Consider the following 72,089-nt stretch of genomic DNA (forward strand, 5'->3'; position numbering starts at 1 on the left):
AGGGTCAACAAAATCCCTCACTGTTGGAATATCCTTGAGCTTTACTTCTCCCTCTGGTGTCTCTTTCACACAAGTAAGTATCCTTAAAAACCATTGAGGAGTAGCCTTTTTGCTTGCATGTTTGACAGTATTTGCGGCGAGGTGCGCACACACGACCCAAAAAATCTTTACTCCTGCTCCGTTAGAGGTCTGAACACCACTTCCTTATCATAACATTCAATACTGGCATAACTGGAGGCTATCCAGTTCATTCCTAGAATCATGTCAAATCCATGCATATAAAAAACCACTAGATTAGTAGGTAGCATCCTCCCCTGAACACTAATTGGATAGCGCTTAAAAACCCTTCTACACACCACCACGATCCCTATCCATGTGACCACCGATAAGTCTATATCTAACAGATGAGCTTCTATCCCACATAATTTGATATACTTCTGAAATATAAATAAGCGTGTTGCCCCCTAAATCAAATAATACAACAACTTTATTTGTCAAAAATAAAACATTACCTGTCACCATGTCACTTGCATTTTCTGCTTCTCCCTGTGTAAGAGAATAGACCCGCGTTGGGGCGGTGTTCCTCTGATGGCCACCTTGGGATACCTAATTGTCTCCCCGGAATTGACCAATAAAGGGTGCATTGATTGGCGGTGCATGATAGTCTCATGTAATGTGACCGGGCCGCCCGCACTAAAAATAGACGTTTGTCTCAGCCCGACATTCCCCTGAATGTCTCCTCTTACAACTAAGACAAAGAGGGCGCAACAAATTACTCTGCCCCACTCTTTTCCCTATTTCAAATATCTAACCCACATTATTCCTATTTCTTTTCCATGAACTCTAACTTATACTGGCTTGAAAACTAAGAGACACGAGTCTCTTCCTCTGATTAGATATCCCCACACTCCTCTGCAAACTGGTTTCCAATATCATGGCTTTATCTACTAGCTTTGAGAAATTCTATACATGAAAAGCCACTACCTACTCATAAATCTCCTATCTCAAGCCTTTCTCAAACCTTTTAGCCTTCCTTGCCTCATCCGAAACCATATATGGGGCGAAGCGGGACAACTCAACAAACTTGGCCGCATACTACTATACGGTCAAATGTCCCTGAGTCAAGTTCATGAACTCCTCCGCCTTAGTATCCCTAGTGGCAGTGGGGAAGTATATGTCAAATAAAATCTCCTTAAAATGGTTCCAAGTCATAGTCGTGGGTTTTAGTCTCTACTCCTCAAGCAACTTTACTGATCTCCACCATCGCTGACCTCCTCGACCAATTTAAAGGTAGCATACTAAACTTTTTGTTCCTCTGTGTAGCGCAGGATTGCCAGAAGTTCCTCCATCTCCTAACCTAGTTCTTTGCCCAAATCAGATAAGTTCCTCCCACAAAAGTTGGAGGATTCATGTGGGTAAATTGTTTGATGGTGCATCCCTGATCTGTAGGTGGGTAATTCCACCCCCTAGAATCCCGCCTAATCTCCGCCATAACCTGGCATACTAACCTCGCAGCACGGTAGATGTGTCAATGTCATCCTCGCTGGAAGCCCCTAAACTGTTACTTCCCTCGGCATCCACGTTCTTATCTTTGGAGCCCATCCTGAAAAGGATAGGAGAACTAATTTTAGAATCCCAAAGTCATAACACAGTTAACTAAGAAACTATGAAATACACTATATTCTCATGTTAAAACACTTAAACTTTCCTTTATAGACTTTACCTGCACAAATAATCAATGTAACCTCCAAATTCCAAATTTTAGGTTCAATCTTACCACTCAGAAACAGAACCATTGATGGTATGCCATAATTTTCCTAAAACTGTCGCCTCAGGAAAATCAGAGAAGACCGTCACAAAATTTCTGCCTCCATACTGTGAGACAAAAGCCCAAAATTTTACTTTACTTGAATATTCCACTTCCCTATGTATCCTCTACCCAATCCACCATACAACACATAGCCTATCCCATTTCTACTCCCATCACCACTCATTCCTATACTCTAGTAGTATTATCCACTAAAGTCTACAGAACCTAGTAACCTAGGCTCTGATACCACAACTGTAACACCCCCAAATTGAAATATGCTCTAATATAATAACGATAATAAACATAATAATAATGGCATCACATGACATTTCTGATACCATACTGTCACGTCCCCAATTTTTTTCATTTTATTTTTTTCATAATAATCATAAAACATATATTCATAATATTTCGAATATAACATCTATGTCCATCCACTACATGCGGAAGCAAAAATAGACCTTTCTAAAACTATACATACCAGAGTATTATCTCACAACCATTTCTATACCATTTCCCCAAGCAGAACTATAACCCAAAATTTTCAAAAAATAAAACATTTACATACGCTGGTCCATAATGGCACTTACCCTATTTGTAATATCAACACCCCGATCCTGAACTCCTAAACTTGCTTTCCTGGTGAACCTAAAATGAAATTATTTATGGGGGTGAGACACCTCTCAGTAAGACGGAATAAATTATTATCAGTGTGTGGCAAATGAGTTATTATGTGACATTATACATTCCGTAATTAACTTTAAATGTGATAGCATTTGTAAATTGTATTCGCACCTATATAATTACATAACACATATATTTCATTACAGTTCATTATTTGGCTCAAAAGCACCATTCACATAAATCTACACTTTACATAATCCATACAAAACAAGCATTCGCTGAAATTGAGGCATCTCGTGCCGCCGTTTCCCAATTCAACCATTCATAGTAAGCACTCGCTGAGAGGCATTTCGTATCACCATCCCCCAAATCAGCAAGCCCTCAGACAAAACTCCCTAGGATCAGGACGTTTCGTGTCACCGTCCCCCTTTGCCTTTCTCCATAATTATGGGGGCGTTTGGTATCGCCCCCCCCCCCCTCTCTTTTCCATATTACTTTAACAACATCAGTATTCCCACAATTTCTAATCATTCACGTAATCGTTCAAACTATCAAAATCCATAACTCAGAATCAACTCGTCATTATCATAACTTGGTATAAAAATCATATTTTTGTGCATAATTACATCTCAATATAAATTATTAACTTGGCACATAACCATAACTCAGTATCATTTCACACATCTGCATAGAATCATATCTCAGTATAAAATCTCATTACAATAAATAATCACATTTCCACTATATAATATCACAGTTCCATATAAAATCACAATTTCTTTATACTATATCATAAAAGATATTCCAACCTATTCATTTCTGCAATTGCGACCATTTATTTTCATGCCACACAATTTAAGTGCTTAAATCATAATCTGATGAACTGCTTGGGAAAAATATATTTTGGTGCAAATAAGGGTATGATCATCTCCAAAATTTTACTTTAACCTATATTATACATTATTTAGGAAAAATGAGATGATTACTCTAATCACTTAGTTTTTCCAAAATACTTATGTAATAATCAATTTCCATATGCCTAAATCATTCAAAAAATCATGTATAACATTTTTGTACTCATAATATCAATTTTAATCGGTTAAAATTTCAAAAATAAGCTGATATAATTTATTCCCCTTACCTTATCCCTAGAGTGGTGCCTATGATGCTCAAACAACAAATTCACTCTGATTAAACTGCTAAGGATCGACGCTAGGACCTAGAAATGGCGCTTATCCTTCGATTTGGCTGAGTTCTTAGAGAGAAATTGAAGAGAGAGAGAGAGAGAGAGAGAGAGAGAGAGAGAGAGAGAGAGAGAGAGAGAGAGTTTCACAGCCCTAGAGAGAGGAAAATTTTTCCAAAAGAAATGAGCTATAGTCCTATTTATAGGCTGCTGCCTTAAACGAAACCGTCGACAGTTTGGTTTTTAACCAAACCAATATTTACCACATTTTTACTTTTAACTGCCCTCGGTAACTCAAGACCATTTATGGCTTTTCCTGAGCTCACCAAGCTGTCGATGGTTTGGTCTTGCACCAAACCAAATTTTCCTTTTATTTATTATTATTATTATTATTATTATTATTATTTCGGGTTTCTACGCAGCTTGTTATGTCCAAACAACAAGTTCAATCAAAATATCCTTAAGATTAGACAAAACTTCCTAAATTACTAGGGGCAGGGGTACTATTGGGGTTTTTTTAGTAGAGTTTCCCTTCTTTTGAAAGCCTTAAACCTAGCCTACATTTCTTCCATGTGTTACTAAGCCCACATCAAGGCCCAAAGACTCAACATGGGTGCTATATATATATTATCACATACAAAGTTGATGAATTTTTTATTTTAAGTTACAATTGCAATACTTTGAAGAAATTGCCGTGAATAATGAGTTGCATATAGTACTGTTCAACGTCAAACAAGCACAAAGAATAAGGGCTAAGCAATGCCCATTTAAAGGGCTTCAATTGAAAATTGTTTAGTTGAAACTGTTACTTAGATTAAGACATGAGATAAATGTATAACTGGCTGAATTTCAAGGTCAGAACATTGGTGATGCTACTCAAACTTGTGTAAAGACATTGTCTATTAGACCAGTCATCATACTGTCATAACCAAATGTGCTTGATAATACAAATTGATCATTGGATTGTTGTATTGCATTATTCACGTTTTGATTTCATTTGATTTAAAAATATTTAAAAAATAATAAAAAAGAAAGGGTGGCCATCATTATATGGAAAACCATGAATTCAATTAAAAGGCTAAAGGCAATCAAACACTAGTTATCCTAAATCTTTTATTACAATGGCTTAAGGAGACATGCTGGGGTAGAATCAGTTTAAGTTTGGAATAGGGGATAGTTAGAGGTATCAGCCCATTGATTCGATTCTCCAATTTGACATCGAGGTAGCATGGTGTTAGAATACTGGTAAAGTCATCTCCCATCAAGCAAGCATGGAGACCATGCAAATAGACATGTTTGAGCATTTCACCCCTATCACTGATGAGATCTTGTAATCTGTTTACATTCTTGTTCAATTAAAATGATTTAAACGTCAATAATACAGTTCTTAAAGTGGGGTAGTTGTTCAGAAAGTTCAAGGAAGCATGGGCTAGTCAACATTCTTGAGGTTAGTAGGTCAAAATGTAAACTTAAGTATCTTGGTTTCAAGTGGTAGAGATAGATGTAATATCGAGTTTCGGTACACTTGTAAAGGTAAGGAGCCAGAGGCAATTAAGTCACATAAAACTAGTGATATCTTTCACTTGAGAGCCCAATTTGCCCGAAAGATGTTAATAGGGGCATCACTGGCAAAGCATGAACCTTCCTCTTCATATTTTGGAATCTGAGGTTTGTTAAGGTGAAATTAAGATACATTCAAAGATTGGTTTCAGAATCTCATCTATTGATTGGATAGACATTTGTTTACAAGCATCCCTAGAGTGGAGATTTGTGCATCTTCTTGCATCCCATGCATGCCATCATTAATGAAAGGAAGCATTTCATGCTCACCTTATGTGGAGCTTTATCATTGCATGCATAGAGTTAGGATGTGCCCTCACTTCATGCATCATGATGTTCATATCATGCAAATTTCTTTAAAAGATTTTTTTCAGCAATGGTCAGTTTACTTCTTGCACCCTTAATTTGTTATCTTCCTAGACTAGTGTGGTTTGCATCCTACTTAGAGGCATGCGGTGAAGTTCCCGAATCTGAGTAGTTTGCCTTATAAACTGTGTTGTTTTTTCTATATTAGGTATAAGGTCTCATTCTACCCAATCCTTAGTAATTTTCCCTTCCTTACTTTGGAGGAATATGGCAAAGTTCCAAAATTCAAGTAGTTTTCCTTACAAACCGTGTTGGTTTTTCTATCCTTTGTATATGGGCCAATTCTCCCCAATCCTCAATAGTTTTCCCTTCCCTATTTTGGAGGCATGTGGCAAAATTCCCAAATCCAAGTAGTTTTTCCTACATATTGTGTTGGTTTCTCTATCTTAGGCATAGGGGCTGATTCTCCCCAATTTGCAGTATTTTTCCCTTCCCTATTTCTAAGGCATGTGGTAAAGTTCCCAAATTTGAGTAGTTTTCCTTACCAATTGTGTCAATTTTCCTATCTTGGGTATAGAGGTTGATTCTCCCCAATCATCAGTAGTTTTCCCTTCTCTAGGCTAATATGGTCAGCACCTTACTTCAGATGTAAGGGTCGATTCTCCTAATTCGGCATGTGTTGAGTCCACCATTCTTTAATCCAATCCCTGGTATGTGTTCAGTCTGCCTGTGTTGGTCTAAGTATGATAGGTTCCCCAGTTTTCAAATCAAAGCACATATGTGAGTTGGGTCTATCGTGGTCAATTTTGTGGATTTGGTCAACATAATGACAAGTAAAAGTCTGTTGCCACATCTTTTTTTTCTTATTTTATGGATTGATGGCATACATACACTTTTGCAAGCCACACATTTCTTCCTTGCTAAATTTTTCCATATAATGGCCGACCCAAAATTCATCTCTCATGTCTTTATAGATCTGTTACTATAGGATACTGGGGAAAAAAATACCTTCCCATCATCTAAGTAATAAACGTATAAAGCGGGGTAGCTATAAACACCCTATTTGATCCGATCATTATATAGCAAAATTTAGAATTTTTACCCTATTTTCATTTCAATTTAAGGCATTTTTATGTTGCTTTTGTAATTTGGTTTTTAAAGTTGCAATGAGTGTCATCTAAGGTCTTTGCCTAAGTGGTCGCGCTCTGGGTAGGGCCCCCATCTCACTCAACCTCACCGCCCTGTTTGGAATTTTCATGCATTAGGCAAATTGTAAATATCTCATTTACAATTAAGAATGATAACTACAACCAAAAACAACAAAAAATAAATAAATAAATAAATAAAAAGGTAGCCTCGGCCATCCTTATAGCCTCCAATCGGACTTGCCTTCCAGGGCTTCTGTGCTTGCACACACAAAGAGAAGTCAAAGGCAGGTTAGTTGTAGCCTAGTAAAGAAGCCAAAATTTTGGGCTTAGTTTTTAAATTTTGGGGCCTATAGTGTGCCTATGCTAGACTTAAGACCTAACTTGGTCCTGCTTTTACATCCTAGGCCTATAGTAGGCTTGTGCTTAACTTGAAAGGAGCTTATTTATTTAAAAAATTTTGAGGCTCCAATCTAGCCTGGTCCTTAGTTTTCCCTCCTTCAGGCAGGCCCTTTTTCCCACCTGCTTTCTTATGCAGCCGCAAGAACTAGTAGGCTCCCCAGAGTTTGCTTTCCCCTATACTACCATTACCTGCTCCCACAAAATTTGGAGCTAATCAAGCTCCACCCCCCCCCCCCCTTTTGGCTTATAAATAGTAGGATTGAAAGGGAAGACCCTAGGGGGAGAGTTTCTTGAGTGGAAGAAGGATAAAGAGAAAGAAAGGGTGAGAGTAGAAAGGGCAAGAGAAGAGACATAGGCTTCCAAGGTAGATAAATTATTAAAGCTACTAAAGAAGGAAGAAGAAGAAGTAGAGTAGTGACTCAATTTAAAAATGAGTAACTCGAAAGCTATCCCAAGTATAGGATTTCTATCGTGTAATATTCATCCCAAAGGCCAGATCGTCTCCTCAGAGAATGTGGTTTAATCTCAAATTTTACGTATTTCCAATTGAAAATAAAAAGTTACTGAACTCAATTCAGATTCGGGTTTTCTGGATTGGTTGAAATTTCTTTTGACAAATTAAACAAACATGCAATTTAAACTCTAAAACCTAACACGCATTGAATTAAATAACGAGAAACAAAAATCCTATGCTTAATCGGGCTAGAATTGAAACATGCATTTAAATTTCGAAATAAAAACTAAAGACGATAACTTTAACATGTAACTAAAACACGCAATAATAAAAACTCAATCAAACTCAAACGCGAACGATAGAAACTGAACTTTTAACAAAATTAAGAATTTGAATCAAAATCAAAACTTAAACGCAAACAAGAACTCAAACAAAAATTAACGCTTTAACAAATTAAACGATAACTAAACACGATAAAAATAGGAACTTTAATAAGATTAAACCTAAACTAAATCGAACTTCAACAAACAAGATTAAAATTTAAGGAAAAGTACTAATTTGATTTCTAAAAAAAAATATTTTTTTTCCTTTTTGTATTTTATCCTTTTTTTTAAGAACCAGACCAAACTTTAATTAATTAACTAAATAACTCAAAAAATAATTAAATCTAATGCTAAATTTACTTGGGATAAAAATAAATAAATAAATAAACTTGAAACATAATAATACCCCAAACAAGATTCAAAGTTTACAACTTTAATTAATCCTCAATAAAAAAAACTAACAAGATTCATTTAAATATAAATAATGGAGAAGAGAGAGAGAGAGAGAGAGAGAGAGAGAGAGAGAGAGAGAGAGAGAGAGACTAAGATTTGGAAAGAGAGACTATCCTAAGTTCATCGAAGGAAGCCAAGGCTATCAAAGGTGGCATGGTTTCTTGTAGCATCTGGGCTGCGACTAGATTTAAGAAAGAAGAGAAATAATCAAGGAAAGAAAAATAATACACACACACACACACACACACACACACACACACACTTTAAAATAAATCCATAATGGGCAACATATCACCCTCCGGTGGTGACACATGGCACAACCACGTCTGCACATTTGGATAACATCACCTAGGTGATGTGGTGCGATACTAGTCATCCATTTTTTTTTTTTTTTTTTGAATGATTGGATCATTACCACATCAGTGGTCCATGTCCTCCCATCTTAGCCAAGGGCCTGCCACCACGTGGTGAGTGGCGTCATCATGACGTCACCATGCCATGTGTCATCCCTTTATTTTATTTTATTTAAAAAAAAAAAGGAAAAATTTGAGCAATCCATGTGCCATGTGTCACCATGGATAGCCGACATGTGGTCGACCCATGTGTTTCCCTCGTATCCTCCTTTCCCTTGAATCGGGTCAATCTGATTTGACCTAGGTCAACTCGAGGCTGCCTCATTGACCTGGTTAAACTAGTTGAACCGATTCGACCTGATTCTACTCCTCTTGAACCGCTCTTTTTTTTTTAATTAATAATAATTTTAAATAATTTTTTAAAATTAAATTTTTGTTTAGAAAAATAGTAGAAAAAATTAGGAAGAAAACAGAAAATTTCTAAAATTCTATGAATTATTTTTTACTCAAAGAGCTAAAAAAATAAAAATTTAAAATCCAAAAAAATAAATAAAATTTGAGAAAAAATCTTAAAAATTCTAAAAAATAGAGAAAAATTCTAGAAAAATTTTTGGAACCATTTTTGCTCATTTTGATTACTTTACGATGGCTCCCCTAATGTGATTTGCTTATTGTGTGCACTGTTTACTGAATGAATGCATGTTTTGTCCTTTCCTCATGTGTGTGTGTGCTTCCATACCTATATGTGTGTGCATCCCCCCAATGAGAAGGTATATGATGAATTGAGGTTATGTAATACTCGATTATCACTTGAGGGGTGGGGAATCTAATAGAATCACTTTGAGCTAGCTCACTAAGTGATTCAATTTGATTCCTTGATTTAGGTACACACGCTGCCTCCATATTTTGCATGCGCATTCTACGAATGCTTTGTAGTTTACATGGTTTAAATAATGATTTTATATCTTGATTGCATACATTAGATATTGGGATGAACTTTCATAAGAAATCTTCCTCTTAAACTTGGGGCTTATGTTTTCGAATACCTTCAAGAAATTGGAGGCGAGGAGCTTTTGTCTTTCTTAAGGCCTCTCCATATTTAAATAGGCTAGAAACCACAAAAATTAGGTGGTGCTATTTAAAATTGCACCTAGATTAATAATACAATATTTCCAAATCGTTAATTGAATTAATCTTTAGATTTGAATGTTAATCAAAATTAAATTGTTTAAAATAATAATCAATTAAATAGTTTTTTGACCAATATCTTACAATTAATTGAAACGAATCATTGGATATAGTTTAAAATTTGAAATAGATGTTTATAAAATTTAAAAAACTTATGAAAAATAATAAAAGCCATTTATACAGTATTTTTTAGTACTTTCCAATTTTCATGTACAATTAGATCGTTCTTGTAAAGTGAATTTTGAAGTATAATAACAAAGTAAAATGATTATAATAATTTTATTTTCATTAAAATATTTTTAATTCATATTATTTTATTATATTTTTAATTATTATTTGAATCAAGGGGAAAAAATGAGCATTTTTTTTAATTAAGTTTTTGTTTGTTTTAGTTTTATAAATATTAACGAAACTCATTGTTGTTTTTTAATTTTAATTTATATTTTTGGTTTTCATTTTCATTTTAAATTTTCATTTTTCATTCTAGTTTTCATAATTTTTTATAGTAATACACTTTCACATATAGATAAACAACATCAACTAATTAACATTTTAAGAAATTTTACTATGTATATATATAATACCTCCAAAAGAAAATTTAAAAAAATCATAAACTTTGTAAAATTAAGTTTTCAAGAGGTAAAAGTACTTTTTTACTTGTATGGACATTCTTAAATTAAATTAAATTAAATGCAGTGCATATAATCACAGATATGCTACCAAATTTAACAAAAAAATTGCATGAGTTTTCAATGTGCAAAAAACATAAGAAAAATCTTATGAGATTTTCGGTAATAAGTTTATGAAGTAAAATATAGTAACTCATACAATTTTACTATAAGTTAAATGTAATAAAAAGAAAATTCAATGTCAAAATGTTTTTAAAGAAATAATGTTAAGAAAGATAAAGTTATAACTAATAACAAAACAATAAAATTGACTCAACATAAAGTAAACTTACTTAGTATATTTGGAAGCTTACTATTTGTTTTTGAATTAAATTAATTTTGATAATTGTAACAGAAAAAGTTAGTCAGTTTTTATGGTTTTAATTTTTGTTTGTAAAAAAATTTCTTTTGCACCAAGTTAAAATTAGTGAATTAATTTACAACTGAGAAAAAATTTGTGGATTTGATTTAATTTTAATCCTAATTTTTTTTATATTAAAAGTAGGAAGTAATAATATAATTATGATCTTTCCACAATATAACATAGTACGTTATTATTTATATATTTTTGGTATTGTATTCACAAATTCACTTTACTATACAAGATAATATCATACTTTTTTTTTATTACATAGGAACTCCAGCCACCAAAGAGCCTTTCGGACCCCCTAGTGCAGCACTAAACCTACGGATCAGCGTCCTCCACCCTCAGGTCTCGCTGATCAGGGTAAAGTCCGGAATGTAGACTTAGAATTTTGGCGTCTTAGAATTTTTTATTTTCCAATTTTAATATTTTTTTATTAAAAATAATTCAAACTATACTTCTTCTTTTTTCAAATTGATGCGTCTCAAAAAGAATAAAACGCTCTCGTTAGATGATGTGGTAAGTCATGCCGATTAAAAATCATTGGATGGTGTAGCATTTTTTAGTTGAAAAATGTTGGACGATGCAACATTTTATTCCTATTTTTAATATTAAACGTTGATTCCTTCAATGATTTTTGGCTGGCTTAAAGGTCTATTCTTCTTCCTCTGACGAGGAGCAACGCAGAGAATGGATAGCAGAGGGCGAGGAGAGGCTACATGTGACCATTGCATAACTTGCCACCTACAAGTACAACCATTAGTGAACGTTGAGAAAGCTTGTGAACGTTGGAAGATCTCTATTTAAGTAGCAAAGATAAGGTATGTTTTCCTCGCATTGCATTTGTTTTAAACCCTAAATTGTTCTTACAATTTCAAATTGAGTTGAGATTTGTGATAGTTGGAAATAGAAATTGTTGTATTGTATTGTGAATTTCTTGGTATTGAATTAATTGATTTGACACATTATCCGTGGAATCCTAAATTTTTTAGATTAGGTTTTTTATTACGTCTCATGCTTATTTGATTATATAATTGATGAATGTGTAAATTTTATTTCAATTTGTATGATTATTGAATTTAGTTTTAATTTTGAAATTATATGCTTTCAATAAAAAAAAAATTATGTTAGGATTTTTATTTAATTTCATGATTATTTGAATGTTTAATGAATTAATTTGCAGATTCTATATAATTGTTCGAATTTTAATTTACATTATTGCTAAATTTTATTTTGATTTTGTGTATGGTTTGTAAAATTTTGGCCTTTTCTAAAACTTCCCACAATGTTTGCTCCAGATAATATAAGTTTAGGTTCGGTTATTCTAATTGGTGGTACAAATTGAAATTGAAATTTAGTTTAATTGTAATTTTCTGAATTAGAATTCTAGAAGGCTTAACTAATTTTTTATTACCATAAAATATAAGTTAGAAATCTATGAATTCATAATAACTGATAGATTTAATTAAGTTATTTGAAAATATTGTTTGACTAATTAAAATTGAATTATTTAAATCTTAGAAACAAGAAAGCTTTGATTTTAGATCAATGGAGGAGTTGCTCAAATAATTTATTTGGATTGCAGTTCAATAAAATAAAATTATACAAAGTTTAAAAATTTTTTTGTTGATACGAATGCGCAGCAGAAACTCACAAACTTGAATCAATCCGAAACAAGTAATGCAACCACTCAATGATAAATATACGGAACAAGCATTCAATCACAATGAATAAAGGAAAACAATAAAATCAATGACACACGAATTTACGTGATTCAGCAATGTGTTTACATCCGCAGCCCGCAGGAGCAGCAACTGATTTTTCACTATCAAAAAGTCAAGCTTACATCAAGGGTTACAAAATATTGTATATATTCACACCCTACGTATACAAAAGGTAGAAAGACTATCTAAAATACTTTTGTAGTAAATCCTGAAGGAAAATCTTCCAAATCCCCCAATCTACTGATCTCCCAATTCAAATTTCGTGACTTGCACTGAATAAAATCATTGACGATTTTAGGCAAACTGTTGACGAAAATATACCGAGAGTCGAATCTTGTAGTCGACAGTTGACCACCAAGAGTAAATCGTCGACAATTTTCCTCCTGCAACCTCCTTCCTTGTTCTTTGCATCACCATACTTCCTCGGCGCATGTGTTCCTCTCAAATATGAGCCACATCTCTAACAATCTCCACCTTGGTCAAGATTCACCACTCAGGAGAAATCCGAAAGCATAACCCCGTTGCTCTACCCAGGAAAGTAGATTTGGACCACCTCCCATCTAGCACTTGGAGATGCTGATCAAGTCCAAGCAATGCTTGAACTTGTCCGTTGTGACAGACTTTGTCAACATATCAGCTACATTGTCAGACGTGAACTTTCTTAAGTAGAAGTTCACCTGAAGTAATCAGTTTCCTGATCCTATGAAACCGCACATCAATGTGTTTTTTCCTCACATGATACACCTGATTCTTTGCCAAATAGATGGCACTCTGACTGGACACCCAGCTCCTTGACCAATCATGTGAGCCACAATGCTTACTTGGCAATTTCAGTCACTGCCATGTGCTCCGACTCAATAGTAGATAAAGCAACAAGCGACTACACTATAGACCTCCAACAAATAGGTCCTCCCATAAGGGTGAATACGTACCCTATGGTAGACCTTCTGTCATCCAAGTCTCCTGCGTAGTCAGCATCCATATACCCTAACACTAATGGATCACCCTGTTGTCTGCTGAGCATAATGTCATATCCAGTTGTACCCCTCAAGTACCTAAAAATTCACTTAACTACATCCCAATGTTGTCGACCTAGATTCGAAAAGAACTTGCTCACCACGCTGACAGCATATGCCAGGTCCAGCCTTGTACACCCTAGCATAGGGGACCTTTGACATATCATGAACTTCATCGTTTGCCTTAAGGCACTGGGTGGTAAATAGCCTAAAACGACTCACTAACGGTGTACTCAGTGGTTTAGCATTAGCCATGTGAAACCTCTCTTACACCTTCTCCACATAGCCGTCCTGAGAGAACCACAATCTCCCTATAGCTCTGTCCCCGCGAATCTCCATTCCAAGAATCCTCTTAGCTGCACCCAAGTTTTTTATATCAAACTCTTTACCCAACAGAGTCTTTAACTGATTCACCTCAGTCATGTCTTTCATAGCAATCAACATGTCATCAACATAAAGCAACAAAAATATGAGAGAACCATCCTCAAGACTCCTCACATAGACATAGCAATCATACTCACGCCTCCTGTAGCTAATGCAGATCATATAGGCGTCAAACCATTTCTACCACTGTCTCGGAGACTACTTCAGCCTATAAAGTGGCTTCTTCAGTTTACAAACTAAGTGGTCCTATCCAGGTTGGCAAAACCCTTCTGACCGTCATGTAAATCAACTCTTCCAAATCACCATGGAGGAACGTCGTCTTTACGTCCATATGCTCCAAATGCATGTCATATTGCACCACCATGTCATAGAAATTCAAATTATATCATAAGACCTATAAAAGATTTGATTTTAAAACAAACGACATATGATAACAGGTAGAGGGTTTGAGCATAAAACAATCTAACTAGTTGGATGCATTTTCATGTGTAGTTATCGAACTAGTTATGCAATTTAAAAGCATATATATATATATTCCCCTTTAAAGTTTGCAAAAAGGCTCTCGAGGTGTGCTTGCTGAAAAGAAAACTTTAATTTAATACAAGCAAGCAACATTCATCTAGTTAAGCATTTAAGCACATCCTTAAAATAACCAGACAAAAAGCAACCATATAAATCCTAAATATTTTAGAAATTAAAAAAAAAAAAAAAAACAAGGATCATATGGCAAATAGATGAAAGTGGCAAAATAATAGATTTCAACTCTTCAACTCAAGATTTTCAATTAAGTCACTACATTTTAGCACATGCCACAAAAAGTATATCCAAGATCCAAGCTAAATATATTTGTGAGCATAATATGATAGACATTTAGTTTTGGATGCTCCCCCTATTGATTTGAATCCTAACTTAGGTACATTGAATTGCTTATACTAGTCATAGATTAATTGCACTTAGTAGGCCAAGTAGTATGGGCAATCATTTTTGAATCTCCTAAAAAAACAGATACACTGGATCAAGATTAGTTCACTCTTTTTATGCAACTAGTATAATTATACCAATAGGTCATACATGCATGAGAAACTATATATTAAGGCATGAAATAAAGCATATAACTGAAAATTATCCACATCAAAACATAGAGCTTTAAAAAAGGGATATGATGCTCAGGGTTCTTATAAGAGCCTCAATATTCAAAAAGTAAAGCATGATGCATATGATTTCTTTATGCTCTTTCTCTAGGGATGGAGTTGAGCTCCTCTAACTATTCGATGATTATAGTAGGATAAAATTTAATTTGTTCAACTGATTTTCACTCATCCTTTAAAAAATATTTTAACTTTCATTTAATTATAATCATCTTTGGACAATGTTTTACTTGGAAAAATTCTAACAAAAATTCGGCAACATGCCGTTTGTAAATTAGAAAATTTCCCATAAAACCTATACCTGATAGGTTCAAATAAGCAATTTAATTCAGTTCAAAGTATACGAGAACCTATATCCACAACCAGTATGCAATTCACATCCACTGCATTCGCCATGCTGGAGGTTTTCAATATAAGCATGCAATCAGGTAGCAATCAATAATTCACAAAATATAATCTATCCATCAAAGAATATAAATAGGAGAGAACATAGGATAGATTTGAGTTCAGTATAGTGTTGTTATTCATTAAGGCAAATAAACTATAATCATGAGAGCATTTAATATAAATTATCATGAAAGAGAAATGCTCCCCCTGAGTCATGCACTTATTCATTTAGCCATTCAACACAATCAAGGTATATAGAGCTCTAAAGGATATGACTTTACGATTTGAGAGCTTGTGAGAGAAGTAAAGAATAAATACTCTTAACAATTAATTTCTATTAAGTTCAGAAGAGTATTTATGAGAGGTAGGACATTGTTCAAAATGTATTTGTGCTAGCTAATATGTCATAAAAGTTAGACTAAGAGCAACTAGGAGTATATTATTATTTATGGAACAGCGTTCTTTGGAGGATGGAAAGTATCTTTTAGAAATGATCACAATTTAGTGTAGGAATACGAACCAAGGAATGGGTGAAACCTTACCGAATATTATTGTGGTTTAGTAAGGATTTCCTGTGGAGAATATGGTGAACCAAAATTAGAAGATTTTTATATTTTAAGTACAAAAGGGAATATTTTGATTAATCAGTGAAATTAGAATCCCTCAGTGGTTGCCTCTAATTTTGATTATGGGATGACGTATTTAAGTAAGCACTAGTTAAAATAGGGACTAATGATCATTAGTACTTAAGCCTAGAGTAATAATTGCTACTTGTTCAAGGCTTTAAAGTTCAAGGATGAGTTTAGGATTAAATGATATAAAGTGTAAGGTGGATCCCCTAAACCACACGCTTGTGCTATGGACAATAGTGGCTTAACTTAAGATGAGTTATCTTTAAGCATGAGTTAAGCATTTGAATTATTTACTAAGAAAAAGTGTTATATCCATTTTGAAGTGGATTTTCATTCAAGTATGCTACAGCCAATGTTTTCATATTTTGTCCAATCATCATGATATTTCTTTATTAAGTGATTAGATTGGATATTTTACTTGACTTTTCATATTGGCTTAATTATCTGGGATTCTTAGTATTCAATATAGTGTATAGTTAATGCATCTACTAAGAATTTTCATTTTAAGCACCAACCACTTCTCATGCCTACAGTCATCACTACCCCCTAAACCTAATAATAGGATCTAAGAAGGAATAAAACAATTTTGTACTTTCTACTAGATCCCAATCTTCCTTTGGTCCTATGGGGTTTGCTTTCATGATCACCCACATCATCTATCTTTCTATGCCTCTGGCACTTCTGGATGAGCAAGTAAATCAATTGTGCCCTTTTCTTTCACAATGTAAGCAAATTCTGTAAATACATGAAAGATTATGCTTACAACTCTTACGATTACTTGTTGAGGCATGAAAGTGGGAATCATATGATAATCCTAAATCCTTTTTGAAAAGATTTTTCTTTTTCTTTTTAATTTCTAAGGATTTATTATAGTTATTCTTTACATTTAAAACTTTGAGTGTAGCTCTAGAATAATCATCAATTTCTTCTTCTAAGCAGATTATTTTCAATATCTTCTTAATCTTTCTCTTTTCTAATGTGGCATGATAATCTTTTAGATCATCTAATTGTGTTACCACCCTTTTATTTTCTTTCTTCATGACTGTTTTCTACTTAGACATCCGAACTAGAAGCTTATGCATTTTAAGTAACTCCTTTTCTAGTTCTTCGTAAAATGGCATGCTTTCATTTATCAAATTAGCACATGATTCATCACACAATTTAATACAAGAATTATCATATGAATTCGTGCATGAATTGTCAGCCAAAACATTACATGAGCTATCAGATGATTCATCACAAGATACGTCACAATATTTGTTACAAGAATCATCGCACACATCATCAATAGATTTATCATTAGATTCAGTACATGTTATATAGCGGCATTCACAACAGGAGTCATCAAAAGAGATAGAGTGAGAATCATATACCTCACTGACTGCAGATGCTACATGCTCATGATATGTCACTACCTGATCATTTGAGCTTAGAGCTTCAAGAGTGGCTCTTTCTTTTTTCCTGAGTCTCTCCATATCTCTTTTCTAACTCATCCTAGATTTCCCTCACATTTGTACATGCCATAATCTCAAAAAAAATATTAGAATTCAAAGCGTAATGCAGTAGATCCATGGCATGGGAATTTGCATGCATCAAATTAATATCATTTTCATTAGCTAGCATACAAATTCCTTTGACAATCACCTGCCAGGCCCTCCAATCCATTAATTTTATAAATATGATCATTCTAATTTTCTAAACGGTGTAATTAACACCACAAAATAATGGAGGATTGGAAGGTAATCGTCCTTCTTCGAATGAGGATACACCAATGCGAACCATTACGATCTTTTGCAAAAACGTTAAGTCTATTGTAATGAGGCTCTGATACCAATTGTTAACTTTGGTGTATTCCCGAGAGGGGAGTGAATTGGAAATTTAAAAATTTATCTCCTAGGTTAAACTATCCAACAACAGTATATACATAACCTAGGGTCTGTCTATGCAATTCCAAATGTGCAGATAAATATAATGTGTGAAAATTAAATCATGTGCAACATTCACAAAATAACATACATGTGCAGTAAATAAATTGCAGAAATGTAAAGTGCGCACACGATATGTTATCGAGGTTCGACCAATACTTCTTATGTCCCCTCCTTGGCTCACAAGCACAAGGATTCCACTAAGGCTCGCTTAATGGGTGGAGCAGCATTGTATACAACTAACTCAATTAACGGCGCTGACCTCAACGTACAATACACCTTACCAGGATGGTGCACCTAACTTTCCTAATCGGGTCTAAGCCAATCTGGTAGTTTTACCATGGCAAGTCTCCCTCTTCAGGCCATGCCTAGAATACAATAATCAATTACAATACAAGATGTGTACAAAATATATGCTTCTTAACCAAGCAGATTTGTACTAGTAGTAATCAACGCACACCAATAATGTAAGAACTATAAGTTCAATGGTGTATATGTGCAATCAACACTCAAAGTAATGACTATCTCAATTCAAACACAAGAGTGTATCAACAAGCTAATCTTTGTAACTATGTATGAATAAAAATCTCAATCAAAGTTTAGCATTTCAAAGATTTGTACCAAGAGTAGTTAAAATATCTCAAAAATGTTTTCTTAATATTAAAGCACAAAGAGATATTCAAGTCTGAGCTTGTAAAAATATTTTTGCACACAAAAATACAAGCCCAATGAGTCTTGCAATAATAATACAAAGACCCACTTAACTATAAGATTTTTCCCAGCTAAAGCTTTACCATATAAAATCATGGGAAAATCAAGCTAAACCCTCAACCCAAAAATCAAGTAAGCAATACACAAATGAGGGTTTCTAACACAATAGAACAATGAATAAACACTCACAGTACTCTTACAAAGTTTGGTTGAGCAAAGGAATGATAGTATGTGAGGGTATGGGTTTGTATTTTGAAAAATCTCTCTAAAAAATATAGAGGATATTTTGCTAATTAAAGTGTTAATCCCGCTCTAATCTGAGCAAATGAACCCCTATATATAAAGGAGGCCTAAATTATAACCGTTGGAGATACATAGGGAATTATTAAAATTATTTTAAATGGGTTTAAGAAAATTAAACCTGTTTAACCCCAATTAACTGCTGTAAAATTTAAGCCAACCCAAGAGTTTCGGTCGACCGAGCCAAGGTTTGATCGCCTAAACAGATACAATAGAAAAAGTCAAATTTGAACTTTGAGTGCCTGAATAAGGGTTTGGTTTGCTGACCAAGGCGATGTTCCATTATGTCCGAGGTTTAGTCGCCTGGTCTCAAGTTTAGTCTGCCGAATTTGAACATTTGGTCACCCGGGGTTATTTTGAACGTAAAGTTCGGGCGCCCAAGTTGGTGGAAAAGGTAAGGGTATGCGTTCGGTTGATCGAGGACAGTGAAGTTCTATGATACCCCGTGGAAGAAAGGCTTAAAAAGGATTGATGTTACTACCCATATCAACAAGGTGTACCTTTCTTTTCGGGAGCCTTCCCATAAGAACTCCACAGTTAAACGTGCTTGGTTTGGAGTAATCTTGGGATGGGTGACCTTTTGGGAAGTTTTCTCAAGAAGTGTGTAAGTGAGAACAAAACACACTGAAAAGAACATGTATTGGTCTGTGGGGTCAGTCATTGGTCTGATAAGGCCCGTCTCCTATTGTTTGGTCCAGGCGGAGGAAGAGAGACGCAGTGCTCCCTAACAGACTCAGGTTGGGGTGTTACAAGTCCTTTTTGGTTCGGTCGCCCAAAGTAAGGTCAACTAATTGACTATTCAATGGTTTGGTCGACTGAGATGTTTTGAACACCAAGGTTCGATCACCCGAAACCCTATTATTTTAGCCCTTTAAGTCCTATTTCAAATCAATTGTTTCCCCTGATATTATATGTGATTTTGGGGACAATCTTACGTGTAAGTGCAAAGACCTAGGGTCATTTTAAGGTCTTTGAAAGTATGCCTAAAAACCTGGCATCAGTCGACTCTAAGGTCTCTTGATTTCTAAGTGATCTGTAGGGACCTAGGGTCGTTCTAAAGCCTTTGAGCTCGTAGTTCCTACATGCATGACATGCAGATTATTACGGACCTTTCCTATTTAACTATTATAGACCCGAATAAAACATTATATAAAATTACAACAATTGAATCTTCTAGATCTTTATTCTTCAAGACTTCATATGCCATCAAGTGATATTGCTAATATGAACTTACACACAAACTTGATAGACATTAAATACCTAAGTATTTGTTATAATCAAAACCGGGTATGATCTATAAGGTCAACATGTGTCTAAAGACACTGAGTTACATCATACAACATGTATATATAAGTTCTCCAAAGGCTTTCCCTCCAAAACCCAACCTATCCAATGTCCTAATTAAAAATTTGAAAACAAACGATGAGTAACCGAGCCAAACTGTCGACAGTTTTCAAACATACCGTCAACGGTTTAATACTGAGAGCAAACGGTCGAAGTAACAGACCTAGAATAGTAGACTGTTTCACTGCATTGGACCAAATCATTGACGGTTTCCTCCTGCAAGGCAGCATTCCTATTTTCTTCCATGTTTTCTCTTTGTACATACTTTCCACTCAACATATGAGCCACATATTACAATATTTGATACTATGACTTTTATACTATGAAGGAGCAACAAGTATAGTTATAGCATTATTAGTTTAAAGTTGATATTTTGGCATATATATCTTTTTATAAACTTTGCTCATAGTAATGTAACTTTGACTCTTCTTTTAGCATTTGTGGGAGGTATTTATATTTTATTGTAATTAATAAAATTTTTCCCTTTGTTATTCATGGATGTTGATACAGTGGATAATTTAGCTAAAATCAATAAAAAGATGTAATAATTATAGATATAGTTAATCATTCTTGATAAATTTTTAATGTGTATTCTTAATCCCCCCCCCCCCCTTATAGCTGTTATTCTTGGATCTGCCATTGATCACATCTACAAATTGGCAATTGCCTTCAAATGAGAGAGAGAGAGAGAGAGAGAGAGAGAGAGAGAGAGAGAGAGAGAGAGAGAGAGAGAGAGAGAGATTAGGAGACCTTCAATAGCTTACATTTTTCTACCATAATCCTATAGGCAGTGATGATGGTTCTTCCTCCCATCTCCCATGATCATTATATTCATCTTCTTCTTTGGCACCTCCATGTTCTCCCTATAAACCCTACCTTCATTCTTATCACATACCTCTACTACTCTCCTCTAGCATCATCTCCATTGTAGCCGCTAGCATCCTAAAATCCATACTCTCATCAACTACCACAACCACATTTGACATCACTAATAGAAACTACAACTTCCTATCATGCACATGTTGACAGCCACTCCAACCATCCCCCTCCACTTCCACCTCCCTCATCCACTTCCCATTTGTTGCCTATCCTGCCTCCTTTGCCATTATGTCCAAGTCCATATGTTCTTGATCATGATGAATGTGTTCTTGTAATTGTGCTCCATATGTAGCTTTCCATCCGATGGTGCCTACTAAACAACCTTGTTGGTGTCAAGTAAAATAAGTAGCAGTCAATACATATGTCCTAACTAGTTCGACATGGCGGCTCTCAACAACGTCTTCAGGTCTTTTGTGTTCTGGGAGAGCAAATTTCAAGCCACTCAAATCAATTGCAAGGTGAAACAAAAGTTTAATAAGCAATCACCATCTTAATAAATCCATGAAATAAGAGTGGATACGCTTCTAAGCATTCTTCAATTATTGCTAAATGTTGCAGAAAATGCTTGACTAGTTGGGACAAAGAGAGAGTATCTTCTGTTGGGAGACAACCTCTTTGTCGTCGTCTTCTTCAATTCATTGATAAAATAAACAAACAAAGAACCACGCCCTCCACCCCCCCCCCCCCTCCCGGCGGGCGCCCATAACAATGGGTGGTTAAGATGTGTGCTCAAATGTACCTTTAATGGAAGGAAAATGGAAAGGTGTGTGCCACAGACAAAGTATCTCCCATGTAATGTAAGCGCATTTCTATTGGACGAAAAAGGGACATTGCGACCTTTTGGTAGATGTGTGAACTTCATGAACAAATTCAAAGGTTTATGACCTAAATTGATTTTAGTCAATATTCAATGATCATAAGTGCATTTAACCCTAAGGAAATCTCTATCTCTATATAGTAAAAAAGTGAAGAGAGATTTAAAGTCAGTAAGCAGTGTCTTGATTGATTCAAATGTCACATTTTTTTATTTACCCACTACTTTATGAATATTATACTATGTATATGGTACAATTATTTAAAACAGTTGATAAGAAAAAGTATGATATCTAACATTACAATACCTTGAAAGTCATGACTATCCCTTGCATTCGAGAGAGTATCTACATACCAGAGGATGACAAGTTGCATAACCAAGCATTGGAACCACAAAAAGGGCAATATGATGGCCATGGAGGTGCCCAACCCTTACCATGGTTGAGGTTGAATCTAATGATTAAGAGAAACAAGGCATATGAAGGTTTTAAGTGAACCTCACCTCCCACCCCCACTTTATGTAATAATAATAATAATAATAATAATAAATCGGAAATTCAATAAATAATAAAATAAAAAAAATATTAAAGAATTTAAAAAATAAAATAAAATAAGGAAAGTCAATAAATACATAGAAAAAATAAGAAAAATAAAATAATAGATTTCATAAAAGTTAAAGAAAATTTCTGCAAAAATTCCAAGTAAATTCAAAAAAGTCTAGAGTATCAAAATTTGGAATATTCAAATATTCATAAAACATAAAAATGCATGAAAATGTCAAGTTTTAACAACGTAGTAAAAATTTCAAACAAAAAAAATACTAAATGTCAACAATTTCAAGAAACATTCAATAAAATTCAGAAAATTTTTGAAATAATTATAGAAAATTTCTTTGTTCTCTAGGAACATTATCCAAAATATGTTCAATTTGTTTCCCTTCATAAGACATGAAATTGTGTACCAAGGAGTAATTCAAATATTTCTTCAAGAAAACATTCAAAGAATAAACACACACACACCATACACAGAGTCGTGTGTTGTAAAATGAATTTTTAGTTTAACTTAAATAAAAGGTACTTTAATTTTCTACTAAATATTTATCATTAAGAGCATGAGGAATATACAACGATTTATTAATTTAATATTTATTCAATGATATTTTATTAAAAAATAGTTGGGTTGCACATGACTTTCCCTACTTGTACTTTAATATATATATATGATTTTATTTTCCATTTCAGTATTTTAGATAATTACTAAAATGTCTAAGAGTCTGAAACAAAAGCAAACCCTCCATTTGAAACCTAAGAGTCTGCCAAACACCTGCACCCTACCACCAGGCCTTTTGATTAATTGCTCCAGCCTTCTTTTCATCATGCCTCTAGAAAATATGGATGAGCATAAAATTGCACCAAAATTTTCTTGCTGATGACACAAGTCACCAACTAATCTGGTTTTGGTTGTATTTAAGATACACATCTGAACGCTAAAAACCCTGTACATGATTTCAACAGTTGTACAATTTGCGTGCTATTCCAAAGTAACGTCTTTCTTTCTACATGTGAATATATAGGGACAAAAACATAAACGCAAACAAGACCAAGAAAGTAAAAAGGGTAAACTACACCACAAGCCCAAAGTTTGAATTGCACTTAAACTCCTCCCAATGTTTTAATTGTAGCAGTTTAATGAAGTTTTCTATTCAGCCTAGTTTTCAAATCTCTATTTAAAGATCCCTTGAAAGCTGAAAATTGAAATTCAAAGATTAAATTGCTACAATTAGAACTTCAGAAAGTAAAGCAATTTGGTCAAACTTCAGTGGGCTTTTAGTACAATTTACTCAAAACAAAATTATGAGAGCTTTAGCCATTATTGTTAGTTGTTAAGCTTGAATTTCAACACATGGTACAAAAAATGCACTTGGCTAAAGAGTTTATGCGATCACAAAAACTCTAAGCTCATCCCTATCTCCTCTGGTGATTCGAGTACATGCGTCCACATAGGTAACTTCAAATTCACCACTTCCAGTGTTTGATGGACGCCTCAATGCATCTGGAAGCCTAGGTATCTCCAATGGCGGTAGCTGTGATAAGTTCCCAGTTGTCTTAACAGTTGTTTTCTCAAATACTATTTTAACCTTCGCAGATCCTATTCACATTCAAGGTAAAAGCTTTTTCAGGAAAACTGTGCTCTTCTTTTGCAACCAAGATGGAACATGCTACAAAAAGCTGCACAAATTTTGAGTAAAAAAGAAAGAGTTCAGAAAATAACTGACCTATAATTTCAAATTTATGAGCTAATGTCACTGTTGCATCCACAGGTGGAAAAGGCCATGGAGTACCCAGTTGAAGCTCAACTATATTATCGAAGTCTTTGCTTAAGATGTCAATACGTTGAAATACCTGGCATACCATTTAGGCGAGGAAAATTTACTCACTGAATTGAAAAAGAAAAAAGGACATATTACGTTTTGTAAATACTGCTCGAAAGTGCCCAAAAAATAAATCACCCGGATAGAGAGGAGGGATAGATAATTATAAACTATATAATTTTGAGTATTGTATCACTGAGCTGTTAATTTTCTTTTCTTTCTAAGTTTTATCTCAATTCCAGTAGGAGCCTTTGAGTCAGTGGTCTATTTACAGTGATAATTTTCACACTGCAAGAATCTCAAAAAAGAGACCCATTTTTCCATATGTTTTGAAATAGATGGGAAGTATGACATGTCCAGTTTAGGACTTGACAAGCTGTGCTTTGCTCCAAGGCCACGTAATAAAATCAGACAAGATCATATGTATTACAACTAGCAAGGCCTCTTACACTGATTCTAAACGCAAGCACAATGTTAAAGAACCTCCCATGAAACTTTGATAGAGACTTTTTATTGGCATAGTGGATTTCAAACTTTAAAATTATAAAAGTAAACAACTATTTGGCTCCCATCTTCTTTCACTTACAATGTTCCTTTTAATTTTTATTGTTTTTATTTTTTTTATATTTTAGCTATTTATTTATTTAATTTTGTAAGTTCAGTTCAAGAAGCATATTTCCCAATGGCACATATTAGAGTTACCATCTTCTGGGATGTTAATTATTAGACTTTCTGCATGAGTTTCGTTCTTTTACAAGTAAATATTAACTCGAGAGGCACTTAACTAAAGAGTGTCTCGCAGATGGGCTTTTGCCTGGTTAGTATGGAGCTTGAAAAGCGATTTTTAAGGGCTTTTGCAGAAATCGCTTTTCAAGCTCCATACTAACCAGGTGGTGAAGCATAGCAAAGGCTCTCATCCCCATATAGCTAAGCAAAATAAGGGGGCTTCATTTGGTATTAGAGTCATTTACACTCATAGGAGAGTCTCTATTCCTTGATACGAATAGCAGGGCTATTCTAGCAAGGATAACTTCATTATGCATGAGTGCAAATAATTTATCAAGTTCAATATAAAACATTGTGTGGATGTTTTGTAGCATACCTGACCAAGAGTAATGGGAAGTAGCCTCCTGGTGGGAGGCCCAGGACGGCTGCCACCTAGAGTGCGAGATGAGAACGCACTGCTATATATCAATTTCCATCTCCCTTGCAGTTTATCAAGGTTGATTGAGAGGTCCACGGGTCCTCCAGCAGCTTCAAGTTCCTTGGCAGCTGCATCTGCCTTCTTCAGATCATCTTCATTTGCAGCAAGACCTCTGTTTAGCCCAGAAACAGCACTCTGCATTAAATCACCCCATATGCAAGGATAATAAAGGTTTTACCAGCTCAAATAAAGACAAAAAGAATTATTCACTACAAGCTGTTGTCAGACTGCTATACCCTCATGCATGTATATCTGAGACTACAGTAAAATAGTATTAACTATTAAGAATTTCATGGAATCTGGAGGTGAAAAATCTCAACTGAACTTCAGAAGATGGGAAATCACGGCGCAGCTGTAAGGTTGTTAAACCCAAACCTAAAGGTCACATATTCAAGTCACAAAAACAGCCTCTCCAAATATTAAGGATGCCTGCTTTATACCCTCCCCAAACCCCCTGTGCGCTGGGTGTTGCATTGCGTAAGTATACAGGTAATGCTCCACTAGCACATAGGTGTCATCAAGTTTGGTGACACCTTTTTTTTACAGGAAATAATATCACACATTGGATTAAAAGCTCATCTTATCCCTAACTTGCAAATTGAATTCAAGCCTCTTTTGATAACGGGTGGGCCCCCATATATACAATAAAAAATTTTAATCTATTTTGATAGTTTTTGATGTTCTAAAATATTCTGAGTTTGATGACATCAATCGAGACTTATCTGATATTGGCTGGGGTCCAAATTCAATAAGCAAGGGATGAGATGAGATCAATTTCCCACAGCCTCACACAGGCCGAATCAAAAAGGTACCCAGGTATAAACATTAATCTGTGCATGTGTGCAAAAACTTTCATTGGTTGATTTAACTAATTTTAATACATTGACGTGGTTTCAGCATGGGACATCCACGTTAGGAGTCACCCCAACCTTGGGAAATCTTAGGGAAGGGTTTTGGGAAAGGAAATGAGCTACCCCCTTCTGTGTAACACAAGCCTCTAAGCAAACAAAAATGAAAGGATAGTGACAATCCTTTATAAGAAATTTTTTTTCCTTTCAATTAATGAACAATCATAACAAAGCAAGTTCCATGAATCATCTACAAATGACTAAACAAAATAAAAGCAAGCATTCAAACAAAATTTGCAGTAAATTTCAAAGACACCCTTTTAGTTTTTTGAATGTGTTATTGTACCCCCTAAGTTTCTAACTGTAAGAAACCGAACCATGATATAGGGGTTAATTATGTAAAAGAGGGGTAAAAATGGAATTTCATAGATTTCGTCGACGAAGGCTGAAGGCTTCTCGTCGATGAAATTCAGAAGCTCGTCGATGAGTCAATGCCGAGCGGCCAGGAAAAATTTAGAATATCTGGCTCGTCGACAAGGCTGCCGATTCGTCGACGAGGCTAGTGAAGAATTCGTCGACGAGGACACCAATTCATCGACAAATCCCCTCGGGTCAAAGGCCTATAAAAGGATATTTTGAGTTTGCTTTGGGGCTAAGTTTTCCCCAAGCTCTCTCTCTCTCTCTCTCTCTCTCTCTAGAACTCTTCCTACACTCTCTCTCTAGTTTTGTTTGCCGACCGTTGGCCGGTTCGTAAATCCAACAATACTGCAAGGATCAGTGAAGGATTCTTTACGTTTCTAGCAGATTGAAATCTTGTTTTGGAGGATTTCGGGTTTCGGGCTAAAATCAAGGTAAGGCTCGGTTTTCATTTCTGATTCAGAATATGCGTAGTAGTATGGATTTTAAGTATGTATTGTACTGTGGTTTGTAGGTTTTGGAGTCTCGGTTCGTAGTTTTGAGGACCGTAGAGTTCGTAGTTGGAATTCGGGTTAAGGTAAGGGGATTCAGTTTATATCAATTCATTTTCGAAATCAGGATCGATAAGCTTGTAGGCTACGATCGTATGTATATTTTGGAAATTTATTTGGAAAAATCTATAGGGTAAAAATGCAGGATTTTCGGGTTACAGTTTTTCGGGAAAATTGGGGATTTCGGGTATCATTTCTATTTTATTTGGAAAACTGTTAGTTGTGATAAAACTATATTATTGAGGTGACTGTAATCCATATTTGCATAAATTGTATACTTTAAATTGTAAATGATATGATTTTTCGTAAACCAAATAAATGTGGTATGTATGGTTGTGTGTATTTGTTCCAGGTATTTGTAAAACAACTATGTGACGGCTAATTACCGTATGCTAAAATGTATAGGAACGTGAGTTCCAAAATGATTCCAAGGATTTGTAAAACAGCCATGTATCGGTTAACTACCGTGGGCGAGAGTGGCTGGCTCTATATCCGGGGTGTGAAATATCACCAGTATGATCCGGCTGGTCACCAAAGGGTGTGTTCTACACCGTATGTAGTAATGTAATCACTGTGGGCCTAGGTCATCGCAGCGTAGTTGTGCATGCGGAAATGTAATCGTTGTAAGACTAGGTGACCTTGTGTAGTTGCGTATGTGGCAATGTAATCATTGTAGGTCTGAGTCATCACTTCGTAGTTGCGTGTGTAGCAATATAATCGATGTGAGTCTAGGTGACCTTGTGTAGTTGCGTATGTGACAATGTAATCACTGTGGTCTTGAGTCGTCGCTTCGTAGTTGCATGTGTAGCAATGTAATCAATGTGAGACTAGGTGACCTTGTATAGTTGCGTATGGAGCAATGTAATTACTGTGGGCTTGAGTCATTGCATTGTAGTTGCGTATGTAGCAATGTAATCGATGTGATACTAGGTGACCTTGTGTAGTTGCGTATAGAGGAATGTAATCACTATTGGGCATCGGTCGTCGCAGCGTAGTTGCATATGTAGCAATGTAATCTCTGTGATGCGAGGTGACTTTGTGTCGTTGCGAACTAGTGTGACGACACTGACCATATGTTTTGGGTATCGTATGTACTGGAATGGTTTTTATGAAAATACTGGAATTGTATGGAACTGTATGTTTATGTGTGAAACTGTATGGAAATGTTTTAAACTGTATCATATCTCTTATAGTGTTATGAAGTATGTAAAATAACACTGGTATGCCACATATTGATATAACCTGTTTTCTTCCTTACTAAGAGATGTCTCACCCCGAATGTACGTACAATGTTTTTCAGGTCCCTCAAGTAGTCGTAAGTAGCATCCTAGCATCTGGGAGTAAGGGTGTCATAGCTACTGCTAGTACCTACTAGGTACGAGTTTTGGTATCCAAGTTGTCGGGATAGTTTTATGGACACTTGGGGTATGTGTTGTAATTATGGGAATGTACATCCTAGTTTGTATAGACTTTGGTATGATACTGGTTATGTATAAAAGAACGTATTCCTCTGCATATTTTGGATGAGTATGGATGTTTGTTTATATGTATGTGGGCATCCGTTCACCCCACGGGGTCGGACCCTTTATTTGTATTGTATTGTGTATGTTTAGATTGATATAGAGACAAGTTAAGTTACTCAAATTCACACCTGGGACCCACCTGCGGGTTCGGGGCGTGACAACTTGGTATCAGAGCTAACCAAGTTGTTAGGTCTTGTAAACTTGGTTAGGAGTAGTCATGTGTACATACCAGAGTATAGAATGTAGGAAATGGGTAGTGTTGGTCGAGGATTGTTCTGTTACTAGATCAGGATGTGTCGATGGTATTCTGTGTTTTTCTTGGCATGATTCCAGTAAAGGCAGGGCAGACCATTGATGGATTCGTATCAGTGTGACGGGATAGGCCTAGACCTATGAGAGTAATAGTTGACATGATTAGGTCTATAATTGTGTTAACTGCGTACGATATAGGAATTCTAACCAATTCCTATTCTGTTTTCAGAATGGAGCCCAAGGATAATAACTTGGAAAGTGGCTCCGAGGAGACGGCAAGCGATGAGTCTCCTTCTATGTCTCGTGGTTTAACGACACAAGTGATCTGAGAGATTGGGCGAAGTGTTAGGAGATGTGAGAACTCTCCTACTTATGCGGGGTGTACCATCGAGAGGTTCACACGCATGCACCCTCCGACATTTATAGGAGGACCTGATCTGATTATGGCAGAGGACTGGGTGGAAAAGATTGTGAGGATTTTGGAAGTCCTCCACTGCACTGAGAAGCAGAAAGTTTTGTACGCTACCTTCCAGCTAACTGGAGAGGTAGGGCGATGGTGGACGGCAATAAGCCTGCTTGAGAGGCAGAGAGTTGGTCTATCTGGTATGACGTGGGGCCATTTTAAGGAGGTATTTTTTTAGAGATACTTTCCGGTCTCCACTCGGGATGCAAAGGCTGATGAATTTTTGGGCTTGACACAGGGAACTTTGACGGTACAGAGGTATGCTGCCAAATTTATCGAGTTGTCTCGATTTACACTGTACTTGGTTCCGAATAAGTACGAGAAGGCTCAGAGGTTCGAGAGGGGTCTGAGGAAAGACATCCGTCGACTTGTGGGGATGATGCAGATCTATGAGTTCTCAGTCCAGGTGGATAAAGCCACCATAGTTGAGACCGACCTTCGAGGAGATGAGGTAGTGCAGGTTCAGGGGAAGAGACCAGTATCTTCTGGTCCTCAGAGTGGTAATCGGTAGAGTCAGTGGAAGAAGAATAAGAATTACAGCTCTGATTATCGGCAGAACACCGAGCGGCTGAGTTATCTGGGGGATCCATCCTCCACACCATGCGCCAAATGTCGTAAATGGCACGATGGCGAATGTCAGTCATTCTGGGGTGTCTGCTACAATTGTGGCAAGTCAGGCCACATGGCGAAGAGCTGTCAGGAAAAAAGGAAGATTATGCCTGCACAGAGCTAGAACCGTGGGGGTAATCTAATGCCTCGAGGGAACTACCAAGCAACCACGGCTCCGGTGAGAGTATATTCACTTACTCCAACAAATGCAGAACACGCTAGGAATGTGGTGATAGGTACCATGTTATTGCTTTCGAATAGAACTGTTGTTTTATTTGATTCGGGGCAACCCATTCGTTCATATCTACTAGTTTTGTGAAATTGTGTGGGGTGAAATCTGTTGTGATGAATGAAATATTGTTTGTGACTACGCCTACTGGGAGTGTAACAATTTGTAGTAAGATGCTAGGAAACTGCCCAGTTGTGATTCAGGAGAGACTGGTACTGGCAAATCTTGTGGTATACGACATTTCAGGTTTCGACATCATACTGGGAATGGATTGGTTGTTCTCTAGCTATGCAGTGATTGATTGTCGTAAGAAGGTAGTAGTGTTCAGACCTCCTAGGGAGCAAGAGTATGAATTTTTGGGATCGTGTATGCATTCGACGCCACAGATTCTGTCGGCACTACAAGTGAGGAGGTTACTCTTGGATGGTTGTCAGGGGTACCTAACTTGCGTGAAGGACCGCCGCGGTATGTGTTGAGACTCGAGGACATTCGGGTGGTCAACGAGTTTCTGGATGTGTTTCCTGAAGAACTACCTGGTTTACCTCCAAATCGGGAGGTGGAGTTTGCGATAGAGTTGCTGCTTGGTATGGCACCGATCTCTAAAGCTCCGTACTGGATGGCTCCAGTAGAACTTCGAGAGTTAAAGGACTAATTGCAGGAACTACTGGACCAAGGCTTTATTTGACCGAGTGTTTCGCCCTGGGGAACTCTAGTATTATTTGTGAAAAAGAAGGACGAGTCGATGCGGATGTGCATTGATTACCGTGAGATTAACAAGGTAACTGTGAAGAACCGTTACCTTTTACCTCGTATAAATGATCTCTTTGAATAGTTGGAGGGAATGCATGTCTTTTCAAAGATCGACCTACGGTCAGGGTATCATCAGGTGAGGGTTAGGTCTGAGGATATAGCGAAGACTGCTTTCCGAACCATATATGGTCACTATGAGTTTTTGGTCATGCCTTTTGGATTGACAAATGCTCCGGCGGTGTTCATAGATCTGATGAACAGGGTTTTCCTTGAGTACCTAGATCGATTCGTAGTGGTATTCATCGATGACATTCTGGTATGCTCGAAGAGTACGGAAGAGCATGTAGAACATTCGATATTAGTGTTACAGATTATGTGGGAGAAGAAGTTGTATGCTAAGCTGAAGAAGTGTGAGTTCTGGTTGAATCAGGTCGCATTCTTAGGCCATGTGGTGTCTAGGGGCGGTATCTCTGTTGATCCTAGCAAGATCGAAGCTGTGATTGACTGGGCTAAACCGAAGAGTGTGCAGGAGGTTCGGAGTTTTCTAGGACTGGCAGGTTACTATCATCAGTTCGTAGAGGGTTTTTCTAAATTAGTTGGACCTCTAACACGATAAATGAAGATGGGGATGAAGTTTGACTAGACTAGTGATTGCGAGCAGTGCTTTCTCGAGTTGAAGCACCGACTAGTTACTGCTTCGGTATTGACCATTCCTTCGGGGAATGAGGGTTTTGTGATCTATAGCAACACGTCCCTGAAGGGTTTGGGATGTGTGCTTATGCAACAAGGTAAGGTGGTAGCTTATGCTTCTCGGTAACTTAAGGAGTACAAGAAGAATTACCCTACGCATGACCTAGAGTTAGCTGCTGTTGTTCATGCCCTAAAGATCTGGCGACACTACCTATACGGTGTTCAGTGTGAGATTTTCACTGACCACAAAAGCCTCAGGTACTTTTTCACGCAGAAGGAACTGAATATGAGGCAAAGGCGGTTCCTAGAGTTGATTAAGGACTACAATTGCACGATCAGTTATCACCCAGGGAAGGCTAATATGGTAGCAGATGCGTTGAGTGAAGTCAGAACATGCAGCAGTAATTGCAGTTGTAGCTCAGCATCATGTTAGGCGAGATCTGGAAAGCCTTGGCGTAGAGTTGGTGTCTGGTGATCATCAGGCTTTCATTGCTAGCTTGGTAATCCAACAGAACTTATTTGAGCGAATTAAAGCCGCACAGGCTAGTGATGCAGAGTTAGCTGAGATTATGGAGAAAGTGCAGCAAGGTTTGGCTACGGATTTTAACATCTCTAATAGAGGTGTGTTAAGGTTTGGGACTAGGCTGTGTGTTCCAAAAGACGATGAGATCAGAAGGACGATTCTAGAGGAGGCACATCATTCTCTATATACGATACATCCAGGTAGTACGAAGATGTATCAGGATTTGCGCGACTCCTTCTGGTGGAGTGGTATGAAGAGGGATATTACCCAGTTTGTGGAACAGTGTCTGACGTGTCAGCAGATGAAAGCTGAACATCAGAGGCTGGCACGGCCGTTGCAGCCTTTGCCTATTCCGGTGTGGAAGTGGGAACACATTTCTATGGACTTTGTTACCGGATTACCGACAGCACTTCACGGGCAGAATGCTATTTGGGTGATTGTGGATAGGTTGACAAAATCTGCTCACTTTGTACCGACAAAGGTTAGCTATCCTTTGAGTAGGCTAGCAGACATGTGTGTACATGAGATGGTGAGAATGCATGGCATATCGGTGTCCATTGTTTCAGATCGAGACCCGAGGTTTACTTCTCGATTTTGGAAGAGTTTGCAGGAAGCATTGGGGACGAAGCTTACTTTCAGTATAACATTCTACGCCCAGACTGATGGACAATCGGAGAGGACAATACACACCTTGGAGGATATGTTACGGGCTTGTGTTTTGGATTTCGATGGTAATTGGATTCAGTTTCTGCCACTCGTGGAGTTTGCCTATAACAATAGTTTCCAAGCCAGTATAGGGATGGCATCGTCCGAGGCTTTGTATGGTTGAGGGTGTCGATCTCCTTTGTATTGGGATGAGGTCAGTGAACGTCAAGTCTTAGGACCTGAACTTGTGCAGCAAGCGTCTAAGAAGGTAGGTTTGATCCAGGAGAGGATTAGATTGGCTCAGAGTCAGCAGAAGAGTTACGCGGATGTTCGCCATCGTGAGTTGGAGTTCGAGGTAGGGGTAAAGTATTCCTTAGAATCACTCTAATGAAGGGAGTAATGAGATTCACAAGGAATGGCAAGTTGAGCCTGAGGTATATCGGACCATTCGAGGTCATTGAGCGAGTGGGTCCGGTAGCATCGTGTTTCACGTATCCATGCTGCGAAGGTACGTGTTGGATCCATCATATGTTATTAGTTATGATGAGTTGGAAGTTGGGGATACTTTAGCGTATGAGGAGATACTTGTTCAGGTTCTGGACCGTAAAGTTTAGAAACTTCGTACCAAAGAAATATCGTTGGTGAATGTATTATGGCGAAACCACAAGGTTGAGGAAGCTTCTTGGGAACTGGAAACAGAAATACGTCGGAAGTATCCGCAGTTATTCTGAGTAATAGTTGGATAGCAGGGTGGTATGAGTATGTATGTATGTATGTATGTAATCCTCTATTATCGTATTGTATTTGATAGTTAGTCTCTAGGAGTGTCTTGTTGTATTGTAAGCTCCTGATACCGTGTATATAAGTAACCAAGGTATTCCTCCGCCATAAGTGAGGAAATGTATGTATGTATCGTAACGGGGCTGCGTATAAATGGCCGCTGTATTCTCTAGAGTATGTATGTATGTATCGTGACGGGGCTGCATATAAATAGTCATCGTATTCTCTAGAGGATGTATGTATGTATCGTGATGGGGCTGCGTATAAATGGCCATCGTATTCTCTAGAGTATGTACGTATGTATTGTAACGGGGTTGCGTATAAATGGCCATCGTATTCTCAAAGTATGTATGTATGTAGTAGTAGTAGTATGAATGTGGTTGTAACGAGAGATTGCAAATTTTGAGGACGAAATTTTTCTAAGAATGGGAGGTTGTAAGAACCCGAACCATGATATAGGCGTTAATTATGTAAAAGAGGGGTAAAAATGGATTTTCACAGATTTTGTCGACGAGGCCATAATTCGTCGACGAAGGCTGAAGGCTTCTCGTCTATGAAATTCAGAAGCTCGTCAACGAGTAAATGCCGAGTGGCCAGGAAAATTTTGGAATATCTGGCACGTCAACGAGGCTAGTGAAGAATTTGTCGACGAGGACACCAATTTGTCGACAAATCCCCTCGTGTCAAAGGCCTATAAAAGGATATTTTGAGTTTGCTTTGGGGCTAAGTTTTCCCCAAGCTCTCTCTTTCCCTAGAACTCTCCCTACACTCTCTCTCTCTAGTTTTGTTTGCCGATCGTTGGCCAGTTCATAAATCCAACAATACTGTGAGGATCAGTGAAGGATTCTCTACGTTTCTAGCGAATCGAAATCTCGTTTCAGAGGATTTCAGGTTTCGGGCTAAAATCGAGGTAAGGCTCGGTTTTTATTTCTGATTCAGAATATGCGTAGTAGTACGGATTGTAAGTATGTATTGTGCTGTGGTTTGTAGGTTTTGGAATCTCGGTTCATGGTTTTGAGGACCGTAGAGTTCGTAGTTAGAATTCGGGTTAAGGTAAGGGGATTCAGTTTATATCAGTTCATTTTCGAAATCAGGATTGGTAAGCTTGTAGGCTATGATCGTATGTATGTTTTGGAAACTTATTTGGGAAAATCTATAGGGTAAAAATGCGGGATTTTTGGGTTACAATTTTTTGAAAAAATGGGGATTTTAGGTATCATCTCTATTTTGTTTGGAAAACTATTGGTTGTGTTAAAACTATATTATTGAGGTGACTGTAATCCATATTTGCATAAACTGTATATTTGAAATTGTAAATGATATGATTTTCCGTAAACCAAATAAGTGTGGTATGTATGGTTGTGTGTATTTGTTCCATGTATTTGTAAAACAGCTATGTGACGGCTAATTATCGTACGCTGAAATGTATAGGAACGTGAGTTTAAAATGATTCCAGGGATTTGTAAAACAGCCATGTATCAGTTAACTACCGTGGGCGAGAGTGGCCGGCCCTATATCCGGGGTGTGAAATATCACCAGTATGATCCGGCTAGTCACCGAAGGGTGTGTTCTACACCGTATGTAGCAATGTAATCACCGTGGGCCTAGTTTATCGCAGCGTAGTTGTGCATGCGGCAATGTAATCGTTGTGAGACTAGGTGACCTTGTGTAGTTGCGTATGTGACAATGTAATCACTGTGGGCTTGAGTCGTCGCTTCATAGTTGCGTGTGTAGCAATGTAATCGTTGTGAGACTAGGTGACCTTGTGTAGTTGCGTATGTGGCAATGTAATCACTGTGAGCCTGAGTCATCACTTCATAGTTACGTGTGTAGCAATGTAATCGCTGTGAGACTAGGTGACCTTGTGTAGTTACGTATGGAGCAATGTAATCACTGTGGGCCTGAGTCGTCGCATTGTAGTTGTGTATGTAGCAATATAATTGATGTGAGACTAGGTGACCTTGTGTAGTTGCGTATGGAGCAATGTAATCACTATTGGGCATTGGTCGTCGCAGCGTAGTTGCGTATGTAGCAATGTAATCGTTGTGAGACAAGATGACCTTGTGTCATTGCGAACTAGTGTGACGACACTTACTGTATGTTTTGGATATCGTATGTACTGGAATGGTTTTTGTGAAAATATTGGAACTGTATGTTTATGTATTAAACTGTATGGAAATGTTTCAAACTGTATCATATCTCTTATAGTGTTATGAAGTATATAAAATAACACTGGTATGTCACACACTAATATAACCTGTTTTCTTCCTTACTGAGAGGTGTCTCACCCCGAATGTATGTACAATGTTTTTCAGGTCCCTCAAGTAGCCGTAAGTAGCATCCTAGCATCTGGGAGCAAGGGTATCGTAGCTACTGCTAGTACCTACTAGGTACGAGTTTTGGTATCCAGGTTGTCGGGATAGTTTTGTGGACACCTGGGGTATGTGTTGTAATTATGGGAATATACATCCTAGTTTGTATAGACTCTGGTATGGTACTGGTTATGTATAAAAGACTGTATTTCGCTGTGTATTTTGGATGAGTATGGATGTTTGTGTGTATGTATGTGGGCATCCGTTCACCCCACGGGGCCGGACCCTTTATTTGTATTGTATCATGTATGTCTAAATTGATACAGAGATAGGTTAGGTAACTCAAATTCACACCTGGGACCCACCTATGGGTTCGGGGCGTGAGACTAACTACTACCAAAGAACCCCTAAGATTAGAATTTCATTAACAAAAACAACCCTCTGCTTAATTTTCCATCGTAAAAATCACTTTAGGGGGTTTTTAGGTGGTTATAAGAAGCTTGGAGGGTGCCTTTTCATATTCAAAAAAACTCAAGGATTGTCTATGGATTTCACTCAAAATTTTGACTAAATAGACATATTCGAGGTCTAACTAATGTAATCATACAAAAGGGTGAAGCTAGACTTCATGAATTATGTGTAGAAAGAGTATCCCAAGCACACACAAGATCATGTAGGCCTTATACATAGTTACCCAGAGTGTGGTGCATTTTGGGTTGTGGTACGGGTGCGGGAATAGGAACAAGGTACACTATTTAAGTGGTGTGCAGTTTTTGGCAGGGTAGACTTAGTCGATATGCCATTTCACACCATGGTATGTATGAACCACTTATTTGAGCTGATTAGTGGATACATTTCATTGGATTGATTAGTTTATCTCTCTCTCTCTCTCTCTCTCTCTCTCTCTCTCTCTCTCTCTCTAAAAAACCCTTCTTCTCCCTCCGCCACATGTTTCACATCAACAGGAAGCCTTCTTCTCTCTCATCATAGGCTTGACAGCAGCAGCAAGCCCTGTTGTTTCTCTCATTGCAGGCTCTCTCCCTGGCAGGCTTTGCTGCATAGTGTATATTTTCGCATGATTTTTTTAATTTGCATATACTTCCATCTGATTTTTTATTTGAAAATGGTCAAAAAATCCAGTTTGCTACTTTTGAGGAATTGGATCCCGACCCTTATTGATCCAAGATGCACATTTGAGTTCACCATCCCAAATTCATTACACAAAGAACAATGCATTGTAAATGAAAATTCACAACTATATTCAACCAGAGCCACAAGCAATGAACCACAATGTTGGCCTTAATTATAGGAGTGATTGTGGAGGTTTGACTAGATTGTACAATGATTCTTTTTTTCTTTGTATAGCCTCCTCATGTATAAACACCCCTTCTACAATGATAATATACATCCAATTTTCTCCCATTCTTCTTGATGTAACATGGTATCAAAGCCCTAGTGATTTTTTTTCCCTACCTTGTCTAGCCACCGAGCCGAAGGCCCGTGCACATAGAACTATGAATTCCGATCTGCTTGCTCTAGTTGTACCTAGCCTCCTATTTATCGTTTTTCTGCACAACTTGCCACCATGGAAAAAGCAAAGTTTTTTCTCAACCTATTCACATCATTCTTAATGGATCTTACTATAATCTCTGGGGTTAAAGCATACATAGTTTTCTCATTGGATGAGAAATTTGGCAAATCACTACTAGTGAACTTGATACACCAAAACGAAAGGAAGTGGAGTCTCATGATAAATTTCTTGAACGAATTGATGATTGGGAAAGTAAGAATCATCAAGTCATTACTTGGCTTTGGAACACTTTAGTACCATCAATTCATATTCAATTTAAGCAGTTTGATACAGCCAAAGGATTTGGGATTTTCGTGCTCATCAATACACTACTACTGGTCTTGCTCATCAATATCAACTTTGGCCTCTTCTGCACAATCTGAAGCAAGAATCAGCATAGTCAATCAATGATTTCTTGGCACAGGTTCAGCCTCTTTGGAATCAACTTGCTTAATCCCAGATAACTACTGATCAAATGCATCTCATTCTATTTCTTATGACCTTGCATCCTGAATATGAACTAGTTTGTGCTTCCTTGCTGCATCGGCATCCTCTTCTTACTTTGGATAATGTCATATCTGAGATCATTTTTTAGGAAACTCGTTTTGGCATAACGAAGTTTTCTACCCCCGATGTTGTTTTGGCCACTGCTCCTCAATCCCAGTACAAAGGTCAATCTCCTATCGCATCATGTTAGAAGTTTTGTAGGAGCTGCTCTAAAAAGGGCCATGTGCTTTCTAAATGTCCTACCATCGAATGTCGATATTGCCATCATCTTGGTCATATTGTTGACAATTGTCCTACTCGACCTCCTAAACCTAGGGGAGATCAACCTCAACCATGGAATAACTTCAGGTCTTCAGTTTCATCTATTGGTGCTGCTACTAAATCTTCAGAATCCTCAAACTCTCAGACCTCTTTTTCTTTAAAAGATTTAGAAAGTGTTCTCAAACAAGTTATGTTATCTAATAATTCTTCTACTTTGGCTACCTTCTCTAGTACATCTTGGTTCTTTGACTATGCTTGTTGTGATCACATAACTTTTGATTCCTTTTTACTCTCCTCTCTAATCTCTCCCACCTCTGCACCTATCATTCACACAACCAATGGTTCTAATATAAAAATTAATCATATCGGTCATGTTTCCTCTTCCACACTTTCATTGCCTAATACATATTATGTGCCTGACTTAACCTTGACTCTTATTTTTGTTGGTCAAATTTTTAAGCTTGGTCTCGAAATAATCTTTTCTATTGATGGTTGCCATGTGCAGGATCCACAGATAGGATAGATTTTTGGCACCGGCCATAAAGTTGGATGGTTGTTTGTGCTCGACTATATTCATGTTCCACTTTCCCGAGCTTTTCCATTTGCTTCATCTACAATTTCTTCTGAGTCTCTTTTTCATTTTTGGCATCTTCGGTTAGGTCATGTGTCAACTAATAAGGTTTGGTTTCTTGTTTCTTCTTGGTTATTAGGCTCAGTGAAAATTGAATATTTGCATTGTTCCCATTGTAACTTAGCTAAGCAATCAACTTTGTCATTTAGTAAAAGTGATTCTATTTTTGCTAGTCCCTTTGATTTTGTGCATTCTGATATTTGGGGTCTGTCTCCTACTCCTACTATGGGAGGTTCTTGCTACTATGTTTTGTTCGTTGATGACTATTCTCGATTTACTTGGATATATCTCCTAAAAAATAGATATGAGTTGCCTTTTCCTGACCCATTAAAGTCTTGTGTATGGATAATGCCATGGAATATAAGGATTCTTCTTTTCTCAATTTTCTTCAAAAACAAGGCACTATTGTCCAACGTTCTTGCCCAAGCACATCTCAACAAAATGGACGTGCAGAACGTAAACACAGGCATATTCTTGATCCTGTTAGGGCGATGCTTATATCTACATCTCAACCTGAACATTTCTGGGGTGAAGCAGCTCTTATTGCTATTTTTACCATAAACCATGTTCCTTCCTCTGTTCTTCACAATGAGTCACCATTTGAAAATTTGTATAGTCATCCACTGGATTATAAAACCTTGAAAGTGTTTGGTTGTGTCTGCTTTGTTCTATTGCAACCTCATGAGTATATCAAACTTGAACCTCAAGCACCTCTTTGTTGCTTCCTTGGTTATGGTATTGAACATAAGGGATATCATTGTTGGGATCAAATTTTGAATCGACTTCGAATATCTCGACATGTTATTTTTTAGGAGCATACAATGTTTTCTTCTCTCTCAAAATTTAAGGGTTGTGCCTCATCTTCTTCTCTATTCTTTACTAATCCGTCCATTGACTTGTTTCTTGATAGTTCTCCTACAACTCTATTGTTGAGCTTTACACTTTTGTCCCATCTTCTACGACCTCGTCCTCAGAATCTGCACCATTTTCTAAACTTGTAACCACTCAATGTAATTCTTCTTCTTCTTCTTCTTCATTTGTTCCCCCCTCTCCTTCGTCTTTTTGATAGAGTAATTCGTGACTATCATTGTTATTATGCCATTGCATCTCTAAATGAACCTTGTTCTTACAAGGAGACCAGCTCTAATCCTATATGGCCTCCAGCAATTACAAATGAAATTCAGGCCTTGTAAAAGACACATACTTGAGACTTGGTTGATCTTCTTCCTGGTAAAACTTAGTGAGTTGTAAGTAGGTCTACAAAATTAAGACTCGCTCAGATGGTTCAAAGAAACATTACAAGGCTCAATTAGTTGCCAAAGGTTTCACACAAAACTATGGGATTCATTACGAAAAGACCTTTGCACATGTGGCTCGAATTACATCTGTTAGAAGTCTTTTAGCTATCACCGCTGTTAAAAAATGGAAATTATATCAGATGGATGTAAAATATGTCTTCCTTAATGGTGATCTTCAGGAAGAGGTGTATATGCGACCACCACCAAGCTATGCTCATGCTTCTCCAAAAGTTTGTCATCTTTGTCAAGCCCTCTATGGTTTGAAACAAGCGCCTCGTGCTTGGTTTTCAAATTTTAGTTCAACCATTGATCAGTTTGGGTTCTCCTCCAATTCTCATGACTCTGCTCTCTTTATTCGTAAAACTAACAGTGGCATGGTTCTGCTTTTATTATATGTCAATGACATGATTATTACAGGTGATGATACTAAAAGCGTATCTAGTCTTAAATGTTATTTGCACCAACATTTTGAAATAAAGGATTTAGGATGTACTTTCTTGGGCTAGAAGTGTCTTCGACCTCTGATGGCTTTTATCTTTCTCAGTCTAAATATGCTTATGACCTTATTTCTCGTGTTGGTTTGACTAATAACAAGACAAAATCTACTCCTCTTGAACAAAATATTCGATTCACTCTAATGGATGGAACGCCACTTGAAAATCCTACTCTATATTGACAATTGGTTGGTAGTCTGGTATACCTCACCATCGCATGCCCTGATATTTCATATGTTATTCATTTGGTAAGCCAATTTATGGCTGCTCCCTGTAATACCCATTATGCTGCTGTTCTCTGAAATATTCGCTATGTTAAGAGTACTTTGTTTCATGGACTTCACTTTTCTTCTACTTCATCACTTGATCTTATAGCGTATTCTAATTCTGATTGGGCTGGAAATCCTACTAATCATCGATCCACTACTGGTTACTGTTTCTTCCTTGGTACCTCTCTAATTTCTTGGTGAAGTAAGAAATAAATGGTTGTAGCTCGATCTAGCACAAAAGCTGAGTATGGGACTCTTGCAGATGCAGCTTTCAAGCTTTTATGGCTTCGACGGTTGTTCGAAGATATGGGTCTTGTTCACAATTCTACCTCCCCTCTTTATTGTGATAATAAGAGTGTCATTCGGATTGCTCACAATGATGTTTTCCATGAGCGAATAAAACATAATGAGATTGACTATCATTTTGTTCGTCATTATCTTGTTCGTGGTCTTAGGAAGCTTATCTTTGTTAATTATATAATCTATTTATCAAACTGCTGACATTTTTACCAAATCTCACCTTCCTGGACATTTTCATGACCTACTATCCAAACTCAACTTGGTTTCCTCATCACCATCTTGAGTTTGAGGGGGGATGTTAGCCTCAATTATAGGAGTGTTTGTGGGAATTTGATTAGCCTTAATTATAAGAGTGATTGTGGGTATTTGATTAGATTGTATAGTGATCTTTTCTTTCTTTCTATAGCCTCCTTATATATAAATACCCCTCCTACCGTGATAATATACATCCAATTTTCTGCCATACTTCTCAATCTAACACACATATTAACTGGATAGGACCTTGCTATGATTTTATCTTAATTGTAAATCATAAACCAACTTCGCTATCTCTGTGATAGCAGGGAATTGAACCCGCCGCGCGCCTGGAAGTGATCATGATATACGTGACCAAAACCTCAATTTATCCTCCAGGATTACGCAGAGAGATTCAGCTTGATCGGCCAAACGGAAAATTTATGGTTCTACCGACATGTTGCATATCAAAATAACAAAATTAAAACCGAAAAACCTAGTCCAAGATTGAGCTGCTCACCAGTAATTTGAACTTCAAAGAAGGGTCTCCAAATTCTGCAGACCACGGTGGAGGGTCCAAAACAGAGACGTCTTTGTTGGCAACAAATTTCCGAAAGCGCGTTCTCTTGGGAGGAGAATTCCTCCATCTGTGCAGTTTCAAAGATTGGACACTATGAACAAGTGCATACGAAGAAGAAGATGATGAAGATGTTGAAGAAGGGGAGAGTAGAAAAGAAGGTTGAAGAAGCGAGGCCATGACTGGCTTGATTCTTCTGCGACGGTTGGATGCCAAAGGTTAACCAATAAACGAAAGGCAATAATAGCAGGAGCCAGGAGGATATCTGGTGGTGCCCGGCGGGCTGGTTGGTTGCCACGTTATCTGGTCCACCTAATTGATGACGTGGCATATATGGCCTCAAGGGGGGAAAAAATTAATAAACTAGGGACATTATATTATAGATCACAAATCGTATTTTAAGGGATTTTGAGAATAGGCACCGACATACATGTTCAAAGAGAATAAGTTGTAGCCCCCGGTGCATAAGCTCGAGTGGTAAGGATGGAGTCTCGCAAGTCGCTTGACGGAGAGATTGGGAGTTCGAATTTCGAGGGCACATTCCGCGATTTACTCCTGCACGGGTGGAGGGTGTTGTGCATGCAGACGTGAAATTAGTCTGTCTCGCCGATCCCGTTAGGTTGTGTGGCAGGTTGGTGTCCCGAAGAGGAGTGTCCACTAGAATGTCCGTTAGTGGTGATAGGGACCAAAAGAACCTGACGTAATAAAAAAAAAAAAAAGAATTAGTTATATTCTCATTATTCGAAAGGAGTTATAAGTTGGACTATTTAGTCACAACATTTTAAATAATTGATTAATAAATTTTAAATAATTTTTAACTTATAGCTCTTTATTTAAACCAAATTGTCTCATAATTACTCGAGATCTAAAAATTTGACTTATTTCGTTTAAAAGGTGACCGTGATTAAAAATAAGGTTTGTTATGTTTATGGACTAGTTTTGGTTAATCTATGTTTGGTGCAACACAAGTGTACGAAAAATTAAAATATAAGGTAATTCTTTGTGCATAGGAATATGAAACTTGGATCTTAAACTTTGATTTGTGTGAATCATATATTGAGTTTCTTTCAAATCCATTGAAATCCAAATACAAACCACAAAATTCATGACCAAAAAAACTATCTTTTATATATATTTCAAAAACAGTAATAACAAGTTATATTTTTTGTAATTATTTTGAAATCTAAGATTAAAAAATATTTTGCACATTTAAACAAACTCTTTATGTCCTACCTTTGTAATAGAAATATTTTTTATTTTTTTAAAAAAAATGGAATAAAATTTTGTATACTCTTTAAGAAAATTTTAAAATAAAAAATAGAAAAATATTTCCACAACTAAATGCCCCTAAAATTTTCCAAAACTCTAAACCATTGCGCACTCCTTGAATACTCTAACCTCCCTTCCCACACCCAAAATCGATTTCATCAACAATTCAAAGTGAATTATATCGTATCTTATGTTGCAAGGGTTTATCAATGATTGAAATAGAATGAAATTTGAACATGTAGTTTACAAATGGAACTAAGACTTGCAAACAAAATGTTAGTTAGCAACAAGGTAGAGGTTAAGGCGCAAACCATGTTACTCTCTTCAGATGATGCATGCTTTCGGCAATATAATCATTATAGCACAATAGTTAATTAGTATTGTTGCCTGCTAACAAACCCTCGAGTAGCTTGACATTGTCAAGGCACGTGGTGTGGACAAACCATGTAACAAAGTAGTAGCTTGAGATGGCATGGCATGGGTTGTCTTGACAATGATTGGTAAATTAACCTATGTTGATGTAAGTAAAACACATAGGAGAGAATTTGCTTGCTTGGGATGGTCAAGAATGGACACGGTTGGGGCCATGGTCCTTAATAAGGTTGGTTATGGTGACTAGTCTTGGTTAAAATGGTTGGATGTTGTTAAAGTGGTTTGGATGCATGATCAACTTGGTTACATCAAGTGCCTTAGTGACATTTGTTACTATTGGGTCGTGGACAAGTTATGTTAAGGGGAAACCATGCTAGACACGGGTCAACTCAAGGGTATGACAAGTTAAAGCATCAGTATGACAATTGACAAATACGTCATTGCTAATTATTATGTGATTGTTTGTTTTCCTCATCATGATGCTTTAATTTGTCATTATGTGTTGAATTTAGAACAAGTTGTCCTGCATCATGTATATTAATTTTATTTTCTTTTTATCTTTTTGACGTGATAGTGTTTATGTCATGTGAAATTGTAAGCTTTTGAATTTTAGTTTGTGTTTCAAATCTAATGAATTTACAATTATATATGATATTTATAGATGTCATAAACTAGGGACAATAGAAGTCTCAATACAACTCCTTGTTTAAGGCCAAACCCAAGTCCAAGCCCCAGCGCGAATGAGAATCAAGAGATAATGTTGCTACTTCAGGAATAAGGTTATGTGATAAGAGGAAGTTTAGATCAAGATCAAAGGCATCAAACCATTTTACTAGATTGTGTGTTGATGACACTTCGATTCAGAGGTAAAAGCTCAATGTAAATATTGTTCGAAAGTGTTTTGTGTTGAGTCAAGAAGAAATAGAACATTATGCTAAGTGGGTTATAAGAGACTCCGTGACCTTAACCATTCACAAATTAGCTTCAAACTTGAAACAAAAAATCAAACTAAAATAATCAACATGCCAAAAATATGATGCAGTTATTCTTAGAAAGACCTTGGCATATATGGTGATAATGGATGAAGTACCTTTTATATTTTTGGAGAGGCGAGGTTTTAAATATTTTTGTAACTTCATGGAACCTAGATTTGAGGTTCCTTCACAGGTGACAGTAGTTAGGGATTGTCTTCTTTTATATGAGGAAGAGAAAAAGAATTTGAGAAAATTTTTGAAGCATAATTGTTAACGAGTTTGCCTCACAACAGACACTTGGACTTCTTTACAGAATGTTACTTACATGTGTTTGACTATGCATTTTGTTAACAATGAATAGAGATTGCAAAAAAGAGTTGAGTTTTGGTCCAATTTCTAATCACCAAAGGGAAGTGTTAGGTTTTGCTATTGAAAAAGCTTTGTTAGATTGGGGAATAGATAAAGTTTTTACCATTATTATGGACAATGCAAGTTTTAATGGTACAACCATTAGTTACTTAAAGAGGAGGGTGAACAATTGGAAGGGTAGTGTGTTTAATGGTGAGTTCTTGCACATGAGGTGTGTTGCACATATCATTAATTTAGTTGTGTAAGATGGATTGAAACTTGTAGGAGATTCAATACTTTGAATTAGGCAAGTAGTGAAATATATTAAGCAATCACCAAGTGGAACTACAAAATTTAAAAAGAGTGTAGATGAGGAGAAGATTGAATGTAAAAAGCTTTTGTGTTTGGATGTACCTGCTAGAAGGAATTCCACACATATGAATGGTGGACATGGCTAAAAAAATTCAAAAAAATTTTTAGTAGATATGATGAAAAAGATTGAGATCTTGCACTTGATCTTTTGAGAGATGGTGGAAAAGGAAAACCAATACAGGATGATTAGGATAATTTGAGGAGGATGGTGCAATTCTTAGAATATTTCTATGAATTCACTTTACATGTTTATGATTCTAATTATATGATTTCTAATACCTTTTTAGTGAAATTTGCATGGTTAATGCTTTGTTGGAAGATTGGTGCAATAGTAATGATTTTGAATTAAGTGAAATGGCATTCAAAATGAAACATAAATATGATGATTATTAATTGAGGGAATCCATAAAAGCTAAAGATGATGATGTTTGTTGCCACTGTTCTTGATCCTCGATGCAAGTTGGAGCATGTGGAGTGGAACTTTTCTCAACTGATGTCTCCTCCTATATACATCTTAAATTTTGAGTAAAAAAGTGAAAGATGTTATTTTTACTATGTTTGAAGAGTACAAAAATAGGGATATGCAATGTAGTGGACTTGGTGGTAAAACTTTTGAAATTGGCTCTAGTTATTCTAGTGGCGTGGTGGATGTTGAGCAACCATCAATGAAAATAAAATGCTTATGGTGGATAAATTGAAGAAGCATAGGTCAGAAAAAGAAGGTGGGGAAGGCAAGAGTGATCTTTATAGGTATCTTTCTGAGGACCTTGAAGAGGCTAGTCATGAATCTGATATTTTAGGATGGTGGAAGATAAATAATCCGAGATTTCCAATCCTTCCACTCATAGCTCATGATGTTTTGGCTACCCCCATAGCTACTGTTGCCTCCAAGTCTACATTTAGCACAAGAGGCCATGTTCTTGTTTCTTTAAGGAAATCATTTGACTCCTAAGATTATGGAGGCTCTTATATGTTCTCAACATTGGTTGTGGAATTCATCACTACCAGTTAACTATAAAGAAAGCCTTGAAGAACTTGCTAAACTTAAAAAGTTAAAAGATAATTTCTTAGTGTATATTTTTCACATTTTCTAATTGTTTTATTCCAGTTATTGTTTTGTATTTATTTTATCTAATTTATTGACTTTTTATTTTTAATCCATCTTAAAATTTGAGAATTTGGCCTAAATTCTTCTAGTATTGACACCATTGATGATTTATTAGTAAGATTATGTATTCATGTCTTTTATGGACATTGATTATCAATTTAATTTTATCTTGTTATAACGTTCATTTGCTTTATTTTATTAAGAAGAATAAATTATGCTTGTATGGAGATCAGAGAATTGAGGCTACAATTTTGAATATTGAAGAATGTGTATGACTTCAATTCTTTGAAAGTTCTAAACATTGATTTTCTTGTTTGGTGAACAAATTTAATGTTTGTTTTTTGGTTTTTAATTTGGGATATTTCATATTTTTCTTATTTATTTTGAATGTTTTTTTTTTATTTTGTGCAATTACGGACAAGAAGATCTAATTGTTAGAGTACCTAATAATTTGCTTGCTTGTTTTGTGCAATTAGGGATAAAGAGACTTAATTATTAAAGTGCTCAAGGATTGGGACATTGTGGTTAATTGATATGTAATTTGCATTATGATGGTTTATAGGAGCCTAAGAGAGATCCAAAAGTGATAGGTTAAAAAGCTAGTAGGAACTGGTAGCAAAAAAAAAATGATACATTTTTTCATATTTTCATTGTTAGCTTTACTGTAATCCCAAGAGGGGGGTGAATTGGTATTTTAAAATTTTTCTCTCCTAGGTCAAATATCCAGCAGCAGTATTACACAATCCTATGGTCAATATAAGGCAGATAATAAGATGAATCAATAAATGTAGCTAAAATTAAATTTCACAAGTAAATTACTCAAGCATACACAGTAAAGTAAGTAGGACACCAGATGTGTTATCGAGGTTCGACAAATATGCCTACATCCCCTCTTTGGCTCACAATTACAAGGATTTCACTACGACTCACTTAACGGGTGGAGCAGTACCTAAATACAACCAGGTCCAATTAAAGCAGGGCTGATCTCAACCTTTACAACCAATCCTTCCGGTCTGGATTAACGCCCTCTCAAGCCATGCCTGGAATACAACAAGTAATCAATACAAATTTCGTGTAAAAAAATATGTGTTTCTCCAATAAGCAAATTTGTACCAGTATAATCAACACACTATAGTATGATAAGATATGATAAGCTCAATGTAGTTTAAATGTCTACTCTCAAAAAATAATGCAAGTATAGCAATCGGTACGTGAGAGTGTATGTGTTAGGATCTTTGTGTCAAGATAATAATATCAATCACAAAGTGCAGTAACGAAGATCTTAAGCACACATGCAAATATCTCAAAAATATTTTTCTCAAAATCAACCACAAGAGATATTTGAAATCGGTTTGTAAAAATTATTTCACAAATAAACACAATACAAGCTCTTGAATATTGCAATGATAATGCAAAACTCACAAGCTCTAAGGAGTTTTCTTAAGGAAGACTTATTAACAAAGTCACAAGGAAAAACTCAAAGCTTACTCTAAAGTAAAATCAATCTCAATCAAATACAATCAATGAGAGTATAAGATTTATAATATAATCTCTAAAACACTCTTACTAAACGATTTTTGCAAAAAAATGAGTAAGAATGGAAGTGGTGAGCTTGAATGTGAAAAATAGGTGTTTGGAATTTTAGAGAGAATATTGCTAATGATGTTTGCTAATCAGTTGCTAATCAAACCAAATAAGGGAGTATATATAGACACTCCAAAAAATATAACCATTCGGGACTCATTCAATATTTTTGGAAAAGTTGAAGTATGGACCTCAGTAAAAATTGGCAACCCAAGAGTTTTCGGTCGACCATAGCATTTTTGAACTGAGGTTTTGGTCGACCATATTTTGGCAATTTTGGACCCTCCGAGGTTCGGTTGACCAGGATATGTTCGGTTTATCAAATTTAGAGGTTCGGTCGACCAACTCATTTTTCAGCTAGAAGTTTGGTCAACCAAGGCTTTGGGAATCAGCCATGTGCCAATTCGATCGACCGTTCGGTGCAAGTTCATTTTAAAAGTGGTCGAACAAATGGTCAATAGTTGACCCTAGGAGGCTCAATCGACCGAATAATCTATGTAGGTTTGGGTTCGATCAATCGAACACACTAAAAGTGTGCATTTAAGTTCTGATTGACATTTAAAGTCACCTATGTTCACATATTTGTAATTTCTAAGTTATAGGGGCCTTGTCACGTGATGTTTGGGGACCTAAAGTCAATCTCTTTGAGCTTATCTTTCCTATCATGTATGAAATGCATTAATTATTACAGACCATTAATATTACAGACCCAAAATAAAGTGAAATAAAAATTACAACAATAAACACTTTGGGTCTTCATTTTCTTTCAAGTTCGAGTTCATCATATGATACTTCCAATTGATCTTGTACACAAACTCATCAAGCATTAAATACCAAAGTATTTGTTATAATCAAAACGGGATATAACTTATAAGGTCAGCAATCTCCCCTTTTTTTATGATGACAAATACACCATGCAAAAGTGGGTATAGGCAAGAAAGGCTCCCCCTAACAATATGCATAATGAGAATGTTAAAGATTTGAAAAATTCAAACATTTTCTCAAGGTACCCAATTTACCCAATTTTGCCTAACTTCTCCCCCTTTTGGCAACATGTTGACCTTATAGGTCATACCTTGTTTTGATTATGACAAATACTCAGGTATTTAATGTCTATCAAGTTTGTGTGCAGGTTCATATTGACAAGATCATATGATGACATGAGGTCACTTGAAGAATAAAGACCCATAATAGTCATTTATTGTAATTTAATTAAGTTTAATTCGGGTTTATAATATTTAAGTAGGAAAGGTCTGTAATAATTAATACATTACATGCATGATAGGATAGATAAGCTCAAAGACCTTAGACTGACTATAGGTTCAAATATATTGCATAAAAAAGCCCCCACATATCTTAGAAATAATTATCATGAAGAATAGGGGTGATTTCAAAAGAAAAATAGGACCTAAAATGAAAATTTTATATGGTCGGTCGACCGAACCTAAATACACTAAGCACTTCGGTCAACCGAACCTCTCTAGGGTCAAAAAGTTGACCAGTTGGACGACCATTTCTAAAATGAATTGCAATGCCCTGGTCGACCGAACTGGCATGTGTGAAATCCCAATGCCTTGGTCGACCAAACTCCCAGTTGTAAAATGGCTTGGTAGATCGAACGTTCAACTTCAGTCAACCAAACTCAGCTCGTTCGACTGAACCTCGGAGGTTTTGAAATCGCCTCAAGTTTGGTCGACCATCTCCTCAGTTCAAAAACACCCTGGTCAACCGGACTGAGCAACCTGGTCGACCGAACCTCAAAAGTGGTCGACCAACCCTCTCGGGTTGCTCAAATTTTATCGAAATTAAAACGAGGTTAATTTTTATTAACCCTATTTAAACTTTCTAAAAATACCAAATAGGTCCCAAACGGTTATAATTCTTGGGGTGTCTACATATACCCTCTCATTTGCATGGATTAGGACTCAATTAGCAAATACAATTAGAAAATTCTCTTTGAAAGTCAAAAATCTCATTTCTCATATTCAAGCTTCCTACTCCCATTCTTACTCATCCATTTTGCAAAAATTATTTAGTAAGAGTGTTCTTGTGATTGTCTCATTAAGCTTACACTCTCTTTGCTCTACTTGATTGAGATTTATTTTTGTTTGAGAGTAAGCTTAGAGTTTTTCTTGGAGACTTTATCAATAAGTCTTCCTTGGGAAAACTCCTTAGAGCTTGTGAGTTTTACATCATCATTGCAATACTCAAGAGTTTGTATTGTATTTTGTTTGTAAAATAATTTTTGCAAACCGATTTCAAATATCTCTTGTGCTTGTTTTTGAGAAAAATATTTTTAAGATATTTGCTTAAGTACTGAAGATCTTTGTTGCTACATTTTGTGTTTGATATTATAATTTTGACACAAAGATCCTAACACATACACTCTCATATTATAACTGGTATAATAGCTTTATATTTAGGAGTAGATATTAATACTACATTGAGCTTATCATATCTTATCATATTGTAGTGTATTGATTATACTGGTGCAAATCTGTTTACTTGAGAAGCATATACTTTGTACGCAAATTGTATTGTAAATCTGTTGTATTCCAGGTGTGGCCTGAAGGGGTGATAATCTAACCCGAAATGATTGTATAGGTTGAGGTCAGCCCCATTAATTAGTCTGGTTGTATTTAGGTGCCGCACCACCCATTAAGTGAGTCTTAGTGTAATTCTTGTGCTTGTGAGCCAAGGCAGGGATGTAGGCACTGTTGCCGAACCTTGATAACATATCTGGCGTTATATCTCTTTACTGCTTTATTGTGCATGGTTAATTAGTTTACTTGTGAAGTGTAATTTTCTCTAAATATATATTGATTTATTTTATCTACACTAGATTGACTCTAGGGTTGTGTAATACTGCTACTGGATACCTGACCTAGGAGAGAAAATTTTAAAATACCAATTCACCCCCTATTAGGATTACAGTAAAGCTAACAATTGGTATCAGAGCCTAGTAGCTTAGACTTAATAGTTATTTTGCAAAAGATCTAGATGGCTCATAACACTGTAACCCCTTTCCCAAAGGAACCCTCTTCCATATGTCCTCCTATATTCAGCGGTGTCAATTACACCTTCTAGAAACAAAGGATGCGTATTTACCTTTAGAATATTGACTGGAAGGTGTGGAGAGTTGTATCTAAGGGAAACTATGTTCCTATGAAAACTAAGGGTGAAACTAGAGTTCTTAAGACTGAAGAGGAATATACTGATGATGATATGAGAGCTCTTAGTATAAATGCTACTACCATGAATAATTTGTATTGTGGTTTTGATGTTTATAAATTTAATAGAGTTATGGCATGTTCTTCTACTAAAGAAATATGGGATAAGTTAGAAGTCACCTATAAGGGTACTAAAGATGTAAAAGATAGTAGGATTGATATTTTGACTAGTGAGTATGAAGCATTTAGGATGAACACTAGTGAGTCCATTCAGAGCATGTACACTAGATTCACACACATCATTAATTCACTGCATGCATTAGGTAAGACTTATCCTACGTATGAGATGATTAGGAAAGTCCTTAGGGGTTTGTCTCCTGTTTGGGAAGCAAAGGCTACGGCCATATCTGAGGGTAGAGACCTTAAGGCTACGTCACCAGATGAACTAATAGGTTCACTTATCACCTATGAAATGAGAGACTAAATGAGCTCAATAGGATGAAGAAGGTGACTGCATTAAAAACATCTACTAATACATTTAGTGAGTGCAGTGAACCTGAATCTGGGGATGACATGGCTATGCTTACTAGAAAATTCAGCAGGTTCTTTAAAAAGAACAGTAGGCCATATAGAAAGTTTAGGGATTCAGCATCGGAGAAGGGAGAATCTAGTAAAAGAAAGTAAAAATCGCATGCTCCCACATGCTACAATTGCAACAAGGTTGGGCATATCAAACCCGACTGCCCTTTTGTAATACCCTAAACTCGCCAAGTGGGGCCCAAGGGTGTTATGAGACCAATCACATGTCTCTGATACCATTCATGCAATAGAACTAATTATATAACCTCAAATAAAATACCAAAGTACTATAAACATATATATACAAACCCATAAAGTAGTATAACCAAATTCTCCATATTACATATCCAAAAAAAAATTTAAACATAGAACTTAACATATATCTGTTCTTTTAACCACTCACAAAACTAAACCCCACCCCGGAGCTTTCTAAGCTCAATCACCTGAAGGACCTGAAAAGAGTAATAAATTCTCGGGGTGAGACACCTCTTAGTAAGGAAGAAAAGCTATAACAGTGTGTGGCAGAGAGTTTAATACATATAAAAATATAATCATCATTATTCAATATCAATAGTAGTTGAGAAAATGCATCATTAATAATATCATTGACATATGAGATCACACACACATACATAATTATTTTAGTGATCATTCTCAAGAATAGGGAAGATTACCCGCCCTTACAAGTAGCTTCCCTCTGCTATGGCACCAACAGATAATTACCAGGGCACTCGCCTTTCTTAGTAAGCCCTCGGTGGAGAATTTACTTTGCCATAAATACTTATGTTATTAAATTCACACATATTCAATGCTAATCATATGACAGAAATCCAAGTATACATGCATATCAAAACCCATCCACATAGGATACACACGCCCTTCATTCACACCCACACAGGGTGTTGGAAATGGTGTGATCCCAAGAGGGGGGTGAATTAGAGATTTAATAACTATTCAACTAATTTAAATGTTTCGCCAATTCAGCACATATCATATCCCATTCAATATTAAATGTGTATATGTAAAAAGATTAAGTTATTTGGTTCATGCATACATGCATATCTCATTCAAAGTAAATGTGTGCATGCAACTAAATATAGCAATAAATAAATATGCATATACATACTAAATTTAAAGTGTTAATTTAAATGAGATAGGGAGAGAGACACATACAAGATTTGTTATCGAGATTCGGCCAAACCAACCTACGTCCCTGCCTTGGGCATATCCCCCAAGGATTACACTATACCTATTCACTTAAACGGGGCAGAGTAGAAGTCGTTTACATCCTCTCCTTACGGGGCGAGGAAAACCCCAGTTCAATTTTCGGGCTGAATCGAACTGGTCTCACTTACGTGATTGAGACTCCCCAGTTCAATTTTTGGGCTGAACCAAACTGGTCTCACTTACGGGGCTAAAACTCCACAGTTCAATTTTTAAGTTGAACCGAACCGGTCTCACTTATGGGGCTGAGACTCTCCAGTTCAATTTTTGAGCTGAACCAAACTAGTTCAATAAAAATCATTTTTGTACATAATACAATGCTTATAAATACAAGTAGAAATGTACATATGAAATGTATGCTCAGTACAGTAAGGGTTTTTTTCAAATAAAGTTTGCAATCTTTGAAAATGATTTATATGAAAAACACATCAAAGATTTATATGATCTTTGATTTCAAAAATAAAATATGCAATAAGTATTTTTCAAAGATCTTTAAACCCTCAAAATATTTTCCCAAGTAAAGATGTTAAAAATAAGTTCATGGAAAACTAGGGTTTTTAGTTAAAAAGATTTTTGTGATGAAAACACACTTAAAAACAAATGTCAAATTAAAATACTCTCTTTAAAAAATATTTCAAAGAATAATAGAGAGAGTTGGAGAGTGTAAGATTTACCCCATAAAATATTTTTGCACTAAAAACATATTTGAGGAACTTTGAATAGGAGAAAATTAAAGAGAAAAATTGGCTAATCAAAGTTGCTAATTTTGACAAATGAAAAGGTATTTATAGTTTTTTCTAAAAATTATGACTGTTAAGGACCTATTGAGGATTTTGAAAAAAGTTTAATTAAATTTTAACCCCAATTACCGCAGTTAAAATATGGCAACCTAAGAGTTTCAGTCGCCCGAGCCATAGGTTTGATCGCCTAAACAGACTCAGATGGAAAAAGGTATTTTTCAAGTTCTGGTGTCCGAGGCCAGGTTCGGGTGGCTATCACCCCCCAACTAACGTTTTGCTAGTCTCTAGAAAATGACGTGAATGAATTTCAGGGCGGTGTCTACAACTACATACTCCGGTGATCATGAAATCAATGCACATGCAACACAAGCATACCATTTCACATACGAGAATACTACTAAATTTCACACAGGCTTGTTCATATTTAATACACACAACTCCAAAGCACGTCACTTATGCAAGTTTCATCATTTATATGTCATTTAAGAGCAGTATACTCATATGAAGTTAATCAGAGGCACATTCAGAGTTAATGCAATCATTTAAGTTTGAGTATAAACAGGTAAACTCTTGAAGTGTGTGTGATGTGTGTGACTCAGTACACCTAGGACGCCAGTGGACACCTACAGAACGGTCGCTTTGACTCGGCCTAACTGGTATACCCTCAAGAACACTCAAAGAAAATGGGTTTACTCATCATATATAAGGAGGAGTATCGCGATCAAACATCCCACATATTAAAAGGAACAATGCTAAGTATATGGAGTGGACTAGTCTGGAAAGGATCTAGCCTATCTATGAGGTGTCGGGTCCTTCACCCTAGCATCTTCTCACCTACTCACCATATCCAACTGAGACCACCCTAGATCAACTCATTCACAAACTTGTCATGAATACATCTAAGGCATTAATCGGTTGAAAAATCTTCATACGTGGAAAATATGTGTCGTGTCCTTGTGATATGTATTTGGACCGACATTGACTTTTCATTTCATGCGCATGTGTATTGCTTATTCTTTATTTTGCTTATTATTCATTTTATGTCTTTTCTTGATCAATTAGGACAATCATAACACTTCTTTTGTAATCTTCATACCATCAATGGGAATTGAGCTCGAATAGGAGTTCATGAATTAAGTCTATCTCTAAGGGTGGCTCAACCTTCACATTTTGAGTAGGCTACAAAACTTAGGTTTCTATCTCCCCACTAGATGTCACCTCTAAGCTAGTAAATAAAAAACGAAGACTAGTGTGCAAAGGAATCATCCAGAAAAAGAGAATTGAGTTCCACGAACTCTAATTTGATATTAACGCTCAAAAGGATGATAAATAGCTCAAGGATATCTCACAAGGTGTCATAGTCTCCACGAGTGTTCTCTCAGTACTCACAGGAAATCCTAAGTGCAATGAATCACGTGAATGTGTTTATTTAGCCTCATGAGATGCATGTAGATATAGGAAATTATATAGCCAAATTAACACGAGTGTACTACCAATCAGTTCTTCATGGAGTCATAAGATCATATAAAGAGAAACTAGGCATGATTGACTCAAGTGTGTCATTCTTAAGTTATACGCAAGTATGTGAAGGGTATACACAGTGTTAAGCATGATATAGTGCAATGTAATTCCTCAGTGCTCCTCCTTTCTTTCTCTCTCTTTTTGATTTTTTTTTTTTTGTTTTTTTATTTTTAAAACCCAGTACGTGTACGTGCACAGTGTCACATGCGAATGCTCATCCCCCCCCAACTAAAGTGGAACATTGTCCTCAATGTGAAAGCATAGGGGAAATAAAAAAATACTGTGCATGGGAAAAGCAAAGCGTACCTAAGTGACAGGTTAATGGAAAAGAAATACTGAACTATGAGAAAATAGACCTGAAAACTATCTAAAAATAAAATGAGATAAAATAAAAGGAAAATAAGGCAAAGAAAAACATCACAATTGTTTGGCGGAGGCTTAGGAGGAATTTCGTCTGGTGGCCGCAAGTCTATAAATTGAATTGGCGGTTCTCCAAATTTAAGCCGCCACAGTGGATCAGTTTTTATACCTGCACGAAAATCAACCTTAAATGAATTAATACGTGTCAAAATACCAAACAATACGTGTGCAGGTTGACCCTCGTGTGTGGACAAGAAAGGATCTTTATTCAACATCGTGTCCGGGAAATGTGCTTCTTTACGAACTAACATGTGATGGGAAGTTATTGGAGCAATTACCTGTAGTTCTTCAAAAGCATTATCATTAATAGTTTTACCTGGTTCCTTGAAGATTAAATTCTCACTGGACAGGTCATCCTCTTTATCGGGTGCACAGATCATTGTACCACTGTAGGGATCTATTTCCACATTAAGCTCCTTAACATCTGATTCAGGCGGGGGTGACGGTTCCACGGTTTCTAAGCTCGGAGAGGGAGGTACCACAGGTTGGTACTCCGTATGAGTGTCAGTATCCTCATCAACTAACTGCTCCACTTCTGGCCCCGTTTCCTCTGATTTTTCTTTACCTCTTCTAGTTCAGCCGTGACTTCTAGTATTGGGACAACTGAATGTCCGACGATGAGCATCTCAGGTGGGGGGATATCTTTCTCGCTTCTCGAGGTAGTGGCGGTCTCTGCTGTCTCAAGAGAAACATCGTGTATTTGTTGTTGTTGCTGGTAGTACTTTTGAGAACTAGGCTGAGGTTTCGTGAGTGATTCCTCTTGTTTTAAGATATCCAACTGTATGCTCATCGCATTAATGGTATCCCGCAATTCATTATTATGATCGACTTGAGTTTGCATGAACTGTTAGAGCATGTTCACCATCTAAGTTATGCTATCCTCCAGAAATTCTGACGGCATATAGCTCTAAAGGATCTGTTGTGGCTAGTATTGAGGCGGAGGAATATCTGGGTAGTTTGGTGGTTCATATGCATCACCACCACTAATTGTGCTGATAGGGTGTGCAGTCATGGGTGCCTGAGTGTATCATGTGCTCCACTGTGGGACATTGTTAGCTAAGTAATCAAAGAATGATAATACCTTATCTGGATCCTCGCAGATGGGCTCTTCAGTAGACATGGTCTGGACAAAGTTCTTGCAATCAGGGGTAAGAGTAGTATAAAAACAATCAACTAACCTCCATAAGTCAAACCTGTGATGTGAGCAAGTACTTAGTAGATCCTTGAATCATTCCCAGCAAGCCCGAAATGTCTCGTCATCCTGCTGCACAAAATTAAGAATCTGTTCCTGCAAAAATTGAGTTTTCTGTGAGGGACAAAATGAATGCAAGAATTCACGCTCCATATCAACCCAATTAGTGATAGAGTGAGGTCTCAAGGAATGAAACCAAATTAGTGCCCTATCCTGCAAAGTAGCAAGAAATAAATTCAGTCTAGTAGATTTGTCAGCTCTAGCATTAGAGAAAAACATGTTGCAGGTTAACTCAAACTCTACTAGGTGCTGATAAGGGCACTCAGATTTCGTCCCGTAAAACTCGGGTAGCAATGACGTCCTCTCGCACTGCATCATGAAATTAAGCTCGTCATAAGGCAAAACAGTGGAAGAGGATGCAGTGGCATATTCAAGCTACAAAAAATCCATTGTCGTGCGCGGTGTAGGTGCAGGTGCAGCCATTTTTCAAAACTCAAAATTTTTTCTGTTTTTGTTTTCTATTTTTTTTTTATTTTTCATAAAACTAATAAAAATGATGAGGAAAAATGCAAATTTGAGACTAAGACTGACATTCCCCGGCAACGGCACCAAAAACTTGACTCACTCAAAAAATGAGCAGTTCGAAAGCTATCCCAAGTATAAGAGTTATGTTGTGTAATATTCAGCCCAAGGGTTAGATCGTTTCCTTAGGGAATGCGTTTTAATCTCAATTTCACGTTCTCCCAATCGAAAATAAAAATGTACTGAACTCAGTTCAGATTCAGGATTTTTCAGAATTTTGGAGACTTAAACAAAAACTTAAATTAAAGTCCTAAAACTAGCATGCTTCAATTTAAAGAGTACGAATGGAAACTCTAATCTACCTAAGGAAACATCGGAGCACGCACTAATTAAAGATGACAACTTTGGACACGGAATTAAAACACGCAATGGAAACTTAATCAAACACTCACGCACACAACAAAAACCAAACCTTTAACTAGATAAAACTTCGAACCAAAATTAAACTATTAATGATGAAGACAAAACACGATAAAAATTAAATAATTAAAACTTTACCAAACTAATTAAATAATTCAAATATTAATTAAATCTATGGCAAAATTCAACTAAGAGAATATTAAATAAACAATCAAAGTTCAATAATAATAAAACACCCTAACTAATGTTCAAAATCCAAAATTTCACTAGTTAATTAGTAATAAGTAATGATAAAAAGAAGATGAGAGAGAGAGAGAGAGAGAGAGAGAGAGAGAGAGAGAGAGAGAGAGAGAGAGAGAGAGAGTTGTAGGGGCTGTGTAGCAGGGTGTTCTCGGGTGGAGCTACTCATGGAGTTGCAGAGGAGTGGCCCGGGGTGTCTGCTGCAGTAGTTGAAGGCTGTATTTGTAGAGGACCCGAGGGAAACTAGATGTTGTCATGGCTGTACAGAGGGCTCCTGCTGTGATGGAAGTTCTCAGCTGAAATTGCTGCTAAACAGGGAGGTTCCAGGGCTGGCTGGTCGCTGCTGCAGCGCTCGGGGTGCTGGGGCAGAAGCTATGAGTTCTGGCTGTGCGTGGGTGCTGAAGGAGCAGCTTGTGGCCAAGAGGAAGTGCAGAAGGGGAGAAAAGAATTGAGAAGAAGAGAGTGAGAGAGGGAAAATAGGGGAAGAGAACTGAGAGAATGAACAAGAGAGAGGACAGAGAAAAGCTAAGGGAAAGAGAAGGGACAGGAGAAGAGAAGAAGAAGAAAAAGAAGAAGAAGAAGAAGAAGAAGAAGAAGAGGAGGAGAGGAGAGCCCTCACGGGGTTGCCTGTGCAGGGGAAGGAAGAGAAGGGAATTTAAAGGATAGGGGGGGAAGCGCTAGACCCGAATCCAACCAAGATGAATCTGACCCGGCCCGTTTGAAAGGACTTGAATTATTATATTTTTTCATTTTTTTCATTCTCTGTTCATCACAAATCTGACTCTTTTGGAGGCCGTTTCTCACAAAACTCAAAACATAAAAGTTGTAGATAATCCTTTTCTATTTTTCCAGAAATTTGAATCGTCTCGATCGGAGCTTGGATGCAAAAGTTATGCACGAAATACAAACAAGTGTCGATTTTGGTTTCCGAGATTTTTCCTACAATAAAAAATTACCAAAACTTCGTAAATAGTGCAATAAAGTTCAAGAATGATGATTTTGGCACTTTATTAAAATATTGGAAAATTTTGGACATTTAATTAAAAATATAAACCGTAAAGCCCGGGTTAAGATGCCCAATTACGCAGTTTTGACGCGTAATCACTAAACCAAGGTGATTTTCCAAACGCTTAAGGTTCGGTCACCCCGTTCTAAGTTCGGTCTACTTAACTTCAAAGTTTGGTCACCCGAGGTGAATTTGAACATGAAGTTAAGGCGCCCGGGGAAGGTAAAAAGTGACCTCTCTAAGGTTCAGTCACCCGAGGACTCTCAGTTCAATTTGGTTTAGTCACCTGAACCAAGTCAAACTTGTTGACCAATTAACCATTCGATCGACCGAGGCATTTTCAACGCACACAGTTCGGTCGCCCGAAGCCCTTTCACACTTAAGATTTTGTCCCGATTTTTAGCAAAATTGTGTGCAGGGACCTAGGGTCAATATAAGGTTTAGGCATTTTAATTTACCCTAAAAACCTGACGTCGGTCGACCGAAGTCAGCCCTAAGGTCTGTCTACAGTTCTATCTGAGCAGTCAAATCATTTCATGCATATGCATGCATTATTACAGACTGGAATAATAAAAATTAAAATGCATATACAAATTGAAACAAACATCTTCTTCTTCTTCTTCTTCTTCTTCTTCTTCTTCTTCTTCTTCTTCTTCTTCTTCTTCTTCTTCTTCTTCTTCTTTGCTCTCCTATCCTTATGAAATATATCAGACAATATCGCTCTTAAAGTTCTTCTGGCATCCATTTATCGATATCTTATGTTCGTGCTGAAATGAAAACATGTTCACACACTAAATGCGCACATAAGATACTGATGGTTTGTCAGCTTCAAAATAGAGATCGGACTCAAAAAGCCAACACAGGGTCCATATCCACACAGGAAATACAGTCCACACAGGACTCACATCCACACAGGAATACCGTCCACACAGGACTCACAACCACACAGGTTACTACACAAGCTTTCCAACCACACAGGTTTTAAATCCACACACACAACCTTTTTCATAGTAAATCAGTAAAATAAACTCTTCATTCCACTACCAATGTTTTACCCCCTTAATATAAATGTCCATATAGCGATCTCCTCATACCACTGTCAATGTTATATGTCAATTTATATCAGGTACGATATAACGACCTCCTTATACCCCTGCCAACGCTATATTGCAATTTACATGAACCATAAAATAATACATATCCATGACTTAACCAATCATCCAAGCACATCAATGCATTCACCACAGTATACACAATCAGACAGTATTCACAATCGTACAGTATTCACAACCAAGAAGAATTTACAACCCAAACGGTAACCACAAGTGAACAATAATCATAATCATGCAGTACTCGCAACCATTTAATTACTAAAGTTATTTCATACCACACAGTTTTTCCCAAATATGAAATATAATCAAAATCATTATTTTCCAAATGGCTAACCGTTCAGATAAATCATACCTAAATATATAAATTTTTGTATACTCAAATTTAACCAAATTTAAAATTAATGAAAAGCTGCTATAACATTTTCCCCTTACTTACTCCTCAAGATTTAGCCTAAACCGAACAGAAAACGAAACCATGTATTCCAAAAATTCTAATTTAATTAGTTTATCCCTAGGATATTTATCATTTATTAGCTCCTTGGCCCACACACTCTCATTTATTATCTCCTAGGCTCACACACTCCTAATACTTTATTTAATATTAAAATTACCCTAGTTTTGGAGTGGTGCCCAAGTACTCCAAATTGAGAATCTGCTCCACCTATGTTGCATAGAATCTTCCTAGGGACCTCATGGTGGTTTCTGATCATTGAATCAGGCTAAATCTGGGCCGAATTCGAAGAAAATAGGTGGTAGGGCGGAACCCTAGAGAGAGAAAATGAGAGGAGAGAGAATTTTCGTGGAAGAAATTATCGAGGGTCACTTTATACCCATGCCTTCTTCGACGAGTTTAAAAGGATCATCGACGAAGAAAAGAAGAACATTCGTCGATGAGGTCATCATGTTCGTCGATGAAGCATTTAAAAACCTGAATTTTCCCTGCTCTCGGTAATTCCTCGTCAATGAGACACGTGTACTCATCGACGAAACCCAGAAGGATGTTCGTCGACGAGGAGAACAAATTCGTCGACGAGTCCCTGCTTGATACCCTTTCAAATTTCTTTTCCCTTTCTTTTATTTTCCTATTTTTCCTTTTATTTATTTTCTTTTATTTTTCAGAGTTTGGGTTATTACATTCTCCCCTCCTTAAAAGAATATCATCCTCAAAATTCATTAATCTATCTTTTCACAACTTAAAAGCTTATTGACTACATTCACACAGTTTAATCAATTCTAATTATATAAACACTCACATCACCCTACTTTAAATAAAACTTATTACTTATCTTAACATAAACACGTTACCTGCGCCTTTAGTAATGTCCCCCTAAGTCGTGCCAAACATATACACGCGCGCCGGACTGCTGCCACCACGAGGTACCGGATTGCTCCTCCAATTTTGATCTGGAGCAGGTGCGTTGTTTGGCAGTCCCTGACACTCCCGGACTATATGGCCATATCTGTCGCACCTGTAGCACACGATACACCTACCCCGGTATTCTCCCCAATGCCTTTGATTGCATCTAGAATAGTGGGGGCGTGACAAATCGCCTTGTTGTCCTCGATCATTCCTTTCTGACCTCTGACCTACAGTATCTCTATCTCCTCTCCAGGACCCCTGTCTGACATTTACATGGGGGCTGGCAGACACAAGTCTCTTCCTCCGTTTTGATATCTCTGCACCTCTTTGCAGACTCGACTTTGTAACGATGGCATTATCCACTAGTTCTATGAAGTCTTGTATCTGCAAATATTCCATATGCTCATGAATCCTCTGATTTAGCCCCCTTTCAAACCATCTCTCCTTTTGATATTCATCTAGGACCATGAAAGGTGTAAAGCGTGAAAGTTCCAGGAACTTAGCAACATATTGCTGAACTGTGAGGCGCCCCTGAGCCAAGTTGAAAAATTCCTCCACCTTCGCATTCCTGGCGGTGATGGCAGGAAAATATCGATTGTAGAAGACCTGCTTGAAACGACATTAGGTCATCACTATCGGTATTGCTCGTACTGGGCATGGGGACCTAAGTATCATAGCAAATAGGGGACTTGTACTAGGCATGGGGACCCGAGTACCATAGTAAATAGGGAACTCATACTGGACATGGGGACCCGAGTACCATAGCAAATAGGGGACTCATACTAGATATGGGAACCCTGGTACCATAGTAAATTGAGAAACTCATACTGAGTATGGGGACCTGAGTACCATAGTAAATTAGGAGAACTCGTACCAGGCATGGTGACTCGAGTACCATAGAAAATGAGGAGAACTTGTATCGGGCCTGGTGACTCGAACACCATAGCAAATTGGGAAACTCGTACCGTCCATGGTGACTCGGGTACCATAGAAAATGAGAAGAACTTGTATCGAGCATGGTGACCCGGATACCATAATTAATTGGGCAACTCGTACCAGGCATGGGGACCCTAGTACCATAGTAAATTGGGAAACTCGTACTTGATATGGGGACCCGAGTACCATAGCAAGTTGGGAAACTTGTACTGGGCATGGTGACCCAAGTACCATAGCAAATGAGGAGAACTCGTACCGGGCATGGTGACCCGAATACCTTAGTAAATTGGGCAACTTGTACTAGGCATGGGGACCCTAGTACCATAGTAAGTTAGGAAACTCCAACCAGGCATGGTGGCCTGAATACCATAGAAAATGAGGAGAACTCATATCGGGCATGGTGACCCGAATACCATAGTAAATTGGGCAACTCGTACTGAGCATGGGGACCCTGGTACCATAGTAAATTGGGAAACTTGTATCGGGCATGGGGACCCGAGTACCATAGTAAATTAGGAGAACTCATACTGCGCATGGTGATCTGAGTACCATAGTAAATAAGGAGAACTCATACCGGGCATGGTGACGCGAATACCATAGTAAATTGAGGAAAACTTTAGAAAATATTATCTGAAGGTTGGAGACATATTTTTAGGTTTTGAAGACTTGTGCCCCAATCTCAAAGTGGTCATTCTGTGCCTGGGATTAATTGTCTCAGTTTCAAAGTATGTCATTTTGTGCCTGGGACCAATTGCCCTAGTTTCAAAGCATGTCATTCTACGCTTAGGGTTAATTGCCACAGCTTCAAAGGATGTAATTCTGTGCCTGGGGTCAGCTACCCCAGTTTCAAAGGATGTCATTTTTTGCCTAGAGTCAATTGCCTCAGTTTCAAAGGATGTCATTCTGTGCTTGGGATCAGCTGCCCCAGTTTCAAAGGATGTCATTATATGTCTGGGGTCAATTTCCCCAGTTTCAGACATTAGCAAGACAAGAATGACTCGGTCTAGGATTCCAAAAGGATTATTCAACCACCTACTCAACAGGACAAGTATGAATGAATGGTGCTCTATTGTTATATGTATGCATGTTGCTACTTGTGATGCCAAAATGCAGGTATATATATGCATGTTGCATGAGACGATGCTAGAATGTAGTGATATGTTGCTATGTGTATGTGTGCATGATGATGCGTATTCATGTTGCATGTCATAAAGACATATATGCATTCTTTCTTTTTCCTTTTTATGTAGTGCATGAACTTTCTTCTTCCATCGTGCCTATAATCGATAATTCTTACTCTGATCTAGGCCACTTTTCAAATTCTAGTCCCATTTGAGAGTCCTTGAATTGGTTCATTTAGGAACTCAACCTGTCATTCGCCCTAGTTTTATTTGTCATTGATCTTGGCCATGTTTTCGAATTTTACTTTGATGTGAAGGCATTGGGACTGGCTACAAAGAAGCTCATCATGGAATTTGCCCCAGTTGTTACTGATTATGGCCAAGCTTTCAACTTCCTCTCGGATGTACAGGCTCCGGAACTGGCTCAACACGGATTTTGCCCCAGTTAAATGCATCTGTAACTGCTCTTGATCATGTTTTGAAATTATACTCTAACATGAAGGTACCAAGACTGGCTACAATGGAGCTCAACCTAGAATTTGCCCCAGTTACACACATCTATAACTGCTCTTTGCCATATTTTTAAATTCTTCTCTAAGTAAGTGAATCTCCGAATTGGCTCCTAGAAAATCGACAAGCTTTGCGGGATACTTCATTGACTATCCAATAGTCTTTTAGAGATTTTGAAGGATGAAAGGGGTGAGGGTTAACGATTATGCATTTTGGACGTCGATTTGCAAAATTGAAAGGTCATATGCACAAAAAAGATGTTTCTCCATGTTTATGCTATTTTGAAAGGAAAATTTTATACCAGTATTCGAAAGTCATGTGACATTGATGTTAGTCTATCAAGTTGGATGACTAACTTTCCCCCTTTGTTGATTGCCCCAGTTTTATTGAAGGAAACATTTCCCCTTCTGAATTTTGTTAGGAAACCAATGTCGCTTTCTTGTTCTGGCTATTGTTCATAGTTTAGTGAAGCTCTGACTCTGTTTTGATCTCGAGATGGACTTTGGGACTTAGGACAAAACGTAGGCCTCAGGATATGGGTTCTCAAAAAAAATAAGGAAACCAAGGCTCAAAATTCCCTTCCTCAAATGATATTTTTTCCCCCAATTTGTGGCAAAGTATTTGCAAAGTATTGATTGAACTTGCCATTTGAATAAGCTGCCTACGTACCCTTTCAGGATCTGGTCATTACGTAATTCAGACTCAATCATTGAGTCTGACACATCATTTGAGACAACAATGTGTACCAATCTGGTCAGGACTTTCATTTGGACCATAGTGTAAGCTGGGGATACTAGTCAAAGAATAAAGAGATATAATAAGGCTCAAATTTTGCAGAACTTAAAAGGGGTTATCATTGGTCAAGGATCACATGTGATGTATGTCCTCGATTTTTCTTTCTTTCTCTTTCTTTCCTTTTTTTCTCTTTTTTTCGCATCTTCTTTTTCATTTTCTTGTGGAGAAATCTTGGCTCTATTTTAGTTTGAACTCCATTAGGGACCTAATTCTTTTAAAATTGTCCTAGTGTGGGGTGTTGTCCTTTGACGGGTTAAATAGATGATTGAATATTTCAAGGTCAAAGGGGTTAGCAAGGGGTTTTTCATTTCTTGATCCACTTTCTTGCCGTTATTTTAGGTGGTCTATTGTTGTCTCATATAACTCGTCAAACGCCTGAAATCCCGAACCCAGTTTAATTTTAGAAAATGACTTTTTAGAAGAAAAAAGGTTTGAAATTTAGGCTCAAATGGTGTAACAAGTTAATCAGTGCTTGGTTCGTTTTAGGAAATTAGTCGACCAAGGATGGCCATTCGTCATTTTATCAAAATAAAAGTGATAAGCCACATAAACTTATGGAACAAACACCATTTCATGCTTTTTAATGCGTGAACTCATAGGATAAGGAAAATAGTTTCATCTTCTTCATCCTCCCTTTCCCAACTTAAATTTTCATAGGTTAACATCATTTTCTGATTCATGAATACTGGTATTGTTGTTTTCCCTATTCTCGTATGAAACATGAGCAAACGAAATTTTGCGATTGAACTTATAATGCAAATGATATATGAAAATGTGTAACTTCATTCCATTGATAGGAACAAAATTTTCTAAGATAGAAATGTCACAGGATTACAAAGAGGAAATGAAAATGAAAATAAAGAAGACAAAAGCGAGATAGTCAAAATTCTACCAATTTTTATTTCTACTCTGGCGGCAATAAGGTAAACCAATTCCTTCAAGCCACATATGATATATTCCTCTGCTTAACCCTGGCTCCCAAACCTCATAGCATGCTAACCACTTCCTTCCCCGTGATTGGGTAGAGGATCACTCTGAATTTCAAATTGTTTATCATCAAAATGCAACCACCCTACGTCCTTCAGTGTTTGAACTTTGTTCTTGAATGCCCAGCAGCACTCGATCGTATGCCCAGGGGCATTGGCATGATACGTGCACCAGGTATCTAGGTCGTACCAATACAGGAAAGGGGGTATGACAGGGGTCCCCGAAATGGTTGAAGCCATGTTTTGCTCCTTCAATTGAGAGAATAAATTTGAATATGTCATAGGAATGGGATCTATTTTCCTGATGTTCCTATGGGCGCTCCTTTCTGGTGTTCAATTAATTGGCTGGGTGGGCCTAGGCCTGGGAGGAACGAACTAAGACCTTATTCATGCCTGTGCAATCTGATTAATGGTGGATCTGGAAAAAAAAAAAAATTTCTTAGGCCACTGACTTCTGCCTCCCTGATGATAATGCCCCTGAACCATCTGAGCTTCCTCACCCTTCTTCCTACCTGTCCATTTCTTACTTGGACCAGTCTTGGCGCTACCGCTTTTGGCCTGACCTGCCTTGATGGCAGCCTCAATCCTCCCTCCAGCTACCACAATGTATATGAAATCGTGGGGAGTTGCTCCTAGTAAATGCCCATGGTAGGGGTATTTCAATGTGCCTACGAACAAAGAGATGGCTTCCCGGTCATTCATCGGAGGGCTCACTTGAATATACATGTCTTTCCACCTATAGGCGTGCTCTCTGAACGTTTTTGTAGGATTTTTTTCCATCTCTTATAGGGTCATCTGGTTCGACACCATTTCCATCACATGGCGGTATTGAGTGACAAAGGCATTGGCTAGATCTCGTTATGTACGTATCCGCACCCTATCCTACTGAATATACCATCTAGAGGCTACATCGGTTAAACTACTCTAGAAACAATGCATCATTAACTTTTCGTCATCAAAGTAAGCTGCCATCGCCTGACAGTACAATAGTAGGTGGGTGTTAGCATTGGTGCAATCCCAAGAGGGGGGGTGAATTGGTATTTTAAAATTTATTGCCTTAAGTCAAACCACTAGTAACAGTATTACACAACCTTAAGGTCAATCTAGTGCATATAAAATAAATCAATGTAAATATACAATGAAATTTAAACTGCAATAAACGTTTAACCAGGCATGCACAACAAAGCAATAAAAGAGACGACACCCAGAAATGTTATCGAGGTTTGGCCAAACTGCCTACGTCCCCGCCTTGGCCAACGAGCACAAGGATTACCACTATAGGCTTACTTAACGGGTGGAGCAGCACCTAAACAATCAGGTCAAATTAACACAAGGCTGACCTCAACCTTAACCAGGTCAATTAGTGGGGCTGACATCAACCTACACGCCTTAACAGGACGACGCACCTAACTTTCCTAACCCGGTCTAAGCCAATCCGGGACTATTCCAGGGCTAGTCTCCCTCTTCAGGCCCGTGCCTGGAAATACAACAAATGTGTATAAAATTTGTACACGAAAATATGCTTCTAGAAAAGCAGATGTGTGCACCAATACAGCTCAATCAATAAAGCAAGCACGAATGATATGTAGATATGCTCAGTGCTCTAATGTGTGCTAAACACTCAATCAAGTATGATAATCAATCAAGATCTAGAGTGTGTATCTAAGCAAGGTTTGAAACACAATATTCGAATATCACAAAATCAGATCAGGGTTTCAAATATGCTAAGCAAAATAGATCAAACAAACTCAATACGATATTTCAATGTCTAAAGTACAATGGAGTTGTTTGAAAGATTAGCTTTTCACAAAAGGATTTTTGCACACAAAATCTAGGTTTAGGTATCTTGCAACAACAATGCAAGAACCACAACCCTCAAAGTCTTCCCACACAAGATTTATCAAATGAAATCTGTGGAAGAACTTTAGGCTATATTCTCAAATAAAATCAATCAAACTTTATACCAAAAGAGAGTATTAGCTAGAGAGATTACACACTATAGCCTTATAGAAATACTCACAATGCTTAGAGAAATAAAGATTGAAGAGTATGTGAGTGTTTGCAAGAAGTTTTTGGCTAATATAGGGTTTTGAGAGTTGAGAGAGTTTTGCCCTAATCAAGTTTACTAATCCCTGCTAATAATGATAAATGAATGGGTTTATATAGGCAAGGAGGTATTTTTGACCGTTGGGGACCTATTGGGCATTATTAAGAAAGTTTTAAATCATTTTAAAATAATTAACCCTGTTTAAAATATGTTTAACCGCGGTAAAAATCAGGGCAATCCGAGAGGTCCGGTCGACCAGAAAGGTTTCGGTCGACCAAGTTTCAAATGGTCCGATCGACCAGGGGAATATTGAATTGAGGTTTTGGTCGACCAGGAGAGGGCGATTTCCCAATTTTCTAAGTTTTGGTCGACCAGGACATTTTGAACTGCCTGGTTCGATCGACCAAACCGCTAGGAATTCTCCCGATGACCCTTCGGTCGACCAGGTAGTTGGAGAACAAATGTTCTTGGTCGACCAGATGGTCAACTGTTGACCCAGGAGGGTTTCGGTCGACTAGAGCCTTTTGAACTACCAGTGTCGGTCGACCAGATGGTCAAACTTTGACCCAGGGAGGTTTCAGTCCACCAGGGCTTCTTGAACTACATGTTTCGGTCGACCAGGTGGTCAAAATGTTGACCAAAAGGAGTTTTGGTCGACCGGGGCCTTTTGAACTATCTGTTTTGGTCGACCAGATGTTTCGATCAACCGGGCAAAAATGAACTGGCTTTGCTGGTCAACCGAAAGTGCACCATGTGTGCATTTTGGTCCCTTTTTGAAACAAATAAGCCCTATTCAAGTGCCTAACAAACACATGTGTAAATGTGTGTATCCTAGGGTCACTTGGGATCCAATTTGAAGACACCGAAAAAGTTCGGTGTCGATCGACCGAAGGTCGACTGAAGGGAAAACCCTAAGGTCTTTCTATGGTCCGTATAGGTACCTAATGTCCAACTAAGGTCGATTTGAGCATACCTACCTATCATGCATGATGCAAATTATTACAAGCCATATGAGTGTACAGTCCATAATAAAATTACATCCCAGAATGAAGAAACTAAATAATAAATACAAATGCATCACAAGATTCTTCATTCATCGGCACGAACACCGCACGCCATCATGATAATTCTTTTAGTCCTGAAGCGCGCACAAGGTGAACCTGCATGCAGTTCTCAATACAACCATCAGTACCAAGAGTATTTTTCATTATCAAAACAGGGCGTGACCAATCAGGTCAACAGTGGGTTTGTGGACATCAGGTCCCGTCAAACTTCTTGAAGTCTGGTACCTTGAACTTTGGCGGTAATACTACCTTTAGTACCAGGCAAAGGTCTATGGGGTCGAAGGAGCCGAATGCCTTGGTCCTCTTGATGGCCTTTAGGCTTTCTTCGAGCACGTCGTAGCGGTGTTCGAGTGTAAACTTGCTTGCTTTTGCCTCTATTATCACTATCGGGGGTGCCCTATCCATTAGAAACCCTAGTACTGGTTCCACTAGGGTGAATGGAGCAATATTTGGTGGGGGTTTTCCGCGGCAACCGGAGGCTGTGCCGATGTTTGCCCGTGGACTTATGTGAACCCTGGAGGATGAGCAGGGTCTGAATCCTCCTCATCATCTTGCAACCACATTGCTTTCCTTTTGCCCATTAGTAGGTCCAAGATTTTACTCATTTTGTCATTCAATTCTTCTTGCCCCAGCTCAAGGCCCGTAATTTGGTCTTCCACTTGTTCAGCCATAGTCCTTGCCTTACTTCTGGTATAGTAAGGGTGGGCAGAGGTGGGCTCAATGTTGGAATTATGGATTTTAATTTGGCCTGATAGGAAGTTGGAACGTGATTACCGGCCTATTGGAGAGGAAATCTCATGCATGGATTATGCATGGATGCATATAATGTAGCCTAAATAATCATTTGGTTAGTGTTATTGGAAAAACCTTATCCGTTAATGACCTTGGGAATGATCCATTTTCCCATTGGCAAGGTACTTTGGGAGATAAAATTTGACTTTTTCACAAATGAATTGAGATTTTTTGAAACATTGGCCAAGTGATAAGGATGCCTAAGTGGATGTAGAATGCATAACACAAAGCATTTCAAACATATATACAACAGACATGGATTACAACATGTGGAGAAGGATGCTTCTGTCCTAACCCCAGGGTAGGTTTGTATATAGGGTTTTCTGCGGCTCTATCCTAAGCAAAGGATTTTGGATAAACGTGTGTAGTTAGGCTCTAATCCCTATTAACAAAAGGTTCCCATATTGAACTTCAATCCTTCCCCATAGAGGTCCGGACAAAGCTTGTACTGAGTGGAGTGGTTTGCGGGTCCCATCAAGATTTGCCACGAAGGGACTAACATTATTACACTCCTATCTAATCCTAGCAGGGAAAACCTGGGTATAGAACTATGAAAGCATGTGTGCATTCTTATGCCTAATCTACTCCCACAAGACCCACATTTATTAAGATAAACGTTCACAATTGACCAAAGATATTTACATGCTTATTCTAAGATATAGGAACAAATATTCATAATTCACCTACTTACTCAGCTATTCAAACTTAATCAAAGATATGGATGTGAAATGTATGGCACAACACAAAGCATTTCAAAAACATATATAGAAAAGACTGGGTCAAGTCATGTGGAGAAGGATGACGCTCCTATCCCGACCCGAGGTAGGTATATCCATTTGGCAAGGTTTTTTCGAGACTCCACCCTAGGGAGGGGATTTTGGATAATTATGTGTGGTTAAGCTCTAACCCCTACCAACAAAAGGTTCCTAGATTGAAACTCCACTTTCCCTCATAGAGGTTCGGACAAAGTTCGCACTGAGCGGAGTGGTTCGCAGGTCCCATCAAGTTCTGCTACGAAGGGACAAACACTATTACACTCCTATCTAGTCCTAAAAGGGAAAGCCCGGGTATAGAGTTGTGAAAGTGTGTGAGTTCAATTTTAACCTGATCTCTCTACCCCACATTCATCTACATATTTATTCAAACACATTATTCACAATTAAATACATGCTTAACAAATAGTTAATTCTATGTTACTCCATTATTCATAACATATGTGTGTATTAAAATTACAAAAAATGAAAGGGAGCACTTAGAAGAGTTATGGAATTTGAATTCAGGGATAATCTTCGATTAATCATCGGCTCAACTCTCAAGATCCCCAGCGAAGTAGCCAAACTGTCATGACATTCCCGGACGCGAACTTGGGACGACTAAAATATGGATTTTAAAAATAATATTTTCATGATAAAACATGTGTGATGGAGTCACCACTAACCTTTTGGAGTTTGGTTAGAACACTTAATTACTACCCAATTAAGGTTAGAATCTGTTTGCGTTACCAGGGTCAAGTTCAAGAGTTCGGTTACGCGAGGAGAAGGTATTAGCACCCCCTACACGCCCATTCTTATGAATGGTACCTAATTAATCAAAAACTATCCCAAAATAAATTTAATAAGCCTTAGAAAATTACTCCCATTCAAAAATGGTAAAACAAAAAAAATGCACAAGATGAATAATATATAAGTATTCCCTCAGAACTGGGGCATATTGTGCTCTGAAGAATTCAAGCCTCCCTTTTAAGTCACTAGGTTCGAAAAATCGAAAAAATAGGGTACAAAAATACTCTCTCGAGACTTTTTTTGAACTTTGTATTGTTTTTATGAGTATGAAACTAATATTTTGAGAGGTTTTGAAATTTGTTCGGGATAGAAAAGAGTGCCAAAAGTGATTTTCAAGTA

The 72,089-nt window shown here is 37.2% G+C and overlaps 1 protein-coding gene across 1 annotated transcript; it reads right to left on the minus strand.

Annotated features, from left to right (window-relative positions):
- Positions 1-23,939: 23,939 nt before the first annotated feature.
- On the minus strand, positions 23,940-42,681 carry LOC131152182 (plastid-lipid-associated protein 6, chloroplastic). Its single transcript, XM_058103899.1, has 4 exons — positions 42,348-42,681; positions 25,570-25,806; positions 24,372-24,498; positions 23,940-24,244 (listed from the first exon to the last, which is right to left on the minus strand). The coding sequence occupies exons 1-4, from the start codon at positions 42,582-42,584 to the stop codon at positions 24,030-24,032; spliced, it is 816 nt and encodes a 271-aa protein (XP_057959882.1). The 5' UTR covers positions 42,585-42,681; the 3' UTR covers positions 23,940-24,029.
- Positions 42,682-72,089: the final 29,408 nt, after the last annotated feature.

This window comes from Malania oleifera, chromosome 3, assembly GCF_029873635.1.
Source record: "Malania oleifera isolate guangnan ecotype guangnan chromosome 3, ASM2987363v1, whole genome shotgun sequence".
Classification (NCBI taxonomy): domain Eukaryota; kingdom Viridiplantae; phylum Streptophyta; class Magnoliopsida; order Santalales; family Ximeniaceae; genus Malania; species Malania oleifera.

Excerpts from the sequence above, each read along its gene's own strand:
- LOC131152182 (XM_058103899.1), bottom strand. The coding sequence starts at position 42,584 with ATGGCCTCGCTTCTTCAACCTTCTTTTCTACTCTCCCCTTCTTCAACA. Across the intron at positions 25,807-42,347 it reads CTTTGAAGTTCAAATTACTG|AGTGCTGTTTCTGGGCTAAA; the intron begins GTGAGCAGCTCA and ends GATTTAATGCAG. Across the intron at positions 24,499-25,569 it reads TTCCCATTACTCTTGGTCAG|GTATTTCAACGTATTGACAT; the intron begins GTATGCTACAAA and ends ATGGTATGCCAG.